This window comes from Miniopterus natalensis, chromosome 10, assembly GCF_054644295.1.
Source record: "Miniopterus natalensis isolate mMinNat1 chromosome 10, mMinNat1.hap1, whole genome shotgun sequence".
In the NCBI taxonomy this organism is placed as follows: Eukaryota; Metazoa; Chordata; class Mammalia; order Chiroptera; family Miniopteridae; genus Miniopterus; species Miniopterus natalensis.
In genome coordinates, this window is record NC_142090.1 from 43376565 (window position 1) to 43448653 (window position 72089).

The 72089-nt window shown below is 36.6% G+C and overlaps 1 protein-coding gene across 1 annotated transcript; it reads left to right on the forward strand.

The window, feature by feature from the left end:
* The first annotated feature begins 2065 nt into the window (after positions 1 to 2065).
* NAMPT (nicotinamide phosphoribosyltransferase) lies at positions 2066 to 34863 on the forward strand. Its single transcript, XM_087821094.1, has 11 exons — positions 2066 to 2147; positions 7910 to 8066; positions 9886 to 9989; positions 11860 to 11988; positions 16976 to 17134; positions 17687 to 17823; positions 22059 to 22284; positions 23993 to 24112; positions 28191 to 28331; positions 29542 to 29676; positions 31725 to 34863. The coding sequence occupies exons 1-11, from the start codon at positions 2091 to 2093 to the stop codon at positions 31833 to 31835; spliced, it is 1476 nt and encodes a 491-aa protein (XP_087677220.1). The 5' UTR covers positions 2066 to 2090; the 3' UTR covers positions 31836 to 34863.
* Positions 34864 to 72089: the final 37226 nt, after the last annotated feature.

Below are 72089 nucleotides of genomic sequence, written 5' to 3' on the forward strand. Positions count from 1 at the left end.
ATGACTGTTCCTACATTTAACATGTCAATGTAATATTAACATTTTTAACTGCACTGATATTAAACTTTCTCACCTTAAAACTTTAAATTCAGCTTAAGTACTGCAAGAACAATTTATTTTGCTTTTTTAAAACAAAAATACTGCAATAAACAGAGCCCACTTTGTAATCAGAATGCCCCCGCCTATAAGGCAGCATAGAACAATGGTCAGTTATACAAAAATGGATTCCGGGAAGCTAAGCAAAAAGAATTTGTCATTTAAGTAAAGTAGGTTATGAAAATTTTAAATGACTAAAGGAAAAAAAATTGAAAGGGGGAAAAGGGATCATTTTCCTTCTCTTGAAGGAAAATGCATTGCTTTAACTAAATTAACAAAATCTCCCCAAATAATTTTTTAAAATAATTTAATTATTTGAATATTTTTAAAAGTAATTTTCCCTAGTAAGTACAGGGCCAACCAAAAAAAACCCACAAAAAACCACCAACAAACTTCTTTTGCTTTAAACCTTGCTGATGAAAATAGTTTGAAATGTATCAGTATTATTTACTACTTTAGTGAGTTTCTAGAGCTATTTCACCACTTCTGTGAATTTTGATTATATGGAATCTAGCTACAGATAGAGGCAATTGCTAAGAATCTGTATGGACTCCAGATCATAGTCTGTACCAGAGTTACTTTTAATTGAAGAGGTCTCAGTTTTCTTATGATGAATCTCTCTGAAGTCACACTCCCCTTCTTCCCCCATAAGACTTCTAACTTGAAGGACAGTCTATAAAGTCCTTGTAACCGTTTTCATTAAACCATTTTCCCCCCAGCTACTTATAAAACCCAAATCTTAAAATTAAAAGTAGCAGCTATTGACCAGTAGACAAAGGGAATCTTAGCTTTATGCAAAAATGCAACCACACAAGAGAACTGCGTAAATGGATGGGCTGCATTTGGTGAAGTCATGTGACGTCGTTTATTTGGAGGTGTCCAACCCGGTTCCCAATATTTAACAATTTGAACCATGGTCGGTTTCGCACCCTGTCGAAAACTTGGCCCGTTGCCGTTTACTTCTAGGCAATATTTGATTCAATTAGGTCTCGTCATCTCATCTGTGAGAACTGAATTCATCCCCCGCCTTTCGCCGCAGGCGATTTTTTCCGTGAAAGTCAAAACATCCCTCAAAGGATCACAGAGCTCACAAGAGAGCCAGAGGCAAGCGGGGTCGAAGTGTCAGATTAAAGGGGCCCCTCAGACCTTATTCCTCACCTCAGGTCTTCAGATTTTAAAGCGCAGGTTAGGAGGATCAGGAGGGTTAAGAGGGATGGAGGCGAAAGGCTCGATCCTCAGGCCTAGCCTGAGACACAGATGAGTACCTGCGGGATGGGGATGGGGATGGGGATGGGGACGGGGACGGGGAGACCGGCGGAGGCTCCACGGCCCCCAGCTGGGTGGGGTGACTTCAGGAGGACTCCGAAAACGGGCCAGGACTGGGTAGAACAGGAAGGTGTCCGCGAGGCCGGCGAACCCATGATTACAGGAGTGGCGAGGCCAGGGACTGCCCCCCTCTCCGCCCAGCTCAGCTCAGTTCAGCTCAGCCCAGCCGCCCGGCCGGAAAATGAAGCCTAAGCGGGGGCCCGGGTCAAAGGCCGGAACAGCCCCACCGTTCCAGCTTCCCCCGGTGGGCGTCTCCGAGAAAGAGCGCGTGCCTCACGTCCTCCCTGCCGGCCCCGCCCCATGCGCGCTGCGCACGCGCGGCCGCGCCCCGCCCCTCGCGTCCCTGACCCGGTAGTGGGGTGGGGCGGGGAGGGGCGGGGCGGGACAGGACGGGGGCGGGGGCGGGGGCGGGGGCGGGGGCGGGGAGCCTAAGTGAGGGGGCTATTCGAGTCCCCGACTGCGTGCGCGCTAGCCGCCACCACCCCCGCTGCGTCACGGCTCCCGGGCCCGCCCTCCTCAGGCCCCTCCTCCCCGCTCCGTTCCCCCCCCTCTTCTCCCCCTGCGACCGAGCGGTGACTTAAGCAACGGAGCGCGGTGAAGCCCATTCTTCTCCTTCCTAGCAGAGGCGCCGGGCAGCCCCCGGTACGCGGCCCCCACTCCGGCCCGAGATGAATGCTGCGGCAGAAGCCGAATTCAACATCCTTCTGGCCACAGACTCCTACAAGGTAGAGGCTCGGGGCGGGGGCAGGTGAGGGAGAGGAGACGGCGCACTGGGGCGAGCGCGAGGTTGGGGGGCCGCGGGGGGCCGGTCTGGCAGTCCCGAGGGAAGGCGCGGGCAGCGGCGCGGGGCAGGTGAAGCTGGCGCCGCAGTGGGAAGGAGGTGGATGGAGGAGGGATGGAGGGATGGACGGCAGGAGGCGGGGCCTGGCGGTGCGTGGTGGGGGGCGCGGCGAGGGGCTGAGGCGGGCCCAGCTTGCGCCGCCTGCCTGCGCGTTCGCCCGCCGCCCGGGGCCAGGCCGGCTTGGGAGTCACCGGCCGAGCGCGAGACCTACGGTGGACCCGGCCTTTTGGCCCCGGGCGGGGCGGGGCTGGACTGGCCCTCGTGAGGGCTCGCCCTAGGAGTGGGTCAGTTAAGTAACAGCCCCTGGGGCTTGACGGTGGAGAGGGAACGGGGTTTGAGAAGTGGGATTTTCCCCGCGGAGCTGAGTCGGACGCGGTCAGCTCTTGCTAAGCAGTTAATGTCCCTTCTCGAAGAAGGTGTGGGCGAGGTCCTAGTAGGGGCACCTGAGCAGCCTGCCACGTTCCTCTGCCTGTGGCCCCGTATGGAGGACACTTATCTGTCCTCGGTAACCGTGCCGGATTTCCTCGCCCTACTCCACTGGGCTCCGTTTCAAACTCCTTTGCTCCTGCTGATCACTCATGATCTTTAACCCCTATTGCAAGAAAAGGCCGATCTGCCCTTCCTCCACTAGGGCCACAGGATTTCTGTGAAAAGGAAACTGAAACACGAAGAGTTAAAGGAACTGTAGTTTTAATCCTGGAGAATTTATATGAGTGTTGGACTGTTGCATGTATAGCTGCCTCATTAATTTTATTTGAAACCAACGCATTAGTAAAGGAAAGAATTATTAGAAAAAATGTGGCAGATGTTTACTCCCCTACTTTCTGAGTGCCCTTAGATATTATGTAGGTAACGTAACTTTGTGACCTTGGGTATGTGTTACCCCATGTGCTCTTTTATGTACATGGTATTGTTAAAATGTTGGCTTGTGATTATTTGCTAGAGGTTAAAAATAAAATAATATATGGAAAAGTAGGTTAGTAGTAGTTGCCTTTGGTCTTGTGATCCGTTGTGGCAGGGAAGCTCTTGGAAAGATAATAGATCAACCTTAGGGAAAATCTAGAGCTCAGGAGGAAGTTAGACTTTGCTCTCACAGAAGTATTTTTATACAACTTAAATATTTCTCATACTTCTCTTTAAATGTCATGCTTGGGATTACAATTTTTAGAAGCTTATCTTTTCATCAAGTTAATCAATTACATAACTGAAATTATGTTTTATTAAAAGAGCTACATTTTCCTGTGTGCCTGTTTTTTTACCACACACGTATTTATGTACTGGTAGTGCTCTTTGAGCTGCAGGAAGGCCATACCAGTTTAGGAAACATTTTTAGGAAAAAGGCTCGCTGAGGGTATTGTGAGAGATTTGTTATTTTCTCTTCATCTGTAAATGAATTTATTGTGGAGCCATTTTCTCTAGTGATCTAAGTCAAAACAGAGCTTAAAAAAATATGATTTGAGCTCCCTTTTTGTAATTCACTTTAATTTTTGAATACTGTGAAACTTTGTGTTACTATTTCTTAACATTTTTAAAACCAAGTTCTCACTTTTCCTACCCATTCCTTCCAAGGCCTTCCCCATCTCAGTAAATGGCAGCATTATTTACTCAGTTGCTTAAGCCAAAAATTTAGGAGACATCCTTAATTCCTCCCCCTCCTTACCATCAGTGTAATCCCTCCCCCCTTTAAATTTACTTTTATTGATTTCAGAGAGAGGAAGGGAGAGGGAAAGAGAGATAGAAACATTAATGATGTGTGTCACTGATCGGCATCCTCCTGCACGCCCCCCACTGGGGATCCAGATGCAAGCCGGGCATGTGCCCTGACTGGGAATCAAACCTCCATCTCCTGGTTCAGGGGTCACTGCTCAACCTCAGCCTGCCGGGCCTAATTCCCCTTACTTCCAAAGATACTGAGCCAATTCTCTCACCCAACCTAGTTTTTGACAGTAGCCTACCTGATACTCCTGCTTCCTCTCTGGTCACCCTGTAATCCTTTCTCCATCTCACTGCCAGGCTGAGCCTTGTAAAGTGTAAATCACTCTAGCTTGAAACATACTAATGGCTTCCCGTTGCACTTGACATAAATTCAAGCTCCTTGTAGCCTGTAAGCCTTACCTGCTCTTGTCTTTGCATCACTCTCTGACATGTACCATGTACCTCCTCCTCCTCCCCAATCTCTAAGCACCAACAACTCTAACCTTCATTCTTTTTTGTTCCTTGAGTCAAGTTATTTCCTATTTCCTTGTCATTTAAGTCTTGCTCACATGTCACCATCTCCAGAAGCCTTTCTGGCTTCCTGTTTAAAGTAGTCTCCTAGGCCCCCTCTAGCCCACCATTTTCTTTTAGTTTTTCATAGCATCCATCTAGATCTGGCATTATTTTGTTTTATTATTTTCTGACTTTTCAGCCTTCAGTAGCCCTATGAAATAGAAACCACTTTAGTCTATTTATTTCTCTGTCCTCATCATCTGAAACAGTGCCTGATACATAGTAGGTACAGCTTAATAGGGTGGGGCAAAAGTAGGTTTATAGTTGTGAGTATGGGAAACAGTTTATTCTTTTGTTATATATTAATTATTGCATTATTTCCCATATGAACAACTGTAAACCTACCTTGCCCCACCCTGTATATTTGTGGGTGAATGAACTATTTATAAAATAATCTGTTGATTTCAATTCCTGCTATATCATCTTAATTTCTGGTGGAGGTTTCAAGGGGTTCAGAGTGACCAGTTTAACAGAAAGTAAAATGAAGAGCACAGGAAACCTAGCAAAACTAGAATTACTATAAATCATCTATTGGCTGTAATTTTATAACAATATTTACTAAGAAGTTCTGTATAAAATGTTTTCCCTTAAAGCAGTGGTATATGCTAATATAAATAGATCTGAACATACTCTTTTATTCTTCTGTGAAAGTATTGGGTGTTAATAGGTGATTAGTAGTAAATCATGTTTCTGGTTAATTGCCTGAGAGTTTAACTAGACAACTTAGATTCTTTAGCTAAATTCTAAAACTGTTCTCTTCAGTTTCTCCAAAGGAGATTTTAGAAGTTATACTTTATTTCTAATTTAGCACAATTTTGTGTTTTTACTGATACTTGTTTTCAGAGGAAGCATTCTGAATATTTATGCACAGCTTTTAAGTACCATAATTAAAGAACACAGCTAAAGTAAAGCTTTAAAATTATACCATATTTAATTATTGTCCAGAAGTAGAACTGTATTTGTAAGATCAAAAAATGTTACTAAACTTTTAGACCAGGATGGATTGACGTGGTCTAGGGGCATTTCCATTTAGACTTTGACTGCTTGATCTACTCAGAAGATGAAAATAATTCATTTGCATTTTAATACTTTTAAATATGATACAGAAAGAGTAAATTTATAAAGATGCACCATTAAGTATCTGAACTGTAAAGAAGGTCAGCCTAACTACTGAGAGTCACAACTATGAATCTGACTTTTATAAACTTGCGTGATACAATCCAAATCCTTATTCATATTTTACTTCATCATAATTCACTTTTCTTCTGCCCTGCTTATTCCCATTAAAGTAGTTGAAGTTATTTAAATTGTAAACTGGACATTTTCATTTTTATATACATCTTAGGTATGTTTTTAGGTAGTGATATCTTTTCCTAATCAGTTTCTTAAGTAGTTGAAATAGTAATCATTTATTACTAAGGTATCCAGATAGGATGGGTGGGTGGGTGGGTAGATGGATAGATGATAGATAGATAGGTAGGTAGGTAGGTAGATAGATAGATGATAGGTAAGATAGATGGATAGGTAGATAGATGATGATAGATAGATAGATGATAGATAGATAGATAGATAGATAGATAGATAGATAGATAGATAGATAGATAGATAGATAGATAATAGATACGTTGTATTTGCATTTAAGTGAATTGCTTAATAGATTTAATTGCTCTGGACTTACAGTGGTATCAGTCCCTGGGTTCAGAGAAACTGGCAAACATGTCTAGGTATTGATGAGGTTTCCCTATACCTTGTAGTTTATAGATAATCTATTGTACCTGAGCAGTACAGAAAGTTCTGTTGCCTGACTTAGGCAGTCAGACCACATATTAATATAAAGATTCACCTCTAAGGTTGCCTCTAAGCAACATGAGCGTGTTGTTTTTATTTTTTAATTTTTTTTTAAATTTATCTTTATTGTTGAAAGTATTACAGATGTCACTCGTTTTTTCCCCTCCACTCTGCATCCCCCCCACCCCACACTGAGATTCATCAGTCTGTTCCATGCTTCCATGTCTCTGGATCTGTCTTGTTCCTCAGTCTATTTTGTTTATTAGATTCCACATATGAGTGAGATCATGTAAAACTAAATCAGGAAGAATCAGAAAATCTGAATAGGCCAATAACAACTGATTAAATTGAAGCAATAATCAAAAAACTCCCAGCAAACAAAAGTTCTGGTCTGGAGGGCATCACAGGGGAACTGAGGGTGCTGTTTTTAAAGAGTTGTAAGTTGCTTCTATTGTAAAGGAAACTAAATTTTTTTTAAAAATTGTGGGGTTTTTTGCTCTCTGTATAGAGTTTATTCGTTTTAGAATTTTTGTGCTAAGCTGCAAAGATTCTTTAGGTTAAAACCAAGTTTTACTGGGATTAAGATTGTGCAGCCAAACAAGGAAAATGTTTTTCCTAAACTTGAGAGCAGAGCTAAACAGGAAAAATAGTTAATGTTCACAGTGATCATCCATGAAACTTGGTCTGTAAAGATTTATTCCATTACCCTTATTCACAACCCCATTAAGGCATTATTCCTACTCTTTCAACTGAGCAAATAAATACACATTATTCTTCCAGTTATTTTTTTATTGGTAAAATGTTTTAACCACATTAAAATATAATAAAATTCAAATTATGAGCACTCATTTTTCTTGAAACAAAAACAGGTAAATTTTCAACAGTGACTCTTAGCCCAAATTAATGGAAATTTGCGGTAATGCCTCTTTACATTTTTTAACTTACAAGGGTTTAACGTTGCGTTGTATAGTCATTTATTTACCAACTCAGAGGTAATTTGAGCAAAAAGAAAGGTTACAAAACAAAATTTTTTTTGCTGCTGCTTTTGCTTTCATTCAGGTTTTCAGTGTCACTATGAAGATTAAAAGAGATCATACTCACTACCTCATTTTCCAGATGAAGTGGTAGAATCCTGGGAAGTCATGACTATTGACTTTTCAAACAGCACATTTAGATAGTAACAGTAGCAAATTCTGCTTTTTTATCCAGTATGTGCGTCTCCCACCCCCCAGGCAGTTGCATCTCTCTTCCCCTGAATGAAGACTGTTCTCCAAGAACGAATAAGATACCTGTCTTTGTACTTTTCCAGTTGTGCAGTTTAGAGACCTTGTACTTCCTTAAGTTCAGTCTGCTTGTTTATAAAATTTAATACTATCCTTTAGTTTCGAGTTTAAAATATTGAACTATTAAAAGTATCTTAATGTTTCTTATTTTTTGTATTTTATAGCTGGGAAAAGGAGCTGATCAATTGCAAATAAGTAATAAGTGTAGTTTCTCTGGTTGTTAAATAATTTCAAGCCCTTTCTGTTGTGATTTATAGTCTATTCTCATGTTTTTTAACTCAACTATTTCTATTTCTCTTTTATATAGGTTACTCACTATAAACAGTACCCACCCAACACAAGCAAAGTTTATTCCTACTTTGAATGCCGTGGAAAGAAGACAGAAAACTCCAAAATAAGGAAGGTGAAATACGAGGAAACAGTATTTTATGGGTTGCAGTACATTCTTAATAAGTACTTAAAAGGTATTATTTTGTCTTATAAATTTAAAACTTTGCTTTTACATAAAACTTCATAATTTTTCTCCTCTATTGTTATATTCTATTATCTGAAGTAACTTTTTAAATAGTGTATTTGTGATATTTATTTAATTACTTTGACTTCTCTAGGAGTTCTTTTGGAATTAAAAAAATCTTAATTTGAATACATTAAATCTTATTTTGTTTGTGTGCTGCCGTTCTCAATATGAGGAAGATTTTCTGAAACTAATAAGTTTGGGAATAAGTTTAGAAAAGCCACTAAATGGGGGCTGGGTGGGGACGGGCAAAGGGGGGAATGGGGACATATGTAATAGCGTCAACAATAAATATAAAGTTAAAAAAATCTTTAAAAACATGTCACTTATTTTCTGAGGCTATTCTGGTTTGTTAGTAGACTTTAGTCATTAATTCAAAATAAAGGATTTCTTATTGACCTGGGAACTCATTTTGGATTGTGGTAGCAGTTATAATTAGATATTTTTATGCTAGTCAGTTTTATGTTAAAGGCCTATTTTTCAAAACTACCTCTAACTATGAGCTTAGCCTTAAATGCATATTAAAGCAGAAAAATTTCCAAAATAATTTTTTTGCCTTTTTACTTGAAAGTTCATTTCTAATTTGTTTTGTAATGTTATTTCTAGGAGGCGAAACAGTTCCCAAAGGTTTTATGTATTTTGGAAAATCTCATTTCTAGCCTTTTCAGATAAAAATAATCTTAGAATTGAATACAGGTTAAATTGAATTTTATTTAATAACCTTTTTCCATAATCTTGGCAATTTTAACATTAGACAGTTTGGATATGTTATACTACTGAAAACCTACTTGGTATCAAAAGTACTTCTTTGCCTCGACCATTGTGGCTCAGTGTCAGCCCGTGGACCTAAGGTTTGATTCCTGGTCAAGGGCGCATGCCTGGGTTACAGGTTCGATCCCTGGCCCAGCAACCAGGGCATGTGCGGGAGACAACTAGTTGATGTGTCTCTCTCACATCGATGTTTCTCTTTCTCTCTCTCCCTCTCTTCCACTCTCCCTAAAAATCAATCAGTGGAAAAAATATCCTCAAGTGAGGATTAACAAAAAAAAAAAGTACTTCTTTACAGCAACACTACCAAAGATATTTTAAATGAGTTTACTAGTGATCTTATATTGAGAAAGTTACCAAAGACTGATGTCACACTTTAATTCTACAGCTTAAACACTTAAGATATTAGTTATTGATTATAGCAAAAATATGTTGATTACCTTTTATAAGCCAGCTTTATTCTAAGTGTTTTGTATATTATAACTCAATCCTCAAAATCACTTAAAAGTAGCTACTCTACTATTTTTATCCTCATTTTACAGATAAAATTAAAAGTATATTTGGGGGACAAAAATGTAGTAATTATGAAAATTATTGGATTATCAGCCCTGAAGATATCTTTTATGAATAAAGTGAGAAGGTTCATCTGGAAAATCATCTGTATCAAAGGCTTATTCTCTCAAATTTGAAGGGTATGGAAATTAATACAGATAGAAAGGACATCTTCTTAGAAGCTAATTACTGTCATTTAAAAAAAATACTAACCATGTTATATTTTTTTCTACACATTTTCTTTTCAAATAAGAAAATAATATGCTTAGACTGAGTGATTAAAAGTGTAAATTCATTTGCTGTTGACTCTGGATGAGTTATTTGACCTCTCAGTTCTTGTTTTTTAATCCATAGAATGGGTGAAATATCTAGAGACATTAATCCTGTGACAGCTCAACAGTTCACAGAATGCCTTTCAAAATGTAAACAGGAGATATTTATCTTATTAGGTAAAGTAGTGACCAAAGAGAAGATCCAGGAAGCCAAAGAGGTGTACAAAGAGCATTTCCAAGATGATGTCTTTAATGAAAAGGGATGGAACTATATTCTTGAGGTAAAAACTGGTTTCATGTTTTGGTCTACTATTTTGGTTTTGTTTTTACGTCAAAATTTTTTGCAAAGGAATTTGAATAGATTAGACTATAATTACAACTCTTTTCTGTCTGTGACCTAAGTGTGATGGCTATTTTAGACATGCTTGTGAAAAGTTAAGGGTAACGTTTAAACTTTTTTTCTGGTGGTAAATCATCAATGTCTAGAATCCATAGCAGGTCTAATTCGTTATAATATAAATGAATTTTCATTTAAATAACTAGGTGTTTTTTTTAAGAAAGGTTGTTTAACCCTTTCTTTGAAAATACACCATAATTAAGAAAGGGCATGGTTCTTTGGCAATTTCAAAATTTAGGTCTATTTTCTTGACTAGGTTATCTAAGAAAATAGATGCTGTGTGTCTATCACTACACAGTAATTCTAGGAACTTTTCCTTACTGAATAGTTAGAATGGTTTGATTTAGATCTATGAAGTTGACTTTTATTCTTTGTTTGTGCTGTAATATTCATATCTAGCATGTTTGGAACCATTGCTTAAACTTTGGCATCAGGAGACATGGGAATTAAGTTACAGGAGTTGAACGCCCTTTGGTGGTTTTTTTTTTATTACAAAGATAGGTTGGGAATGGTACCTGTTGGCATTTTGTCATGTTAAGTATTAGTTAATTAATTTACATCTTAAAAACGAATATATTTTCCATCGTAGACTATTAAACACAAAATAATTAGAAATACTTTAACTTTCATGCCTTATCTGGTAATAATTGAGTTTTACTTTTTGTTACCTATGGGTCTTTGAAGAAGCCAGGTAAGCACTCTGTATTGTAGTTTTTCCATATCTTAAGTAAAATCTGTTGGGTAACGCCTATACTTACCCCATTTGATTTTTTGTGAGGGTAATATTAATAAATAAGTTAGGTGCAATGCTTATTAATATAATTTCTAGTGGCCAGGGTGATAAATCTTTTGATTTTATGTTGAGAAAATCTTAGGGATTCATAGGTTCTCTAGAAATAATCTTATCTAACCCCATTTTACAAGCAGAGTCTGAAACCTAGAATCTTAAATGACTTGCCCAAGGTTTCCTACCTGCTTTGGAGTTCCAGCCAGAACTTCTAAGGCAGTATTCTTTGCTATATCATGAGGCCTTCAGTGCTTCCTATTTTCTTAAAAATTCTAGATACCTTGTCCCAAATCACATAAATGAACTATTATGATTTCTGAAACAACTTGCCTTCCTAGCCAAAAGTTAGCCCAGCTTTTTGCTTTAAAAGTTGGGAGGCATAATTAAATATCTAGTAACATACCATGTAGCAAATATATTCTCAGATCTACACCAGAATAAAGAGAAAACCTATTTAAGGTTCTTCTACTGGCAGGGATCTCTCTTCTTGTTTTCGCGCGTGTGTGTGTGTGTGTGTGTGATTTTGCTGCTTTGTTTATTTTATTTTGCTCTTTAATAGCAGTCCCTTATTTTATCTTTAGTCTTTAGCCCTTTTATGAAAATCACCTACTTGGAAGAAAGATAGTATGCTTGGAATACTTTTGGAATATATTGGAATAAACTCGTTTTTGTTTTTTTAAAGAATGGGGGAAGACAACCTCTTTTTGATAAGTTTGAAATTACCTGTATCTTTTAATGATAAATGTTTGTAGCAGAAGTACTTTGACAACATGAAATTTAAAAATTGATATCAGTGCATAAGCTGTTAGCGAATTTTATTTCAGGAGGATAAGGATATTCCGACTATATTCTAACATTATAATATCTACAATAAGTTTAGCTCCTATTAAATGTAAATAACTTTATAAAAACAGGTAACTGCACATCATCAGTTGAATGAAATAAATTCATTATTGTCTTTTACCAGAAATATGATGGGCATCTTCCAATAGAAATAAAAGCTGTTCCTGAGGGTTCTGTCATTCCCAGAGGAAATGTTCTCTTCACAGTGGAAAACACAGATCCAGAGTGTTATTGGCTTACAAATTGGATTGAGGTGAATTTTGTTTTTATTTCTTATCTAGCATTAATTGAAGATGTAAAAATCATTCAATTGGGATTCTAATTTTAAAATTGCCACTAATAAAGAGATGTTATCTCCTACAATTGAATAAACCTTTCCAGTCCTCAATTTCCTCACTATGAAATGACAGTTGGGCTAAATAATCTTTAAGGTTCCTTTCAGTGAATCTAATGTTCTGAGATTTTATCTAAATCAAATTATTCAGAATTATTACTATTGAAGCTCAGTTGGTTTCCATCTTATTTGTTGCAATCCTAAATGTATTTTATCATAGAGAAAAATTAGAAAAACACAGGTACATCTTTAGTAACTTAAGGCATTTTTTTGGATATTCTATTCCAGTTAGACTAAAGGAATTTTGTTCAAATTTTTAATAACTTTTATTATTATTTTTTTTAATCTTCACCCGAGGATATTTTTCCCATTTACAGAGAGAGTGGAAGGGAGAGAGAGAGAGAAACATCGATGTGAGAGAAACATCGATTGGTTGCCTCCCACGTGTGCCCCAATGGGAGCTGGGGATTGCCTTCACCCGAGGTACGTGCCCTGGGTCGGAATCGAACCTGGGACCCTTCAGTCCTTGGGCTGATGTCTAACCACTGAGCAAAACTGACTAGGGGTGCTTTCTTTATTCTTATCTGATTAGTTAAGTGTCTAAGCTCTACCTCCTGATATTTCTCATCTAACTACATTCAAGATTCACTGATTATTTTGTTTAGTTTCTAAGCCTAAAAGGAGGCTACATTATAGACTCTGAGTTTATATTACAGAGCTTTTTGTTTGTTTTCCTTGCATCTATACCTAAGCAATCATATGTTTTCACATGCTTATAGTTTTGGCATTAATAATCTACTTAGCTTCTCAACAGCTTAATTTTCACTTGATCTTAGCCAAAAGGCCAAGAAGCGATACCAGCTTAATTTATATTTTATCTATAAGAGGAAATAATTTGGAAAGTGACTATAGTAATACCACATTTCTTTTTGAGAGTGCTTAGAACTGACTATATTATTAGTTTATTGGTTAAACTAATTTGTTGTTATATTGTAAAATAGTACATGTGAGGTTCATTTATAAAGACTAGAGAAGATTTAGAAAAAGTAAGAGATCCAAGAATATGTCTGAAATTCATTTTTGCTAAGTTGATAGGAAATTTAAAACTTTTATATCAGACTCTTAATGGGCCATCAACTAATAATAGGCTCAGAAAAAATGTACAATTAACTAAAGTTCAGATTTTAGTAGTTTATTGCTATGTCTTAAAACTTTGAATGAACTAAACTCAAAGGAAATGTATCTTATTACTAGTTTTTATATAATTGTTATGGTACTTGTACTGGCAAAAATTTTAATTTGAGGGGATGTTATAAAAACAAGAGTAGAGTTCTTTTTTTTTTAATATTTTTTTAATGATTTCAGAGAGAGGAAGGGAGAGGGATACAGACAGAGAGAGAAACATCAGTGATGAGAAAGAGTCATTGATTGGCTGCTCTCCAGCACAACCACTGCTGGGGATCAAGCCTCCTACCCAGCCATGTGCCCTGACCCGGAATCAAACCTTGATCACTTGGATCATAGGTCACTCTCAACTGCTGAGCCATGCAAGCCTGGTGAGAGTAGAGGAGTTCTTAATCACATCATCTAGTCTATCATTTTACCTTTAATACCAAAAGATCCTAAATAGATAAGTCTAATTGTGAAAATCATCATCTTTTTTTTAAATTTATCTTTATTGTTGAAAGTATTACAAATGTTCTCTTTTTTCTCCATTGATCCCCTCCCCCCAGTACCCTTCCCCCAGGCCTTCACCACACTGTTGTCTATATCCATGGCTTATGCATGTATACATAAAAGTTTTTAGGTTAATCTCTCCCCACCCACCCCTGCCTTCCCTCTGGGATTCATCAGTCTGATCCATGCTTCTGTGTCTCTGGATCTATTTTGTTCATTGGTTTATTTTCTTCATTAGATTCCACATATGAGTAAGATCATATGATACTTGTCATTCTCTGACTGGCTTATTTCACTTAGCATAATACTCTGTAGGTCCCACCATGCTGTCTCAAAGATTAAGGGGTCCTTCTCTTTTACAGCTGCATAGTAGTCCATGGTGTAAATGTCTGAGAAGATGTTTGACATGATTTCATCCTTCTTAAATTAAATTTGCAGGTTTATACTTTAGTCTTAGTTTTCAGCTAAAAATTTTAATCTTCATTTGTGTGGGCAAATTGCTGTTTTGGAAAAGTTTCCAACAAGGCCTACTTAATTAGACCTTGGGTTAACCCAAACTAACTTACCTTTTTTTCCCCTTGCTTATACCTACAGTGATCTTTTTTAAAGGGGACTGATTTTATTAAGAGTATAATTTAAGCCAATTTTGTTGGACTATGGAAAGGAAATGGTGATGTGAAGGGTCATTGTGTGATAGTTATTTCCTTACTTCCCTGGCATTTTTATAGGGGTAAGGTCAGTCTTCTACCTTTATAACTCAGAGTTGTTCACATTGTTTTATCTTTCTCATACTCCTAGATAATATCAATCTTAGTTAAATTAAAATGTGAGTTGATTGAATTAAATGAACAAATGAAAATTGAGTACCAGCTCTGTACAAAAAAACGGTGGGCACAGGAATTAGAGTAAGATATGCCTTATTTAAGGACCTTTGGGGGAGAAGCAGTTCATTCTTAACTAACCGCTAACATAAGTAAGAATACTAAACTGGTAGCAGAAAAATAGGTAATTATATCTAGGGAATCTGAAATGGAAAAAATAAATAAGCTTCAATAAGGGAGAGGAAGAGCTGAGAAAATGGCACAATATTCTTAGAATGGCAAATAGCTACAGCATAAAAGTGGGAGATACAGTAGATCAACCTTCAGATGGTAAACAAGACAAGATTATAGGAAGCTTCAAGTTTCTCTAGGAATTGGTGTTTTTCCCTTATGGAAAATAGGTCATCATTAAAGGATTTTAAGGAATGGCAAAACCCAAATAAAATGTTTGTTTCGGAGTGATAACCAGTGGTATGAAGAGTAAGTCAGAGAAGCTGAAGATTAGAGGTAGGGTAATCATGGGCACTGGTGATGGAATCAAAAGAGTAATTTCAGAAACAGTGGGTAGAGATTAGAGGCAATTGGTTATACAGTTTTAGGTTAGTAGTTGCTTTAGTTTTCTAACATTATTTACAAACTACCACAAAATAAAGTAATTATTATTTCTCATGATTCTGTGGTTGACTAGATGGTTCTCTGCCGCTCTTGCTTGGACTTTTGTGTTTGTTCGAGGGTTTACTTAGGACAGGACAGTCTAAAATGTCCTCATTCCCATGTCAGGGGCCTCACTGAGATAGCAGGGACTGTTGAGCCTCTCTCAATAACTTCATCTCCTTCACAACATTGTAGTCTCAAGGATCTAGGAGAACGAGAGCTGTAAAACCTCTTGAAATAGTACCTTGAAAGTCACAGTATGTCTTCCGCCACATTGGTTAAAGCAAATCATAAGGACAACCCAGAATCAGGGGATGAAGAAACAGATTCCATCTTTTGATAAGAGGAGCTACAAAGATTTGGGACCATATTAATCAGTCGTAGGAGTCTAATTCTACAGTTTTCTTCTTTTTAGGTGACAGAGTTGGGAAGTCCAAGGTTAAATAATCTTTTGTTTTTACTTATTTTATTTGTTGATCATTTAACTGATATCAGTAAAAGCTAGTTTTTAAAATTTAATTCATACAGTAAATAGCTTTTTGATTGAGCTCAGACATTGTTGTCATCTTCCATCTTTCTAAAACAAAGTTGAGGCTACTTCTAATAATGGACTCTCTGGTTTATAAAATAAAAATGGAAAATTATGATCCTATTATGGAGCAGGAATGAATTCTCAAGCCATAATAATTAATATGGTTGCTATGATTAAGCATCAGACTTACTTTGAAGTTTCCTGGCAGCCAAGAAAAAATAAGAAACCAAAGTACAGTTCTTATCAGAAATTAGGAACCTAGCAATTCTTCCATGTCCTCATTTGGAAATTTATATAATAGGTACTAAGTTATAAAAGACATTGGCCTCACAGTTTTACAACTTACGTAAAACATTACAACAAGAAATGTTTCATGTGGCTTTCTTATGACTTTTGATAAAAGCCAAGGACATAACCCGGCCTGGCGTGGCTCAGTGGTTGAGCATCAACCTAGGATCCAGGAGATCGCAGTTCGATTCCCTGTCAGGGCACATGCCCGGGTTGCAGGCTCAATCTCCAGTCGGGGTGCAGGAGGCAGCCTATCAGTGACTCTCATCATTGATGTTTCTGTCTCTCTCTCCCTCTCCATTCCTCTCTCTGAAATCAATAAAGATATGTCTTTTAAAAAAAAAAGCCAAGGACATAAAGCATAACTCAGTGAATAGAATTTCTAGTGCTAGTCATATTAGATCCATGGAAAAATTAGGTCCAAGTCTACCTAGAGGAGTAAATGACCCATACTGTTCAAGGTGTAGTCTGTGGACCAGTGCTGGTCCATGAACTATTTGATGCAGGTTCACATTAAATGCAGAAATCAAGGATAAGCATTTAGAAACTTTTATGGTAATTGCCCCACCGTCCAAGTGTGTGTGTATTTTATAAAACAATTGCTTCATGACAGATTGAAAATCTTTTTAAAAGTTGGTCCTTCATCACAGATAGCCTTACTATTATTTGCTTCCTTGGAGCATTGGATAGAAATGTGACTTTCTCAGTTGTTACGGGCCCAGTGTGCTTTCTCTCATGTTGCTGATTTGAGAGCTAAGCTATGCACTGTATTTGGAATGCTCGTGTTGGCATCCTGTTATACAGTTGAAATGTCTAAATGGTATTTCCAGAAGTATGGCAGTCCAGACCATACCTCCAGAGAAAGTTAGGATTTTCTTCAGAAAGAACCCAATATTTTATGTATTAATACTTGTGGTTAATTTTATTACTACAGACTATTCTTGTTCAGTCCTGGTATCCAATCACTGTGGCCACAAATTCTAGAGAGCAGAAGAAAATATTGGCCAAATATTTGTTAGAAACATCTGGTAACTTAGATGGTCTGGAATACAAGTTGCATGATTTTGGCTACAGAGGAGTCTCTTCCCAAGAGGTAAGAAACTGAAATGAACCTCATTGAATAAAGTGTATATTGTCCATAGATTACCAGTTTAAATTTTCTGAGAAGTTAGGGGATCAGTGTTGGTTCCACATAGGCCACATTTTGAAATTTCAGAGATTTATCAACAGATTAAATACTTACTGCGTGTTAGCCTCTGTTCAAAGTACTTGGAATATAGCCTTCAACAAATATTTTTATCCTTTATATATTAAATGGATGGGTGGGTGGACTGATAGATAGACTGACATAATAAATATAGAAGATGCCAGATAATGCTGCAGAGAAGCATTAGGCAGAGTAAGGGAAAAGAGAGTGATGGGAGATAGGAGTGGGCCCTATTAAATAGTTCTCTAAGGAGGTAAGAGTTGAATCCTTAAATACTTAAGAAAAACTGGATCTTTGTCATAAGAGCTATTATTTCTGATAATAGTTAAATACCTCTCTAAGAATAATGGAAGACAATAATTCTTTGGGAGCTGTGCTCTATACCTCAAGTATGGGTCTTTTTCTTTTTTGGATTTTGGTTTATGGTTTATTTTCCAGACTGCTGGTATAGGAGCATCTGCTCATTTGGTTAACTTCAAAGGAACGGATACAGTAGCAGGAATTGCTTTAATTAAAAAATACTATGGAACGAAAGATCCTGTTCCAGGCTATTCTGTTCCAGCAGCAGAACACAGGTAAACTTGTTTTCATTCTCTTGTTATCTAAACATTTGTTTTCTATAATTACTGTTTTTTCTCTCTTGTATTTGTAATTTAGTGATGTTTTGCTTAAATACAGAGCCATATACTCCAGTAAATCATCATGAACTTAAGCAATATAAATTCATTACTTATACTTTGTATAAACGCTAGTATCAGGGATGGAGGAAACTTTTAACTATCCTAATAGAAACAATTTAACAACTTTTTTTCCACTAGTATATTGCCATATAGTTGTTCTTTTAAAGACTTTTCACCTGCTCTGTTGCCGTATGCAGATAGATTTTATGTGTTAAATTATATCCGGAAGCACTCATTATAAAACTTGATCACTTTTTTCCCTCTCCCTGCTCTTCTACATGACCTCCTTTATGTTTGTTTTGGAAATTGTCATCTGGACCCAGTACCCTCAATCGTAGATGAGTGAGTAAGCTCTTTGGATGAAAGGAAGAGAGTTCAGATTCTTCTTATGTTTCCTTATCTGATCTTACTAAACCATTTCAAGTTGAACTAGATAGAAGGCAGTTATAATTGAGGCAGTAGCTGCTCTGATCCTAGAGTTAACTTGTTTTTAAAACATATGCCAAACCTTATTTCTGGTTCATAAAATTTATTTACTGTTTGAGGGGGTTTATTAAGTCCTACTTATACTTGAATATTGCAGGGTGCCTAAACCAGTATGAGTTTAGAATAAAGCTGAGCTTTAAAAAAAAAAAGTTTATATTTATTCAGCACTTGTTTTATATGATGCAAAAGCTAAGCTTTTATTCAAGGCAATCTGCTGAGTGCTACAAGGGATATAAACATAAAATACTGACTGTCTTCAGGGTAAAATAGTATACTAGCAACGTTGTGCTCTCTCGATTAAGTACTTTTAAAGGGGTACAATTAAAGTGTTCTAGTGGTGCAAGGGAAGGAAAGGAAGGATTGTATTCCACTGGCAGGATCAAGAAAGGTTTTATAGAGATGGTATGTGAACTCTTGACTTTTTGAAGGAATGGTAAAATTTAATGGCAGCCATGGGAATCATTCATTCTCTAAGTGAATATTTACTGCATGCCTATCATGTGTCAGGCAGTGTCCTGAAAGAACAGGAATGAAAGAGGAGACGATGTGTTTAGGGAATTGGGTAAAACATGGAGACTGTAGGGAACATAGAGTAAACTGGGAAGACAGGTTATTGAGCGCCCTCAAATTTATGCTAGGTTATTCTAATTTCACTTCTAATGGGAGTGGGCATTGAAGTTTTTGAGCAAAGAAGCAATGTCAGAGAAATATTTTAGGAACATTATTTAGATAGCAGGATATCTTCTGAATTGGAAAAGAGAAACGAGAAGGTGGGAGGCTTTATTGGAAAGCTATTGCAGTAGTTTTGAGAGATGACAAGGTTAAAAATCAAGTGTGTAAATTAATGGAAAGAAGCAAATGAACATGAGCAATGGCTTAGGAGATAAAATTGCTAGAACTTGATGATTGGAATTGGGGCTCAGTAGAGAGTAGATTCAGCTAACATGCAGCTTGCTATATTAGTAGGACCTTACTGAATACCATATTTAAGACTGGTAAAACTGGGAAAATTTATCAACAGATAACGGTTTTAGGGTTACAGTATTTTTATTTAGGACTTCGATGTATGTACATTTTTTAAAACTTAATGTAGTATCCATGTATTAGACTCTTGACTAATGGTTGTGTTTTAAAGTAATAACATGAGTATGGTACCATAAATCTGAGAATAAAGATAGCATCTTCTTTAGGGCCTTCATGATAAAATGGTGAAAATCCATTTTACTTTTAGAGTCACATAATACTACATTTGTAAGTGTTCTACTCCTTAATATAGAAGAATATTTCAGATGTCCTTAAATAGAAAAGTCTTTTAAACAACAACATAGTATAATGAATAGAACTTTACAGCTGACACACTGAGTGGCCTTGGGCAAGTCACTTATCTCTCTGTTTTTCAGTTCATCCAACCAAACAAAAGGAGGAGCTAACATTTTACATCTTTAACATCAGAAGGTCATTGAGAATAAATGAGTTAACATCTAAAATAACTTGAGAATAAGAGAACTCAAGTTTTATAGCATTGCCATTATTATTATAAATATTTTCTTAAGGAATATATGAACCTAAATTTAGAAATATTCAGTTACATAACTTTTTCCTTAAATTAGAAAGGTATCTAATTTGGTACTGGAAATTGGATGGAATATTAGCATGAGTAGAATTCATTAAATATATATTTATGATCTCCATATACCAAATACTACAGTAGAAGAATAGGTATAACAAATGGATTATATAGAGGGTGCTATAGGAAATATCTGTGGGATCATGAGATGAAGATATTTGTCTTCCTATCTAACAGTGCATCTGGAGAACAGAAGCAAAACCTGGGCTAGGGTACAGATTTTGGAAACCTTCACCACAAGGGTATTTTTCACACATGGAGGTGTATAAAGGGAGACAGTGCCTAGATCAGAGCTTTGGGTCAAATTGAAGAAAGGAGAGAGCATAGAACCTACGGGGGAGACAGAAAAGTCATAGAAATAGAGAAAACATCAGGAAGTGTCATTAAAGTCATGGGAAGGAAAGCTTCAGGAAAGTTCACATGCCACAGAGAAGGCAAGTAAGATACAGGCTAAAAGTGAACAGTTGCATTTGCTAGACATGATAAACACAAATAGCAGAGTTAGATGACTTTATTGATACAATGCTAGTAAAGCATAATTGCATAAGCAGTGACCTCTAGGATTTTTTCCTCAGTTACAAAGCTCTTCAGTACTGGTATTCTTTGCTCTTAATTGTCTCCTTTATGTAGAGGACAGTAGCAATTCTTGATATGAAGGGACTTCTTTTCATGTCTTAATTTTCCCATAGCCTGCAGATGCTTTCATGAGTTAGAGAGTTGGCATCATAGCTATTGGAAGCCTCTGTAGTAGTTTAAAAGAGTGTTCACTACATAAATAGACTGGCTATCTTTCCATTTCAGACAAGAATAGTCTATCTGGGTAGGTAATTCTTTATAACCCTGAATTGTACATGCTTTGCTATCCCTGGCATACCACTGACAGCATGGGAAGTTGTTTATTCAATCTTAAGAAAAAAGTAAAAATAAAATGACAATGTCAAACCTAAATTAGTATGACTCTTCAAAGAGTTTTGAGATAAACTTATACCTACACAGTGTTCTATAGTAAATTGAATGCGTTGTCTTTTCATTATTTTACTTATAAAAATGCAGTAGAGGCAAAGACTAAAAAATTGGGGAAGAAAGAAATTTCTTGACATGAGAAAATGGCAATTTTCAAATTCATTATTCTGTTTAAGAATTTTAAAAATTGTATACAGGAGTGGGCAAAAGTAGGTTTACAGTTGTGAGTACACTAAACACAGTTTGTTCTTGTATTATTACTTATTTATTGTGGTATTATCTTTTATTATTTTTAACCTACTTTTGCCCACACCTGTATTAGTAAACCAGCAAGTACTTAAGTTACATAATACTAATCTATTCATTAAGAAGAACCATTATTGGGGACATTGTAAAAATTACTCATAGAAACTCACACTTTATTTCCCATCTAAATTATGTTTTGCTCAAACTAAATTTTAAAATTCTTATTCCCTGGACATACAGTAATTAGTAGTGGAAAATCTAAAAATGAAATAAATGACTATTACTGGCCATTTGAAGATACAACAGGTAAAGAGTTAGTTTACTATATGTATCTATGGTATAGTTTCAGTAATTGATTTTAAGTGTGAGATTTTGAAAGGTAAAAAAGATCAAATATATGCCTACTATTATTAGTACTTGGTTCTGAAAATTCACAGGAGGGAACCAAGTGCTTGCATTACCTAGCAAATAATGGGAGCATGTGTTCATTCTTTCTAACATCTTGGCATAATGAATAGAGTGCATTCAGTAAGTGCTTTATAGTTTAAATACCCCCAAAAAAGTTGAATATGACTTAAAAGCTAAAATAATTATTGGAGAGGAGTAGTATTACTTTTAGTCTTTAAAAAAATTATACAAGGGGTGGTTTGGCTCAGCTGTTCAACTAACCTTCTGATGTACATTCATTAAACTAAATCACTCACTTTCTCTGCAGTGTCGATGTTACAGTGTAGTAAACATGAGATATAATTCAGGAACAGATGATGTGTCTGCCTGAGTAAATCTGTATTTTCATTTTGTTTTCTAGTACCATAACAGCTTGGGGGAAAGACCATGAAAAAGATGCTTTTGAACATATAGTAACACAGTTTTCATCAGTGCCTGTATCTGTGGTCAGCGATAGCTATGACATTTATAATGCGTGTGAGAAAATATGGGGTGAAGATCTAAGACATTTAATAGTATCAAGAAGTACAGAGGCACCACTAATAATCAGACCTGATTCTGGAAATCCTCTTGACACTGTATTAAAGGTAAATTTTAATACATAAGTTGATTATTAAAATGCCTATGGACTAGCTACATCAACACTACTTTTAATTTAATTTATACAAGTACCATTTCAGAGCTATTTTATTTTAGAGTTGCAGCTCAGAGAGAGTAATAGATCTGCCCAAGGTCACACGTTAATAACAGAATGGATACCCTGAGTTATGGGTTATTTATAAATACTGTCAAATAGACATTTAAGTACTGTAGAATATTTCTGCTTACTTTCAAAATCAATAGCATTACCATTTTAACAAATCCTGTGATTTGGTTACCAAGTTTATGGTTTGTTTCTTTTCCTTTGTCACAAGTCATTTCTATACCTTTGAAGTTCTAAGTGCAAAAGAAGTATGTGCAAGGTGATGTGGTAAAAAAAAAAATTTGGAAATACTTTTCAAGTAGTGATTCTTTAAAGATACTTCAGTCTTCAACATAGCAGTGTTGTCTAATTTTAGTGTTCAGGACTTGGTGTGCTTTCTTTGAAAAGCACTAAATAAGAGCAGGTTATTTGATCCTTACTACTAGAAAAATATTGTATTAGGTGCTTTACTTAAGGTGTGTCATTTAATCTCTTTGAAAACCCAATGATAAATATTACATTCTCTTTTTTATAGACAAAGAAACAGACTAAGAGAGGTTAAAGTAACTTGCTCAAGGTCACACAACATGTAAAATAAGCCAAGTATCCATTGTCGCATTCTCACTCTACCATAGTTACTCAGTTAATGATTAGATGATAGGTTACCCCTTAAGAAAGGGGGAGTCTTTTCCTATCCTATTAATAATAATAGGCCAATCTTAAAGTCTTATCTTAGCCTGAAATATTTACAGATTTGGTGTTAGCAAAACTTAACAGGTTTCATGTTTTACCTGTTAACCTAGTAAAAAATGTGTAGATCTAGTTTTAGGAATAAACTAAGTCATCAATATGGAATTTTCTCATTGTTAGAATCTTAAATCAATTTATTTAGGAAAAGAGAGTGATTGTTGGGGGGAAAAATGATCTGATAGCTCTTTCGAATCTCTGACCAAGCTTTCCGAGAAATTTTAAAGCAATGTTTAGGTATTTCAACTGCTAAAATATTTTAGTAGTTAATGAATGAGTGGTATGATTTGCATATTATGCAATTTGGCTTAATATATGGGTGTCATCTTTAAGTGAGGAGAACTTCAGAGAAATGGGGGTTATATTAGCTTCATTTCCAGCTTTGCCTGCATATCATATTTCTCTGAACTTTGTAATTCAAATGGATTTATGTTTGTTTTATCAAACCAAATAAAATTTAACCAAATAAAATTATTGGACACAAGCAGAGTGAATGCAAATCAAAAGTATAATCATGATAAATGGTGCTTTATATACCTTTTAAAACTATTACTGTATTTACTGTTTTAAGCTTTTAATGTTAAAGGTGTGTGTTTTTTCCTGAATCTGTGTTAGAGATGTAAGGGAAAAATCTTATGGTTTGAGCCACTTTACTGTATAAAATGAATTGATAGAAAATATGATGCCTGATTCTAACATAACAGGAATTGAGACTAGGTTTTAGAAGGTTTATACATAATGTTGTAAAATTGATTATATTCTCAAGATTGTCTAGCAAAGCAAAGTCACTTTTTAACTTTGGAAAGCGTTTACACTTTTTTTTCACTTTTAGTTATCTTGTGTTGGGTGTGTATTTTTCTGTACAGGTTTTGGATATTTTAGGTAAGAAATTCCCTATTACTGAGAACTCAAAGGGCTACAAGTTGCTGCCACCTTATCTTCGAGTTATTCAAGGGGATGGAGTAGATATTAATACTTTACAAGAGGTATGTGTTTATATTAAATGTTCCAATAAGATAATCATAATTAAGCTCCTTTTTATTTTGATAAATAACATAGTTATAATTTCAACACAATTGTGATTCTTTTCATAAGTGTTTCTAATGGTATAAGTCTTTTCTGTTAATTGTTTAAATTTTATAAATAATAGTAACTTAAATTATAGAAATACCAACCAAACCACATTTGCTATTCCCATTCCTCACTGGCCACCCTGGTGAGGAGCCTAAAGAAAGATCAGTCTGAAACACGAAAATGCCAGTCAAGGAATGTTTCTTGTATATGAAACAGAAGTCTTGATACTGCTCATATAATTCCCAGTTTTAATAGCACGGAGCTTCACATTCTCTAGCAATGAGAAACTCAAATGGTATTAATGTGTGCTTTTTCAAAATTATGCAATGGTTTGTCAGCTCTTCTAAAGCTTCAGCTGTCATCACTATTATTGTTAGGTTTAGCCAAATAGTGTAAGTATTCTGTTAAAATTTTTGCCTCTTTTATTCTCAAGGTCCTGAAGAGCTATAATTTCATGAAGTGTACTCCATAAAAGTTAAGGATATCACCGATTTAATAATGTGGACTGTCTGCCATTGTAAACCACTGACATTTTAATGTATACCAGTCTCCAACAGCATCCACTTCTCTAACACAAGTTATCAAAGATTTTTTCTGTTTGAAAGAGTTTGGTGTGGTTAGAGTGAGATCAGTACCCAAATTATAGTTTGTTTTCCAAAGATTCATTTAAAAGTAGGAACTACTGAATATAACAAACAATATTTCTTTGGTGATGTGTATTTAGAGTTCCAAAAGGAGGTATCCGGAATAGATTTCTTACAATAACAGAAATGAGGTTTCTTCCACCAGCTCTCCCAAACTGCTTTGCCTGCCTAAGAAAAGTGGAAACTCCCCCAAACTCCTCTAAGACATTTGGTGTTGGGACATTAGGGGCTTTCATGGAAAGAGAAAGAAGAAATAGAAGAAAAGGCTGCAGTGAGGAGGAGGAGGACCTGATAATAGAAATCCCAGCTAGCATGTGTAATTGCTGTTGTCTCTTTAGCTCCACTGAATTAAAGGTTTCTTATCTGGGTGTCAGTTAAGAACTATTACCCACCCCTACATTTTAGGTAGGTTAGGTACCCTTTTTTTCCCCCCTTTCAGATGAAGAAACATGGGCAGGGTACTGTGCCAATTTCAGAAAACCCATTAGTCCCGTGCTCTTCCGACTGCTTATATCTGCTCCTCCTTATTCCAGCGGTGAGCTCTTTACGTTGGGTTGTTCAGTCAGGTATTTCAACTTCCCTTTAAAAAACAGAAGTGCTTGGCTTTCCTTTTTTTTCTTTTCAACTACAACAAGAAGTCAAATATTGAGACAAATACTCTGGCATTGGTGAAACCTTAAACAGAATAATTAGAGAAGGAATAGTTTGTGTAATGCAAATGTACTCAGGTTTTGATTTGCCTAAAGGGTGGTAGCTGCTTTCTTCATATTGGAGGTGGGTCAAAATAAATTTTAGAAGAGAATAGAAGAACTCATATAGTGGTTTTGCTTTGTACATATATTAGATGCCTTAATTTTGACAAAATGAATAATCTGTTTAATTTCAAACTGACTTTCATTGACTGTCAGCCTCACTTTTTGGACTGCTATTTTCACAGTCAATCTTCCCTGTGAAATCACCATGAGGCACAGTGTAAGCCTGCCCTAGTTTGTGTGTGCCAAAATCAATCTGCTTTTTTATTAAAAGAAGCAAAAATCTTTTTTGTGTTGGACAAAACACAGATTGCTTTTGCTTTCTGTTTGTATCTCATTTAGGGATTCAGTCATCTTGATTATCATGGAGATCTCTCCATTGGAGTGGTTCATTAATGACATTAAAATGATACCAAATTCTCAAAATTTTAAACACTTTTCTTTCTTTTTAGCTATCCTATTGTTCTTTCCCTAGAACCCTTTTCTCTACCCTTCTAGAAAATTTCCCCTGACCCTCACAACTTTGGTCCAGATACTAAATAGAAGATTTATATAAATCTTAATGAGAGGAACGCAATTTTTTTTATCTAAATATAGTGTATTGTGAAAATACTTACAGATCGTAGTGCATGATTCAGGTGTATGATTATAACAAATATGTTATTTAAATGCTAATGGCATAATGACTCTTCTCATTTCAGTTAGATACCTTTGGCTTAACATAGGAAAGTGAAGAGTAGTGTCTAACAGTTAAATTTTGTCAGCTTATGTCCAGTCAGATTTCCTCCTGATTGTATGTGTTGATTGTATGTGTAAATATTTTTAAGTAGTCAATTTTTCCCTAATTTTCTAATTTCTTGTACTCTTAGCAGAACAATTCACTTAAACTTTAACTCTAAATTTTCTAAATTTTATAACTTCTAGTGCAGCTATATGGGAAGAATATCTTAAAGAAACTGGGCCAGAAATACAGAGATGTGATATTAGGTGATTAGTGTTCTTTGTAATTTCCTCATTCTTACGCTTCTGGGGCACATCTAAAATCACGTGACAGGTCTGAACTGATTTTCTCTGCTTTTTTGTTTTGTTTTTAACTAAACCACCTACCCTCCCATCTATCTCTTTTCCCTTTCTTTTCCTCCATTTTTCTTTTCTACTCTTGTCATTTCTTCCATATAGAAATTCACTCTTTTGGAATGTGCCTTAATTTTGTATTATTTTGTAAGGCTTTTTATTGTTTTAGTTATACTTTGTTCACAGTTACTTCAGTGAAAAATAAATCTGAATCCAGGACCTTTGGATACTTTTGGGTTCTGGTATAATAATAAAGATGGGAGACTGAGCTTATATACAGCCTAAGGAATCACTTTAAAATAAATTTTGTGTATGTTTTCATCTTGATTCCTCACCTGTAGCAGTAGAATTAGATGGTTGGGATTTAAGAAGAAACTTGCCTTTTTAAATGTGCAGTGGTTAAAAGGTAAAGGTCCTTAGAGATTATATATTTTTATCCTTCAGTGTTGAAAGTAATAGATGTCGGGTCAAGACTTAGTATTTGAGGGGAATATGGTGAATTTATATTAATGATTTACATAAAACTTAAATGTGCTTATGGTTTTCTAATCATTTCTGCAAGTTTTGTTTCAATAAAATGGTACCAGACTTTCCAATACTTTTAACTCTTCCCATGAAATTAAAGGAATGGTTACTAAATTTCACTTGCAACCTTCGGTCATAAGATAGAATATGTTATAAGACATGCTAGGTAAGTAATTCCTACTTAGGAAAAAGAAATATAAATTACATTAATAATAATGTAGCTTAATAAATTAATGTAAATTTTAAATTATGTGTCCCTTGAAAAAACTATTTTAGCTGCCAGAACTATATGTTTATTCAGGTCTTTCTAGCTGGCTTGTAGATAATCATTCTGCCAAAAGTGACCCAATGATAAATGTTAATGCCCAGTCTATTCATAGTTTTGCTTATGGCACTGAAGTTCTACCCAGAGTAAAATGACTCTGCCAATGTCTGAACAATATATAGGAGAGAGTAGTTTATATTGTTTGCCACCAATATCTGTTGATTTGTTTAAATGCCCCATTATATATGACATGCATTATGACATGTGATAACATGTATTGAGATTTATTAGGAGTGATCAGTCATTCCTAGAATGTAGAAATTCTAGGCAAATGTCTCGATCCCATTGCTTGTGCTACTGGCATCTGGGCAACAACTACAGGAGGCAGATAAGTTTATTCAAATAACCTTATTTATAGCCAGTTTTCTCTCTCATTTCCTTCATTCCCCCAACCCATATCACAATTACAGTAACACAAATTCAAGGACTATGAGTGAAATCCCTTCTACACGTATCCCTCAGTTTGTCCTTTTGGGGGTGGGTGGGTCTTTTAAAGAAAATGTGGGATATAGTTTTGTATAGGCCTTATCTTACCTCATCATTTACTATGTTATAAGACAACAATAAAGATGCTTTATTCATCAATATGACCCATGGAAAATGACGACCTTTCTTTTCCAGTTTACTTAGTTTTTGTTTTTGTTTCTGTTTTGTTTTTTTAATATTCTAGATTGTAGAAGGCATGAAGCAAAAAAAATGGAGTATTGAAAATGTTTCCTTCGGTTCTGGTGGAGCTTTGCTACAAAAATTAACAAGAGATCTCTTGAATTGTTCCTTCAAGTGTAGTTATGTTGTAACCAATGGCCTTGGGGTATGTCCTTTAATTTACTTCTCTGTTAGTATCTTCTCTATGAATCTAGGTAGAATGCAGTTATTGAATCCAATAACCAAAGGATAATATGGTCCAGAAGTATTAATATATTGTCAGGTATCACTGACCTTGGCTCAGGAAAAAGGGAAAGAAAGAGACATTAGGTAATAACGTGGTTTAGGAGAGTAAAGGAGAGTAGGAAAAATGAGATGAGAGATTAAGAGACAATGCAGGTCAGTCATTTTCCACTACTTCAGTATATAACTTTGAATCAAAAAGTTGACCATATTTGATCGAGAACATCAGCTAACCTAGCCATCATATATTAAAGATAAGCAAGCATGTAAACACTGTCAAAACAGTGTTTTAGGAAGGTGGAGTATGACATTGGAGTTGTGATATCAGAATTATGTTCTAGTAGCCTTAGCATAGGGAAACCCAAGCTGCTAGGCAACTGAACAACAATCGCCCTAGCTCTTCATACGCTCTTGAGAGTCTGGGTCAAAGGCTGGGGTGGGGAATACTCTCCTAAGAATGTTGGTTTGGTCCCCTGCTTTTTATTCACTTCCATCTTTCTTTGAGGAGTTCCAGTATTAACCCATCTGCTTCTCCTTCAAAGCCATCTCTAGTTGTTTCTTGTGTTTTGCCTCCCTACATTTCTGATCCTGAAACAAACATTCTGCTCTTTAGGTTCTCCAGATCTTTTTTTGCTTCTGACAGTAACAATTTAATGGAGTAAAAGTAACAAAATGCAAAGGTTATGAAGTAGGAAAGCCTTTACTTTAGTAAAATTCTAGTCTGGAGCCACAGATTATATAATTGAATTGACATAGATTTGTTTTTCAATAGCATGCCTGTGCTATACTTAGATCAGTCTAAAGACAATGTGTGATATAAAAGGAGATACCTTAAGGATCACATGTTAACCTCAAAGACTTTTACAAAAGGAGTATTAAGTATTCTGCAGTGGTAAGAAAAGATAGCCAAAATTTGGATTTTGTTTTTTCTTAACAAAGGACTCACTCTGTCCTCCAAAACAGGCTAGAATTATGTTCCTAAAAGCCCAGTATGGATTGGTTTCATTATACTTATAAATTGTCTTAAAATTTATATGTAAATTATATACGTAGTTTTGTTCTTATTCTTTAATGGGAGTTGAGTGACCATTTTTGACAATTAGTCTTTCTCTCTTTCTGAATTTGGATTCAAGGTTAACGTCTTCAAGGACCCAGTTGCTGATCCCAACAAAAGGTCCAAAAAGGGCCGATTATCTTTACATAGGACACCAGCAGGAAATTTTGTTACACTTGAGGAAGGAAAAGGAGACCTTGAGGAATATGGTCATGTATGTATCTATGCTGATTGGGTTTGTTTTGCCTCTTTTTCTTTTTTCCTTTTAACTAGCAGCTTGGCTCTCCAAATTAAAAAAGGAGGCTTTTATGTTGTATTTTAATTTTAAATTATTTTCAGAACAGTTTTTTTTTTTTTGGAGAACAAAATAGTTTTATTATAAAATATACAATAGCGGACGTAGCCTACCAAAACATGATGAAAAACAAAAAGTGTCTAGATCATAAATATGAGACTTGTACATATTGGGTGAAATATTTTATAACATTTAAAAAAAAAAGTGTTTCCAAATAGTGACCAGCAGGGTAGTTACTGCTGAGCTTCAACAAGCTGTGTATTTGATCTTACTCTTACTGCCAATTAGCAGTCAGTTTTTTCTGAAGAAGGATGGTTATGAATACTTAAAAGGTGCTATTCTTACACTTCTCATAGCTATTTATATTATAGTCAACTTTGGTACTTTTAATAGATAAAAGAAGAGCTTTTATTATCCAAATTCTAAAATGCTGTTAAAGATAATTCCATTTTTAAAAACAAAATAATCCAGTTTATACATTTTCCTTTAGTTTCACTTGATTCTCACAGCAACTCTATGGGCTAAAAAGGCAAATTATGTTATCTTAGTAGTGTAAGACGTGAAAACTACATGACTTGATTCAGATTACATAATGAATAAATGGTGAAACCTAGACTTAACCAAGTTTTCTGATTCAAGTCAACTAAATTGGAAAAATTTATGGTATGCTAAAGTAGTCCATGTGAAAACCTCATTTTTTGAGGGAAACTACTTTATAAAGAAAAGTTGATATTAAAGATAAACACTAATTTATTACTTTAGATTTGTTACACTGTATCAAATATTCTGCTTGTTACTATTATTATATTCTTTTTAAGATTTTGAACCAGAATAAAATAACATTTTTTGTTACCTTTAATTTAAAAAATGTTTCTAAACTTTTAGAATTAGATCACTTTATATAGCTTGTTAATGCTGTTGTTTTAGTAGCCTTCACTTAACTCTTATAGGTACCAGGACTTTGTTGAATTACTTTAGACATAGTCATAACTATTACTTTTAAAAAAAAGCATTGATTTTTAAGACTATGCGAATGATATTCTAGAATATTTAAGCAGTAATTAACTTATAATTATCTAATTACTTTGCTTTAAGAATAGGAACCACCATTCCTTGATAGTTTAATTTTATGAAAGATACAACTAGAGCAGTGTGATTTGAAACAACACAATGACAAAAATAATAGATAATGTCGTATGTATAACAGTCTTCAGACTAGATGGAAAACAGGCATGGTAGATTGCTTACGGATTTTCCAAAGAGAAATTAGAGGCAGATAATTCCTTAGTGAGACAGGAGTGGCTTTATCAGACCCAAAAGAGAATTTAGTCCTAATTTCTTAATATATCTTTGCTACCCTTGTTGAGATCAAATAAATTACATGTATCAGTGACTTTTGGATATACACAAAGTAAAAATCAGTCCCTTCATTAGTTAAGAAATCAGTAATTATTTTTGTTTCTGTTTGGGTTTGGTTTCTTCCTTTTTAGGGTTTTTTGTTTATTTGTTTATTTTGAGGCAAAAACTAGGTAACTAACAAATGTATTAAATTCCAGGCTTATGAGTTTAACCTGGTGTTGAGCCTATTGGCTAGGAACAAGGGAAGGTCTGGCAGGTTTTCCTTGTTGCGCTGTCAGTGGTGATTATCAGCAACAGCCATATTTTGGGCACCACATCTTCCACCTGAAAAAAAAGATAAGGTTTATTCTTTAAGGAAAACTGTCTTAAGAATGTAATATTTAGATCATTCCTGTTCATAAAAGTTAAATATTTCTACGTAGCCATTTTAGATAGTGCCTTGCTCTCTGCCTGCTCCACCAGCATTCTTTGTGTATAAAATGATTTCATAATTTGAACACCATCAACATGTCTGTGTATTTGATAAGTCAGTCTAATTCATGAGTATTGCTTAAGTATTTTGCTCGATAGTCTAATCATTAAACTTTAGTATTGTTAACTTTGTGCAGGATCTTCTCCATACTGTCTTCAAGAATGGCAAGGTGACAAAAAGCTATTCATTTGATGAAGTAAGAAAAAATGCAAAGCTGAATATTGAACTGGAAGCAGCACCTCATTAGGCTTTGTTTTATGACTGGGTGTGTGTCCTGGCTTGTCTGTGTGTGTATGTGTGTGTGCACGCACACACATATGTACCTGTGTGTGAGTGTGTGATACATAATGTTCACTGTACAGATGTGTAGGGTTTCTTTGTTTTATGATACATTACAGCCAAATTATTTGTTGGTTTATGGACATAATGCCCTTTTTTCCCCCCAGTGTTTAGGTGATCTCAAATTAGGACATGCATTTGACCATGAAAAAGATTAATGCTAAAGTAAGTTTTTTAGGCCCCTTTGCCAATAGGTAGTAATTTAATCTGTTATTGATCTTTCCTCAAATAATAGAACTGAGAAACTTTTATATATAACTAAAGATCACATAAAACAGATTTGCATAAAATTATCATGATTGCTTTATGTTTATATTTAACTTGTATTTTTGTACAAACAAGATTGTGTACGATATATTTAAAGTTTCAGTGATTTAACGGTCTTTCCAACTTTTCATGATTTTTATGAGCACAGATTTTCAAGAAAATACTTGAAAATAAATTACATTGCCTTTTGTCCATTAATCAGCAAATAAAACATGGCCTTAACAAAGTTGTTTGTGTTATTGTACAATCTGAAAATTATGTTGGGACACACCTTATAGCATTACTAACCTCACTGCCCCTTGTAGAATATGTATTAATCATTCTACATTAAAGAAAATAATGGTTCTTACTGGAATGTCTAGGCACTGTACAGTGATTATATGCGTTGGTCATTGTATTGTACCAGTGAAATGCCAAATTTGACAGGCCTGTACTGCAGTTTTGTATGTCAGATATTGCCTGTGGCTATAATATGCACCTCAAGATTTTAAGGAGATACTGTTTTTAGAAAGAATTTCTGCTTCCACTATAGAATATATACATAAATGTAAAATACTGACAAAAGTGGAAGTAGTGTATTTTAAAGTAATTACACTTCTGAATTTATTTTTCCTATTCTATAGTTGATATGACTTAATACTGGAATGGGTAGTGAGTGTACTTATTTTAAATTTTTTGATTCTGTTATATTTTCATTAAGTTTTTTAAAAATTAAATTGAATATTAAATTGTATGGACATCATTTATTAATTTTAAACTGAATCACTAAAAAGAAATAATATTCCAGCAAGTTCTTAAATGAAGATGAATTGTCCCCAGTCAAAAGCATGATGACATGAGTTTGAATAGAAGAATCTTAACCAAAAGCAGAAAGTTGGCTAAATTCAAAGTGTTCAACATCAAAATGTTCTAGAGTGATTAACTGCTAGATTCTAAGTCAGTCATCACATCTGACAGGAGATATTTTGTTTTTTGGGTTTTGTAGATGATTCTTTTATATTTAGGTATGTTCTTCTAAGGCAGGGGTGGGGAACCTTTTTTCTGCCAGGGGCCATTCGGATATTTATAAAATCACTCATGATCCATACAAAATTACCAACTTAAAAATGAGCTGTGAAAAAAGCGCCTAGATTTATTGAATTTTTAGTCCCACCTGCGGTTGCCTTGGCAGGGCCAGACGTTTCCCACCCCTGTTCTAAGACAAGGGTTGGACAACTATGGCCCACAGGCCAAATTTGTACTGACTTTTTTTTTTCTTTTCTTTTTTGATAAGTGACATCTTGTCTGTGGCTAGTTTCTCAGACAGCAGCAGAAATTGAGTAGTTGTAGTAGTGACCACATGGCCCAGAAAGCCTGAAATGTTTATCTGGCCCTTTAGGAATGTGCCTTGAATTTTAAGAGAAATGTTGATTTTCAGGGAAGGGAGGAGGCTTGATACAGTAGTCTCTTGATATAGTTTGTCTGTCTCTCATCCTTTCTTTTCTCATTTAAGAATCTGATATTGGAAGACTAATTTAGGAAAGCTTTAACAACATGACATTAAATGTGAAATTTTAAAAATTGAAATGCCATATATCATCTGTCCTGAACAATTAATGAGAAAGTATTTTATCAGAATAATGAGAGGTGATTACCTTTATTAAACATCTTGTATAAGCATTACAAAGAATATAGGTTTTTGCAGATGATTCTAAACACTTGTCTAATGAGAATAAGTATTATTTACTTTCAGTAAAAGTCTTCATCCTGTAATTTAGGGTGATTTTTTAAAAATGTATCTAAATAAAGGTTAATAGTATTAAAAAGAACACATCTTTTCACAAAATGTGCTAAGGGGCTTATAGAGAATTTTAAAAAACTATTTTTATTACCAATAATAACTGTGATACCACTCATAAGTTTAGTTTAATTTGCTTAAACACTGGAATTATACTACAGACAGTATTCTTTTTGTACTGTGAATTTCAGCAGTTTTAGAGTATCAGGGAGTTTTATTTTAAAACTTCCAGTGAATGCTAAAATTTGTACATTTGGACATGGCGATAGATTGAAGGGTGAAATGATTCTCTTTGCTTTTAGCCACTTGGAACTGATTAACCCTGAATTTCCATCACTAAGCTCTTAGTATTAGGCCATCACCATTCTGAGTAGCAATGGTTAACATAGATACCAAATAGAACTCTGCTGTTTCACCCTTTAAATCAGCCTAACTGTTCCAGACAAAGGCAATGGCATGTGTGGGTTTGCTTAAGTCATTTGATGTGCAGCTGACGTCAGTTAATCCCCCTCAGTTCATAATATGAAGTATTTGTATTTTAAATAGGAGATAGGAGTTCTGTGTTAGGAGACTATTTGTACTCTAAAGTAAAATGGTTTTGGTGGTTATCCCTTATTTCCTTTCTTGAAATAAATTGTTATGAAAAATATTTATCATTTGGAAAACTAGGAAGAGAAAAATGGCAAGGCATTGTTCCTTTGCCATAATTAGAATTCAACCCTTAAATAAGTATTTGTAGTTTTACATTCCTTTTTAGCCCGTTAGTGGAGAATGTCAGTTTTTCTCCAAAGTAGTATGTTAAACCAGTTCTAATATGTATTCAGCATCAAAGAGTAACACTTAATAAACATGGAAATAAAGCTTAGCTCTTTTAGTGAAATGTTAAACTTGACCGTGTGCTTCTAATAATGGCATATTTCCAGACTTGCTTTTTTAAGGTATTTCTTCGGTTCAAAGAATTAGAGAATGAGAGGGAGAAGCATCAAAGATGACTCCTATTTTTTACTTTGTGCAGCTATATGAATGGCAGTGCCTCTTACTAAGAGAGAACACTGGAAGGACAGGAGCTTTGAGGGGGAGAGAAAGAGCACAACTCCTATATTAAGATTTGAGTTGCCTTTGAGACATTTAATGAGGCTATGAGGTAACTGGATATATAGATTTGGGGACAGAAAGGTCTCAAGATATGAATTTGATGTGTAGATGGCCATGGAGACACAGGAAAAGATACTCCTCTAAGGAGAAATATAGAGCATGGCCTGGCAAACCACAGGCCAGATCTAGTCCATCTGTTTTTGAAAAGAAAGTTTTATTGGAACACAGCTCTGCCCATAGTTTAATTATTGTCTATGGCTGCTTTCATGCTAGAATGGCAGAATTGTAGCTTGCAAAGCCTAAAATAATTTACTATATGGTCCTTTAAAGAAAAAAATGTGCCAATTTCTGCTTTAGAGTAAAGAAAAGGGGACCTAGGGCAAAACCATAGGATCTCTAAAAGTTAGGTGGCAAAAGATGAGCAGGCAAAGGATATTGACAAGCAGCAGCTAAAGAGGTGGAAGAAAAGCCAAAGGAAGGGAGTTTTTCTGTACAGGTGTTGACTGCTGCTAAGAGATAAAATAGAGTGAAGAATTAAAAGCATCTATTGGATTTAACTTCCTGGAAATAATTGATTTCCTTCCAGGTAATATAGGAGGCAGATGTCAGAAATAAGCTACCTTACATAATTCTGGATTTGGGGTGTGAAAAGGAGAGTGAAGCAATAGTGTATCCTTTCCCTTTTTAGCTATTGCTTTAGCTCTGAAAAGGACCCAGGAAAGAGGAAGAAGTTGAAGATAAAAGAGCCACAAGGCATCAGTGATGGTATTGGGTTCCAGAGAAGGTGGAGGATGGGCCCAGAGTGCTGATGGAGGGATTGGCTCTAAGATGGAAGGGGTGCTTTTATTCTATAAGAAAGGAGGAGGGGACAGGTACATATGCAGGTTTTCTCTGTGAAGTCAGACCATAGGGGATTTTTTAAATTGAGGTTTTAAAACAGTTATTTTGGAGAATAAAGTGACCAGAGGTATAGCAGGGCTATAGAATAGTGTGGAGGACCCAACTCTTTGGTGATTGAGAATTTATGGTGAAAATTTGCCTATTTTTTTTTTTTCTTTCCCTTTCTCATAGCACTGTGATGCTTGGGTACAGGCACAAAGAAAATGGAGACACTTAGAGTTTTACTAGATAAGTTTGAAAGAAAATGAACAATAATTGAATATATGAGTCGTTGAAGTAATGGTCCCACAATAATATCTAAACTGGATAGGTAAGGACGTGAAGGCAACACAAAGCATTGGGAAGTTGGAATCTGATGACAGCTCTGATCTGTTGGGAGTTGAATAAGCAGGTTTAGGAGGACAAGAAACAGCCTGACCTTACACAACTGGTGAAGGCCATGGATGCTTGGATTTAATGATCTGAGAGGATCAGGTTCATTGTGTAATACCATCCAAGGTGTGACATTGCAGTGGCTAAATAAAGTCACTGGAGACAAGACAAGATCTAGACACCTTAAAAGACGAGTTGTGAGGGTAGACAATAAAATCTAACAGGAAGTGGCAGGAGTTGTAGTGGAGAGGAAAACAATAATCAGGTGCCAGTGTTCAGAGAATGAAGGGACGGGACCAGGAGGCAGCAACAGGGAGGGATGCAAACCTCAAAGGGATCCGGCAATGGAGAGTACTGACACTGGCAGACCTGCAAAAGGAGCTCAGCCTCTTGGAAGAGTCCAAGCATACGTGACAAGTACAAGCTGATTAAACAGTGCTTGTGTACAGTTGCCAATGGTTTAATATCCTTCACCAGGCACTCGAGCAATATTTGATGACTGAATTGATGGAGGGAAGAAATCAAGATAAAAAAGTTCTTGGTTTCATTAGCTTGCTACAAATACTCCTTTTACTGATACAGGCACAAATGTTCAAGCCTTTAAATACATTTTTAAATATTTCTTTTGTTTTGAGTGTTTTAAGATTTACATTTTATTTTTTAGAGACCAGCCAAAGCATTCTGCAGCCAATTAAAATCACTCACCTCTCCCATGTATTCAGATTCTTCCCACCTCATTTTAATTAACCGTTTATTTTATTCAAAAGTTTTTCTAATTGTTCCCTTTCCCAGAGACAACTCTATCTTTATTTGGTTCACAGTTTTTTATTCCATTAAAACTTAATAAAATATTTAAGTTATTCCAGCAAAGAGAAATATGTTCTTAGGAATTTAAAATCATTCGAATTACCAACTTCACCAAAATTTTTTTAATTAACATGAAAAAGGGTCCTGATGAAAATCAGGAATTTTCCTGCATACTGTCACATGGGCTGTTAAGGCCTCACCTCTTTGGTATGCAGGACTTGGCGACTTAATTGGTATATTCACAAGGGACCTGAGGCTTTTACTTCTTTTCAGAGCTCATGTAGTGTAGCCTGCCAATTGAGTTTTCTACCAGTTTATAGTATATTCTCTGCAGATAAAAACAATTTTGGTTTATATTTATGTTCATCCCAGAGAAAAGCAGCATTCTTTGGTTGGAAACAAAATTCAATTTAAAATATAGTTATCCTGACCCATTATTTTAAAATTTTTCATTTTGTGATTGCCTACTGAGCTGTTACTTATTTGACTTAAACTAGGGAGGAGGGTCTGTAGTTTTTATTAAAATGAATTAGCTCTTGTGTTTATGAGCTCTCCTGATACATTGGCCAAAAGTTTAATTTTGATTAGGCCTTCCTGAGTAGCCTGAAGATTTCAACCAGATTTCTGAGCCTGAAAAAAACCAACTCTTAACCTTCAACTTCTCCCTTTGTATTCCTTCCTCAGCCAATAAACAAACAGTTCCTGTTTCTTCCATCCTTTAAAAAAAAAAAAAAAAAGGGTGCCTTTCTTGATAACACCAGCTTTGGGTCTCCCCTCTCTCTCATTCATATTCAGACTTCTTGAGTTGTACACATTTCCTCTCCATTTACTGCCTCATTTCCTGTTCAGTTCCAATCTGGCTCTCATCCTGCATTAAACAAAACTGACCTCTCAATTGCCAAATGAATATGCTGAGTTCTCAACAAGAGGAACTTTCCTGTATTTGCTACTGCCAGTAGGCCATCCCTTGAAACATCTTTGTTTTCTTTGTTGTAGCATCTTGAATCCCTTCTCTAGGGCTCTTCACATACCTTTTAAACATTGGCAGGTCCCATTTATCTCCGTATTTACCTTGTTGATCTCAGCCATTCATGTGGTCTCGGCTCTCACCTATCTATCTACTAAAGCTTCCATGCATTCATATCTCTAGCCTAAACCTTGAATTTCCTACCTGTATGTGACACATTTCCATCCAGATACTTACTCAAATGCAACAAGTCCGAACTTAATCATATTCCTCCTGATTGTCTCATTTGGGGGGGGGGGGGGGGGTCGGTCAGCCACTGAAGTGAGATCCCTCTCCATTACCCACAAGTGTAATCAACCTCACAGTTCTATTGATTTACCCACTGAATAATGTTACACTCTATCTTCTCTCCAACTCCCATTTCAGGCTCATTAATCTCTTAATGAAACAATGTTTAAAATACCTAAGTAGATTTCCTATCCTCAGGCCCTTCTCCCTCCCACTCTGCTACCAGAGTATTATAACAAAATCTAATGGTTTCAGTCCTCTGCTTAAAGCATTTGGTGCTCCTCTTTTTAGCCTACTGGCTAATTCTCAGAAACCAGGCTAACCCACACACCCTCCCTTATCTGGCCCATGCAGCACATAGAGCCTCATGTCTTGTCCTTCATTTGCTATGCCAGCATCACTGACTTGCTCTGCCTCATCCACACACATGCACACAGACACATTACACTGTTTCCTCTGTTTCTCTGCCTTACACTGAACCCCTCCGCTAGGATGCCTGACTTCAGCAGCTTGTAGGTATTAAGTGATGACACCTCCAAGATGCACTCTTTGGACTCACTCTGCTATCCCCACCCCACATGCCCTTCCTCTGGTCTCCATAGGTACTGAGTGTATTTATAAAACCACTCAAATCCATGGGTCTGTATCCTTTACAAGGCAGCAAAGGATGGTGTTCTAATCATCTGTGCCTCCTAAATTCAGCACAGAGTAGACGGTCGTATGTTTGTTGAATAAATATCAAGATAAACACTTTTGGACAGTGTTTTGATACCCCCTACAATGTACCCTGAACATTTCAGTAAGTATTTCAAAAGGGTGGAACATTTACTTGTTTTTTTTAAGAAATAACTTTCAAAGCATGTTCACATACTCTTGAAAAATCCTACAATAAATTCATGAAGTAAGGTGGTTTCTTCAAAATATAGATTAGAAAGACAATAAATGATTTGCCTAAGATTGCCTTCGTTGTATGTAATTCAGTAGTTTGTAACATTCCTTGGGTCTTAGATCTCTGATAATTTGCTTAAATCTATGTACTCTCTTCACAGATAAATTCTCGTTCACAAATAAAACAATTTGCATATAACTTAAAATGGTTCTGCAGACCACAATGAGAACTCTAGGTAACTGCAGAGCAGAGATTAGAATTCAGGGTGCATGCTTCCAAATGCCCTTCTCTCTCTATTTGAATGAACTTCTAGTGGTGCTCTTGGAAATTTTAATATTTTAATCACCTTAAATTGTTTTTGAAATAAGGCAAAGTAAATAAATATAATTTTAATTAAACTGTCAAGGGGTTCTATGGATTTCATTGATGTGGATTCCAAATTTGGTGGCTTTTTTAAATGACCTGTTTTACAGATGGAGACACAAAAGCTTAGAAGGTAAAATTAAGAAATCTGACCATGAATGTGGGGGTTAAGAAGAAATTCTAGGAATCTTATGTGCAATCCAGTAATACCAAACTTGACAGAAGCTTTCTTTGTATTTTTATAACAAGAAGATTCTATTTTCAGATATGTAAGCAGTCAAGGTAATTCTGACCACGTTCCCACTGACAACAACAAAAACTAAATTGAAAAAGTATTGAACTAGCAGGACAGTAAGAAATTGCTGTCAAAATCCAAGTGAAAATGGGACTCTGAAGTGAGAACCAATCACTGAAGATGGGACCTTTACCAAACCTGGGGACTCTGACCTTCCCATTTTTAAGACCTGACAAGACATGGTAAACAGATCAAAAATCCTCCTGCTATAAAGCAGACCCCTCAAAAGGCTACCTTCATGATGAGGATGAACCAGTAGTAAATAGTAAACCCATCCCCATACCACTATGGCACTGCAAGCCAAATAGCTTTGGGCAGACCAAATTAGAAACCAAGATGCCTTGTAACCTTGGCCTGGCCAGTGTTGCTCAGTTGGTTGGAGTGTCATCCCCTGCACCAGAAGGTCTCAGGTTCAATTCTTGGTCAGGGCACGTACCTAGGTTGCAAGTTCGACCCTCTGTCAGGGCGCATATGGGAGGCAACTGAGCAGTATGTCTCACATCTGTATTTCTCTCCCTTCCTCTCTAAAATCAATTTTTTTAAAAAGTTGTCATTGCAAACAAACCCTTATACCTATTTGCAGTCCAAATTCACACCCCTATAAATTTTAAGTGGACTGGTAGAATTCCCGAAATGGCTGACAGAATGTACATCCTCTCTGAAGGGATACTCATCCTGAGCCTCAAAGAATTTCCAAAATAATTTCCCAAGGAAAATTGGCAACTCACAAAGTAGTAACTAATCATGCAAGGAAAGAAAACACCATGAATGATGCACCAGAAATAGTCCATAAAAGGTTGATACTGAAATTATGAGTATGCTTAATATGTTTTTTAAACAATAAAATAGCTTGAAAATATCAGCAAGGAATAGGAAACTTTTTAAATGGCCTAACAGATTTGAAAAGGGGATTGATAGAATCTGTGGAAATAAAAAAATACAAAACTGAAATTAACAATAAGACTACACAGTCATAGAGGGAAGACAGGTCAGAAGAAAGTATTCAGAATGCAGCACAAAACAAATGGATGAAATAAAAAAGAAGCAACATGGATGAGTGAAAAGGCCTAATGTAAGTCTAATCAGAGCCATAGAAGAGGAAAGAGAAAATGGGGTAGAGGCTATATTTCAAGAGATAAGGGTTCAGGATTTACCTGAATGATAAGCAATAACCAAAAGATTAAAGAAACTCAGTCCCAAGCAAAATAAATTTAAAAATCTACACCTAGACACATTATAGTAAGACTGCAAATCAACAATAGTAAAGAAAGTGTCTAAAAAGCAGCCAGAAGAAAAAAGATTGCATTCTAAAGAGACTGGCAGCTGAATTCTCAACAATGGTAGCCAGAAGGCAGTGCTACATCCTAAAAGGAAATGACTGCCAATGTAGAATCCTATTCCCACTTAAAATATTTTCAAGAATGAGGATAAAATACATTTTCAGGTGACCAAACACAGGAAGTTTGTCATTAGCATACCTACACTACAGGAAGTTCTAGAGATGGAGTGAGGAGCGATTAAAGTAGTAAATACATATCAGGAAATAAAATTGACTATGAAACAATATCTTATGAACTTAATATTTAAAATCTGCATGTATAGCACGTCAGGAATAAGGTAAATGTAATTAAAAGTGTTCTAGCCCTGGCTGGTGTGGCTTGGTTGAGGATTGTCCTGTGGACCAAAGGTCACCATTTCTGTTACCAGTCAGAACACATGCCCAGGTTGCAGGTTGGTCTTTGGTCAGGATACAAGGAAGGCAACCCATTGATGTTCCTCTTACATCAGTGTTTCTCTGTCTCTGTCCCTCCTTCTAATAAACACTTTTTTTAAAAAAAAGTGTAAGTCACTTAAATTGTAAGGAGAAGGTTAAACTTGATCAATTTTAGACTGGTAAGTATGTATGTTGAACTAATAGGAATAGGAACAAAGTATGTTACTTTCAAACTAACAGGAAAAGGTTAGAATTTTTCAAAAGAAGGCCAAAGTTGGGGAGGGAGGGGGGCAGTGGGACAAATACCCAAAAAATGAATGATTCTATATACATAATGTGAATAATACCTACATCCTATATGCACACATAAAAAAAAAAGGTTTTGTTTTAATATGTTTTTATTGATGTAATAGGGAGGGAAAGAGATAGAAACATCAATGATGAGTCATTGATCAGCTACTTTCTGCATGTCCCCCACTGGGGATCAAGCCCAAAACCTGGTCATGTGCCCTGACTGGGAATCAAATCATGACCTGATTCATAGGTTGACGCTCAATCACTGAGCCATGCTGGCTGGGTTGCATCTTTTTTAATCCAACTATTTGGTACTTATACGAGACATGTCTAAAACATAAGATGCAAAAGGTTGAAAAAATTTTTTAATGAACAACTTACTTGAAGCTACACTGACACTCTCCCAGGACCAATCTGGAATTACAACTAAATATAGAAAAACCATCCTGAATAATCAACTGAAGACTAGATGGAGAGCACCCTCATAACCAAGGCCTAAAGTGGAGACTGCATAGAGACTTGTAGGAAGTATGGAGGCGTGAAAGGGCTGGCTGGGCTCCCACAGGAAGCACCTGAAGGTCCAGAGGGATATCTCAGCTGTGGGGGGGTTCCCACTGAGAACTCTGGGGTCTAAACCCCAAGGTAGGCTCCCCAGCCAAGAGCACCAGAACTGAGAAAGGTGTCCATGTAACATCTGGCTGTAAAAAGCAGCAGGGTTTCTGTCTGCCAGGGAGGGATGGCTGGAAATGCAGGCACACTCTTAAAGGTACAACACACAAAGTTTTGTGTACAGCCACTCACCTTGGGCTCTAGCAGAGGCAGAGCAGAGTGAACCAGAGCTATGTGAGGAGAATCCAGGGTTGAGAGCTCTGAGGCTAGAGCTTGGAGGACAGCACTGGATTCCTGTGCTGAGTCATTCCCCCATAGTGCAGAGGACATCTTTCTCAGACACACCTTTACCATCTAGGCAGCTTTGCATGGGGGTGGGGGAGAAGCAACTGCCCCACCCATTGCAAACCTCTCATCCCATGCTGTGGAGTTTATGCCTTGCTGTAGTCTATAGCCTGAGGTTCATTAAGAGACTAACAATCAGCCTGAAGGCAAAGGCAGATCTCTGGGTTCTCTGAGTCTTTGCCTGATCTGCTTTGGAAACCAGGGTTTGGAAAAGCAGATCTTTGTGCACATCTTGGTCCTTTCCAAACACACTCAGCCCTAGCAGAGGGAGCCACAAGCTGTGGACTGCTGATAGCTCCAAACAGGGTACTCAAGGCCAGACACAAACAGCATCTGACACAGGCCTGCACCAGAGATCATCCAAAAGACTGGGAGTCCTAGCAGATCCACCTAATACATAGAAACAAATCCAAACAGGCAGCCAAAATAACAAGCTCCAAATGAAAGAACTAGAGAATTCCCCAGAAGAAGAGATAAATGAAATGGAGATAAGCTATCTCTTAGATATAGAGTTCAGAATACTGATTGTAAGGATGCTCAACAGTATGAGAAAAGATATGGAAACTATGAAGGAAATTAAGAATAACAGCGGAAATAAAAATACATTGGAAGGAACAAACAGCAGATTAGAGGAAGCTGAGGATTGGATCAGTGAATTAGCCAGGGTAGAAAAAATAAGCAAAAAGAAAAACAATTTTCAAAAAGGAGGACAGTTTAAGGGAGCTGTGGGTCAACATGATACAGAACAATATTCACATAATAGGGATACCAGAAGGCTAAGAAAGTGAGCAAGGGATAGAGAACCTGTTTGAAGACATAATGGCAGAAAAGTTCCCTAACCTGGTCAAGGAAAAAGTCACACAAGTTCAGGAGGCACAGAGAGTCCCAAGCAAGGAGAATCCAAAGAGGCCCATGCCCAGACACATCATAATTAAAATGTTAAAAATTCAAGATGAGAGAATCTTGAAGGCAGCAAGAGAAAAGCAATCTGTTACCTACAAAGGAGCTCCCATAAGGCTGTCAGCTGATTTCTCATCAGAAACTATAGTCCAGAAGGGAATGGCATGAAATATTCAAGGTAATGAAAAGCAAGGATCTGAAACCAAGACTACTCTATCCAGCAAGGCTATCATTCAAAATAGATGGTGAAATAGTTTCCCAGACAAAAAGGGCTAAAAGAATTTATCACTACCAAACCAGCATCATAAGAAATGTTAAAGGGACTGCTGTATTAAAAGGTAGAAATAGAGAAACATAGGGGTAAAGAATTAAAATGGCAGTAGGTAAGTACCTATCGATAATCACCTTAAATATAAATGGATTAAATGCTCCAATCACAGGACATAGGGTAGCTGAGTGGATACGAAAACAAGACCCAAATATATGCTGCCTACAATAGACCCACCTCAGAACAAAAGACTCACACACACAGGATAAGACTTAAGGGTTGGGAAAAAAATTTCCATGAAACCTGGGGTACCAATACTCATATTTAACAAAATAGACTTCAAAATGAAGGTCATATCAAGAGACAAGAAACGTCACTACATAATACTAAAGGAATTGATCCAAAAAGGGGATATAACCCTGTTTAACATATATGCACCCAGTATAGGAGCACCTAAATATAATTTTTTAAAAACTGGAGGACTTTAAGGGAGAAACTGACAGTAAAACAATCATAGTAGGGGCCTTTAACACCCCACTGACTTCACTGGATCTTCCAGACAAAAATCATCAAGGAGACAGTGCCTCTAAATGACACACTAGATCTGATGGATTTAGTTGACATTTACAGAACATTTCACCCCAAAGTGGCAGAATATACATTCTTCTCAAGTGCACATGGGACATTCTCAAAGATACCACCTGTTAAGACACCAAACAAGTCTCTAAAAGTTGAAGAAGATTGAAATCATACCAAGCATCTTCTAGGATACGCTGCTCTTGGGAATGCAGATTGGTGTAGCCACTATGGAAAACAGTATGGAATTTCCTCAAAAAAGTAATTATGGTACTGCCATTTCACCCAGTGATTCCACTACTAGGAACAGGTCCTAAGAAACCTGAAACAACAATCAGAGAGAATTTATGAATCCCTATGTTCATAGCAGCGCAATTTACGAGAGCTAAGATCTGGAAACAGCCCAAGTACCCATTAGTAGACAAATGGACTAAAAAAACAGTGGTACATTTACACCATGCAGCTGTAAGAAAAGGATTTCTTACCCTTTGGGACAGCGTGGTAGGACCTGGAGAGTATTATGCTAAGCAAAATAAGCCAGTCAGAGAAAGTCAAGTATCACATGATCTCACTCATATGTGGAATCTAATGAACAAAACAAACCGATGAGCAAAATAGATCCAGGTACACAGAAGCATGTAACAGACTGATGAACCTCAAAGGGAAAGCGGGGGTGGGGGTGGAGGTGGGAAAGATTAACCTAAGAACTTATATGTATATATGTGTAACCCATTGACACAGATCATAGTGTGATGAAGGCCAGGAGGGGGCAGTGGGTGCAAGATGTAAGGGACTGATGGGAAAAAAGAGGGACATCTGTAATACTTTAAACATTAAATATTTTTAAGAAGTTTACTGAAAATAATTGCTGCTGTTTTCTTTTAAATTAGATGACTTGTTTGCTTATGGTTTCCAACCAAGGCAGCCTGAAGCCACACATTGCATCACTGGGCTCCAGAATGGTGCCAACAAAGTGTGGCACCCACAAGGAGCAATGCATTCCAGCTATGTGCTCAGAGTTCTGTTGACCAAACTTTGGGATAATATGTGCCTTAATAAAGAGATTTCTCTGTCTCCCCTTACGTCATGGTGATGCCCAGAAAGCCATATTTAGGAATGTCGGAGGACACTTTAGGGCAGGAAGGATGCATTTTGAGAAATAATTTCTGCTGCCCATTCTTTTCTGGACTCTAGCTTCCAATATTTTTATTTTTCACACCCATTCTCTGTATCTCTGAGCAGGGTTTAGGTTCATTCCTCTGCATCAGTAGGTGGAGCAGGAGAGGGACAGGATAAGAATTATACGGGGAGCTTTTCTCAACCACATACATTTATTTACTCCTATACATCTCATATGTGCCAGGATATGACAGCTGGAAAATCACCAGATCATTCTTAAATACCCATTATCCCTGGTTGAAAATCACTGCTTTGTATAAACCACTACCCAAATACTGATGCAGGCAGGACTTTATCCCTAAGTATTACCTCCATTCAAGATTATCAGCAGTGTTCTCCCTGATGCTGAGAGAGCACAGCAAAAGATGGCCAAAGTTGGTTCTGTGATGGTTCTATGAGGTTACTACCACTTGTCATCACCCTAACCTGCCTGAGGGAGGAAAGGTCACTTCCTACAGTGACTGAACAAAGAGGAGAATGACTTAGCTCTGGGAAAAGGATACATTTAATATCATTTCCAGGCTCTGCAAATCTATTAACGTGTCAAAACATATCCTTTTCACTAATGATAACCTGGAAAAACAAACCTCCAAGGAGGCTCCTAGCAACAATTTTCATGTACACACACACAAAAATAGCTCTAGGTGTATACTTTTCTGTGTACAAAGGGCAAGTATTACTGTTACCAAGAAATAAGCATTTTTGGTCAATGGAATTACAAGTGCTGGCTTCATCAGTCAAAACAGTCCAGTGCCCAGAAATCTCAGGAAATAAGTTCTGCCATCTTTGGAGGTGAGTGAAGAGAGCTTTATTGAGCCCTGGCCCATTGAAAAAACTGAGAGACACGTAACTAAAATGCAACTTACTTTAGCACTGTGTGTGTGTGTGTGTGTGTGTGTGTGTGTGTGTGTGTGTGTGTGTGTATACACATAAACACATAGAAAAAAATACCTCATTCCTTTCCTTCTTGGCTAGTTTTAAAACTAGGAACAGAAAAAAAGAATATATGTATCACAAATCATTTAATAAGCCATTTCAATCCCATATTATGCCCAGGGACACTTTAAATCTTGGTAGGTAAAAAAATATATAACTCATTGGACAAAACTATTTCTTTGGGGTTTTTTTGTGTTTTTTTAGGTTGTTTTTTTTTAATTTATTGGAGTGACAATGGTTAATATGAACATATAGGCTTCAGTTGTGGGTTTCTATGTTACAAGATTTGTATATTGTACTGTGTGCCCATCACCCAAAGTCATATCTTCTCTCCTCACTATATATTAGCACCCCCTTCACTTCCCACCCCCTTCCCTCCCCCTTCCCACTACACTACTGTTTATGTCCAAGAGTTTCAGTTTTATATCCCACATATGAGTGAAGTTATATGGTTCTTGACTTTTTCTGACTGATTTCACTTAGCATAATTCTCATGGTCCATGCATGTTGTTGCAAATGTCTGTATTTTATCCTTTCTTATGGCTCAGGAGTATTCCACTGGGCACATGTACCGCATCTTTTTTATCCAGTCTATCGCAGGACATTTTGGTTGTTTCCATGTCTTGGCCACTGTGAACAATGCTGTAGTGAACACAGAGGTGCATGTATCTTTGTAAATACATATTTTCAAGTTTGGGGGATATATACCCAGGAGAGGGATTGCTGGGTCATATGGTAGCTCTAGTCTTAATTTTTTGAGGAATTTCCAGACTGCTTTCCATAGTGTTTGTACTAGCCCGCATTCCCACCAGCAGTGAATGAGGGTTCCCTTTTCTCCACAACCTCTCCAACACGTGTTATTGCTTGTCTTCTTGATAATACCCACTCTAACAGGTGTGAGGTGGTATCTCATTGTAGTTCTGATTTGCATTTCTCTAATTGCTAGTGAGGTTGAACATGTTTTCATATATCTATTGGCTGTTCATATGTCTTCTTGGGAGAGCTGCCTATTCAGGTCCTCTGCCCACTTTTTGAGGGGGTTGTTTGGTGCTGAGTTTTATGAATTCTTTATATACTTTGGAAATTAAGACTTTGTCAGAGCTACTGTTTGCAAATATCATCTCCCATCTGGTTGGCTGCCTCTTTGTTTTGTTGTCAGTTTCTTTTGCTGTGCATAAAGGATTTTAGTTTGATATAGTCACATTTATTTTTGCCTTTACTTCCCTTTCATTTCTTTTTCTGAAGTTTTGTTGTTAGTGTACAGGAAAGCAATGGATTTTTGTACATTGATTTTGTATACTGCAACTTTACTGTATTTGTTTATTGTTTCTAATAGTTTTTTGGTGGGGACTTTAGGGTTTTTTATATACAGAATCATGTCATCTGCAAAAAGTGACAGTTTTACTTCTTCCTTCCCTATTTGGATGCCTTATATTTCTTTCTCTTGCCTTATTGCTCTGGCTAGAACTTCCAGAACTATGTTGAATAAGAGTGGTGAGAGTGGGCATCCTTGTCTTGTTCTTGACCTTAGAGGAAAAGTTTTTGGTTTTTCACCATTGAGTATGATATTAGTTGAGGATTTATGATATATAGCCTTTATTATGTTGAGGTAGTTTCCTTCTATTTCTATTTTATTTAGTGTTTTAATCATAAATGGATGTTGTATCTTATCAAATGCTTTTTCTGCATTTATTGATAAGATCATATGATTTTTATCCTTTCTTTTGTTAATGTGGTTTATTACATTGATTGATTTATGTATGTTGAACCATCCTTGTGCCCCTGGAGTAAATCCCACTTGATCATGATGTATTATTTTTTTGGTGTACTAGTGTATTCAATTTGCTAGTATTTTGTTTAGAATTTTTGTGTCTGTACCCATCAGAGATATTGGTCTGTAGCGTTCTTTTTTGTGTTGTCCTTGCCAGGTTTTGGTATCAGGGTTATACTGACCACATAAAATGTGTTAGGAAGTATTGCCTCTTCTTCAATTTTTTGGAAGAGTTTGGGAAGGATAGGTTTTAAATCTTCTTTGAACATTTAGTAGAATTCACTAGTAAAGCCTACTGTTCCTGGCCTTTTATTTTTTGGGAGGTTTTGATGGTTGTTTCAATTTCCTCCCTGCTGATCAGTCTATTTAGATTTTCCAGTTCTTCATAATTTGGTCTAGGAAGGTTATATATTTCTAGAAACTTATCCATTTCTTCTAGGTTATTGAATTTGGTGGCATATAGTCTTTCATAATATTCTAGTATGATCCTTTATATATCTGTGTTGTCTATGGTGACTTCTCCTCTCTCATTTCTGATTTTGTTTATATGGGTCTTTTCCCTTTTTTCCTGAGTCTACCCAGGGGGTTGTAAATTTTATTAATCTTTTCAACTTTTCAATGAACCATTTCTTTATTTTATTAATTTTTGTATAGTCTTTTTGTTCTCTATTTCATTCAATTCTGCTCTAATTTTTATGATTTCTTTTCTTCTGCTGACTTTGGGTTGCTTTTGTTCTTTTTCTAGTTCTTTAAGATGTGATGTTAGGTTGTTTACTTGGGATTTCTCTTATTCCTTGAGATAGGCCTGTAATGACATAAACTTCCCTCTTATTACTTCATTTGCTGCATTCCAGAAGTTTTGATATGTTGTATTGTCATTCTCATTTGTCTCTATATATCTTTTGATCTCATCTTTTATTTCTTCTTTACCAGTCATTTTTTAGTAGTATGCAGTTTAATCTTCTTGTGTTTGTGGGTTTCTTCCTTTTTGCAGTTGATTTCTAATTTCAAGGCATCATGGTCAGAGAATATGCTTGGTATAATTTCAATCTTCTTGAAGTTGTTGATGCTACTTCTGTGACCCAACCTATGGTCTATCCTTGAGAATGTTCCATGTGCACTGGAGAAGAATGTGTAATCTGATGTTCTGGGATGAAATGCTCTGTAATTGTCAGTTGTGTCCATTTGGTCTAGCGTTTCATTTAAGGCTGATGTTTTACTGATTTTCTGTTTGGTTGATCTGTCTAGAGCTGTCAATGTAGTATTAAGGTCCACAACCATGATTGTGTTTTGATCTGTTTCTCCCTTTAGTTCTGTGAGAAGGTGCTTTATATATTTCAGTGCTCTGTGGTTGGGTGCATATATATTAATAAGTGTTATGTTTTCTTCATGTAGTGTTCCTTTTATCATTATAAAGTGTCTATCTTTGTCTCTTGGTATCTTTGTTGTCTTGAAATCTATTTTGTCAGATATAAGCATGACTACTACTGCTTTTCAGTGGATGTTATTTGCTTGGAGAACATTTTCCACCCTTTACTTTGAATCTACTTTTGTCTTTGCAGCTTAGATGTGTCTCTTGTAGGCAGCATATGGTTCGGTTTTGTTATTTGATCCACTCTGCTACTCTGTGCCTCTTAATTGGTGAATTCAGACCATTTACTACATTCATGGTAATTATTGATGTATGAGGATTTCCTATAGCCATTTTATCTTTTGTTTCCTGGTAGCTCTGTGCCTCCATTTGTTATTTTCCTTTGTACTTCTGTCTGTCATTTTTGTTTGGTGGTGTTTCTTACTTCTTTCCTCTGTGTCCTCTTCTTTTAAGCTATATGTCCTGATTTGGGGATTTTCGTGTGTGGTTACCATTAGGTTTATAAAAAATAATGTTGCATATATACAATAGTTTTTTTCTTTCAAGTGCATCTGGTGTTCACCCTCCTTTGCCAGTGCAGACCTTTACTCCCTCCTCCCTTATGTTTTTGTTGTCACAAATTATCCTTGTTTATACTGTAAGTTTTCTGGTGATCTTACTCGTACTGTTGTGACCTTATGTTCTTTGTTTCAGGTAGAATAACTCCCTTGAGTATTTCCTGCAATGGAGGTGATAAAACCTCTCAGCTTCTGTATATCTGGGAATGTCTTTTCTTCTTCATATTTAAAGGACAATTTTGATATATTATTCATGGCTGGTAATTTCTCTCTTTCAGACATTTGAATATTTGGTTCCACTCTCTTCTGGCTTATAGAGTAGGATGAAATTCTGATAGGTTTTCCTTTGTAGATGACTTCCTTCTTTTCCCTGTCTGCTTCAAGAATTTTTTCTTTGTCATTAATTTTTGACAGTTTTCCTACAATGTGCCTTGGAGAGGGCCTCTTTGGATTGAGGTAACTAGGTGTTGTGTTTGCTTCTTGGATTTGAGGATCTAGTTCTTCCCATAGGTTTGAAAAGTTCTCATCCATTATTTGAATAGATTTTCTGTTCCCATATCCTTCTCTTCTTCTTCCAGAATGCCTATTATTTTAATATTGCTTCTTCTGATGGGGTCAGATAGTTCTCATAGAACTCTTTCATTTTTCTTTATGCTCAGGTCTCTCTCTTCTTCCCTCTGCATCATTTCTAGATTCCTATCTTCAATATCACTAATTATTTCCTCTATCTGATTAGGTCTGTTTTCTATGCTCAGTAACTCACTCCTAATCTCCTTAATTGTATGCTTCATTTCCAGGATTTCTGATTGGTTCTTTTTTAAAGTTTCAATGTCTTTGGTAAAGTACTCATTTTGTTCATTAATTTGTTTTCTGACTTCCCTGTCTGTATTTTCTCACATCTCTTTGAGTATTTTCAGAACTTCAATCTTGAAATCTCTGTCATTTATATCACATATTTCCACATGTTCCAGCTTCTCTGTCATTTATATCACGTATTTCCATGTGTTCCAGCTTGCTTTCTGGGATTTTTCATTTTATTTCTGATTATCTTCATTACTGTGGTTATTTATGTTATTTGCTACTCTCCTTTGTGTAGGCATTAATAGTCCTCCTATAGCAACATTCTCTAAAGAGGTCTTTTTACTATTTCCCAGTAGATGGCACTGAGTCAAAAGATTTTTTTTACCTTTGTGATCTCCCAGACTTGACCTTCAGGGGCTTCTGTAAGCCAGTGAAGTTGCACTCCTTGGGAGTGGCATTTATTTGGCCCTCACTGTAATGACAACCCCAACCTCCTTGGGGTCCCACTCCAAGCACCAAACCTGGGGATCAGTCACAGAGGGAAACAGTTGTTCCACTGCAATAGCTCTTGGTTTACAGATAAAATGTTCCTCAACCCAAAAATGAGGGCAACGGGAGGCGAGTTTTGGGAGTCCAAGGGGAAGCAAGGTTCTGTGGTTCTGTTTCTTTGTCAGAAATGAGGGCAATGGGAGGCGAGTTTTGGGAGTCCAAGGGGAAGCAGGGCTCTGTGGTTCTGTTTCTTTGTCAGAAACACCACCGCCTAACAGTGAACAGCTGCAGGGAAGACCCCCATGCTCTGTTAGGCATCTGCTGGCTCAGTCACTGTTCTCTCAGCTCACTCTGCTAGACTGTCCCCTGCAGCTCTCTGTTCCTCCTGCCAGCTGAAGGAAGCACCTGCTGCCACTGGCTTCCTCCCCTCTCCTAGCCATGCTACAAGCTCCCAGCTGCAGGGCTGTGTCTGTCAGCCATCTGCGCTTTCCTCCTTCTAGTTGCCCTGTTTATTCCCAGTTGCCCACCTTTAGATGCTTTGATGCATGGGCCTCTCAGGCATGCCTCTGTATTGAGTGGGGAACTTTTTGTTGAGTTATAGCTGGTTACCTTGTTGAAATTTCAGGGGAAGAGGCCAAGGGGATCTCTCATGTCACCATTCCTCTGATGTCACTTCCAAAGCTGTTTCTTTGGCAGGCTGTTATGTGTTTCTACCACTAGATACAATGCTCTGTGATGCAGGAACAATGTCAACCTTTTAAACTGCATCCTAAGGCCTAACCTAGGGTCTGGCCCATAGTAGACATTCAACAATTACATGTTGAGTGAGTGAAGTTTCATAATCCTACCACTCTCACTTCTACCTTACTCACCTCTCTATTGTCCAGCCACATCTCTTTCTCTACCTACCTCTCCAGCTCCATACCCCAAAGGTCCTCATTACCTGGAGCCAAATGCATTTCCATCTGATGATCAGTGGGAACCACTCAAGCACTCAAGTAGTACTCACTCATCTGCATTTTGTTGGGAATTCCAGACTAGCATTTCCATCTGCTTTACCCAGAAAAGGTCAAATTAAATAATTTTCCAAACAGACTACCCACCCTCCCAAACTACTACAAGTGGTATGAAGCTCTCCTCATAATTTTATTGTTCAGAAGCCTGAACTTCCAGGATAGTCAGATAGTCAGAATTCCCTAAACAAAATTTCTGATCCTCTAGAGCAAAGGTGGGGAAACTTTTTTCTGTCAGGGGCCTTTGGATATTTATAACATCATCCTCAGGCCACACAAAATTATCAACTTAAAAATTGGCTATGAAAAAAGCTGCTAGATTTATTGAATTTCTATTCCTGCCTGCTATTGTGTTGGCAGGGCTAGACCAAACAATATGGCCTGTGGGCTGGATGTTCCTCAACCTTGCTCTAGATCATAATTTTTACTTGTTTGTTTGTTTTTACTTTTAAACCACAACCTTCAGTTAAAAAAAAAAAAACAACCCACAAAAACACACACATTTCCCATTGCAACCCTGTGACACACATATCCATTTGTTCCTGAAGCCTTACTTTGTGCAGTGCACTCTGACACTGCTATATCTGCTAGGTTTGGTTCTAGTCTACTCTATTTGTTTTTGAATGCTGGTTCTAGTCCACAAAATTGATTTCTTGAACCATGAATGGTCATGACCTGCAGTTGAAAAACACTGGCTTAAATTGGCCCCTGTATAGCATCACCCACCCTGGTCTCATTCACAAGATCCTAACTCTCCAGGAAGCCCCACGTCAAGCAGGCTCCTAAGCCAAACTTAGGGGCCCCAATTATAACTAGATGAGCTTCAGGAATGTAGTGAAGTTAAATGACTTACTCACTGTGCTGTTTTTTATGTGGAGAAAGATAAACTAGAAGAGAAAGAAATTAACAGTTATGCTTGCCAACTCTGTGCTAGGTATGCTAGGTACTTTGCATGAATTGACCTTTCTTAACCCCCTCAACAACTATGTAGGCATCATTCTCACTTTAAAGGTGGGGGATAAAAAACCTGATGAGAACAGATAGAAAGTAACAACCTGGGAAGGAACAAAGTAAGGTTTCCAGCCAAGGCTGTGTGACTCTACAGGCCACCATGCTCATCTTCCTGACTATTGCATCAGCCATGAGGAAGAGTCTTCCCTCTTACCCTTTCCACTTGTGTCTGTCTACAGTCAGCATCTCACTCCAGAGCTGACCTTATAACACTTCCTCCAGGAAGGCCACTCCAAGAAGCCACCATTTGTCAACCTCTAGATATACAACTGGCACTTTATTTTTCCATAAATGCTTGGTCATTGTGTATAGAATAGGTGCTCAGTATGAGCGAATATGAATGTGTGTGTCTATTGTTCTTTTGCTGCCAAAATCACACACAGGCTTTCAGTAAACAGATACTTGCAGCTCTTGAAGATGCACCATGATTCTCTTCTCTGGTGCCTCACCTGACCCAGCTACTTGAGAATGACTAGCTAGAACATTTCTGGCTATTTTAATTCCTTCCAAAGCTGACATAGGCTCTTCACTGAGGAGGTAGTAGGAGCTGGGAAGGGTTGTATCAGACATCAAAATGACTTCTCAGGGAGCTGACTGCCTGCAGCTTTGGGACTAGGGCTGAAAATAAGAAATCATATATACAGAGCTTTCCAAGTGGGAAAAGAAAGAACAATCAATCCAGACTGCCACCTCAGTCAGCTGAGACTGTAGGAGAAAAGACATCAAAGAACATAAAGAGGGAGGTAAGGGCACCCTAACAAATCTGCAACCAGCCAACTGCTAAGAGCAAAGCTATGACAAAAACCAGAGATAGGCTCCCCTCCCTGATATTCTCCTTGAGCTTTCCTCAAAGGTTTTCTGGTGTGCATGGTACCATGGGAAACTGGGAGTAACTTTCCTAGGCTATGCACTGGAGAAGCATTCTGCACTCACACCCTGGTAAAGGGGGCGCAGGCTAATAGACCCAAGGCAAATTCCTTTGGTTGGAATGTGTCCTTCAGACTAGAATACTTTAAGCTAGCTGACTTCCCAGGGGACAATTCATCATATCCTGATTCAATCTCACTTTTAAAAACTTTTCTATATCCATTTGTTTAAGGATATGTAGAGAATGTAGATATATAGAGGTATATGGAATACATATGTGATTATGTAAGATATTCAGAGAAACAGAGAAATTATACTTGATACTTTCACCCTAAGAAATCCACATTATGGATAATTAGTACTTTAGAAAAAAACTGTTTTTCACTTCTTCTAGTTGTATGAATTCACATCTTTGCTTAAAGGAGCTCTAGCAAAAAGAACAAGTCAGACCTTTTCAAATCATTTGAACCATATGTTTGTCTTGAGTTAAGTATACTAAAAGGAACTAGTTCCTCAGTCTTTCTTTATTTTTTCAGAGTAATATAGGAAAAATAGCAATGTTTTACAGTATAGTCAATGGTTCCTTTTTTGTTTTCTGAGCTTATCACAGATCTGAATAAGAATATGTCTGTATTAAGAGTTAGCTCCTTATCAAAAGCTTTTGACATTTAAATAACCCATCTGTCTATGATTTCTTCATCAGGGGTAGCAGCATTTATTCCAAATTTTTAGCATTACCAATGAGCTGATTCCTATGATAAAATATCAGAAGGAATTCATATCAGAAGGAATTCATTTTCACCCATTCTAAATGAAACCCAAATTTTGTTATTTATTATGTATTTCTTCATACCTAAAAATAGTAATTTTAATATCATCAAATATCTAGCCAGTGTGCAAATTTCCTCAATTATTTCATAATTTTAAAAAGTCTATTGGAAGCACACTTAGAATATCCTCCAGGATAGATCATAATGTTAGGCCACAAAACAAGTCTTAATAAACTTTAAAAGACTGAAATCATATCAAGCATCTTTTCTGACGACAGTGGTATAAAACTAAATCAGTTATAAGAAGAAAACTGAAAAGTTCACACATATCTGGAGATGGTACTGAACAACCAGTGATGCAAAGAAGAAACCAAAAGAGAAAGCAAAGAACATCTTGAGACAAATTAAAATGGAAATACAACATATCAAAACTTATAGGATGCAAAAAAAGCAGCTCTAAAAGGGAATATCATAGAAAGCTTTCAAATAAGCAATCTAACTTTATACCTCAAGGAACTAGAAAAACAAGAATAAACTAAGCCTGGAGTTGTAGAAAGAAGGAAATAACAAAGATCAAAACAGAAATAAATGAAATAGAGACTAAAAACACAATAGAAAAATCAATGAAAAAAGAGCTGATTTTTTTTTTTCTAAAGATAAAACAGACACACCTGTACCCAGACTCATCAATAGAGGACTCAAATAAAATCAGAAATGAAAGAGAAGGCATTACAACTGATACCACAAATACAAAGGATCATAAGAGGCCATTATAAACAATTATATGCCAACAAACTGCACAACCTAGAAAGTGGATAAGTTCTTAGAAACATACAACTTACCAAGACTGCATCATGAAGTCATAGAAAATATTAATAGACCAATTACTGGTAGGAAGATTTTATCAGTAATAAAAAATCTCCCAACAAAGAAAAGTCCAGTACCAGATGGCTTCACTGGTGAATTCTTCTAAACATTAAAAAAATAATAATAATACCAGTCCTTTTTAAACTCTTCAAAATATAGAAGAGGTAAGAACACTTCCAAATACATTTTAAGAGACCAGAATTACCCTGATACTAAAACTAGATAGGATACTACAAGAAAAGTACAAATCAATGTCCTTGATGAATTTGAATGCAAAATCCTCAACAAAATAGTAGTAAACTGAATTGAACAATATATTAACAATGCATCATGATCAAGTGGGATTTATTCCATGAATACAAAGATGGCTCAATATCCACAAATTAATCAATGTAATATTAATCAATGTAATCAATTGTATTAACAAAATGAGGGATAAAAATCATATGATCATCTCAACAGATGCAGAAAAAGCATTTGATGACATCTTTTCATGATAAACACTCTCAACAAATGGGATTTAGAAGGAGGGAACATAGCTCAACATAATAAAAGCCATATGTGATAACTCCATGTATAACATTATACTCAGCAGTAAAAAAGAAAAAAACTGAAAGCTTTTCCTTTAAGACCAGGAACAAGACAAGGATACCCACTCTCACCACTTCTATCCAACATATGACTGGAAGTCCAAACCAGAGCAACTAGGCAAGAAAAAAAAATAAAAGACATCCAAATTGCGAAGAAATAGGTAAAACTGTCACTATTTGCAGATGGAATAATATTTTAATAGCAAAACCCGAAAGACTCCACACACAAAAACTGTTAAAACTAATAAACAAATTTAGTAAAGTTGCAAGATATAAAAATCAATATAACAATAAAGATAAAGTTTTAAAAATCAGTTGCATTTCTATATGCTAATAATGAACTATCAAAAAAAAGAAATTAAGAAAACGATCTCATTTACAATCACATCAAAAAGAATGAAATATCTAGGAATAAATCCAACCAAGAAGGTGAAAGACCTGTACACTGAAAACTATAAGACATTAATGAAAGCAATTAAAGACACAAAGAAATGGAAATATTTCATGCTCATGGATTAGAATAATTTATATTAAAATGGCAATACTATTCAAAGAGATCTACAGATTCAATGCAATCTTTATAAAAATCCCAAAGGCATTTTGTACAGAAATAGAACAAACAATTCTAAAATTTGTATGGAGCCTCAAATGACTCTGAATAGTCAAAGAAATCTTGAGAAAGAAGAACAAAGCTAAAGGCGCCATGCTTTTTTATTTCAAACTATATTACAAATCTATAGCAATCAAAACAGGATGGTATTGGCACAAAAACATATACACAGGTCAATAGAATACAATAGAGAGCTCAGATATAAACTCACACATACATGGCCAATTAATTTATGACAAAGGAGCCAAGAACACTAGATGGGGAAAGGATATTCTCTTCAGTAAGTGGTATTGGGAAAACTGGACAGCCACATTCAAAAGAACGAAACTGGACTACTATCTTACACCATATACAAAAATCAACTCAAAATGGATTAAAGCTTTGAACATAAGACTTGAAACCATAAAACTCTTAGAAGAAAACGTAAGCTCCTTGACCCTGGTCTTAACGATGATTATTTGGATCTGACATCAAAAGCAATGGTAACGAAAAGCAAAACAGCAAAAATCAACAAGTGGGACTACATAAAACTGAAAAGTTTCTGCACAACAAAGATAACTATCATCTTACAGAATGGGAGAAAATATCTGCAAATCATGTATCTGAAATGGGTCAATATCCAAAATATATAAAAGACTCATATAACTCAATAGAAAAAATCTAATTAAAAAATGAGCAGAGGATCTGAATAGACATTTTCCAAAGACCTACAGGTGGTATAATCTCACTTATATGTGAAATCTTAAAAAAAAAACAACAAAAAAAAACCCCTCATAGATACAGAAAACAGATTGGTGGTGTCCAAAAAGTCAGGAGGTAGACAGTGGGCAAAATGAGTAAAGGTGGTCAAAATGTACAAATTTCCAGTTATAAATGACTTCTGGAGATTTAATGTACAGCATGAAACTACAATTAACACTACTCTACTGTATATTTGAAGGTTGCTGAGTAAATCTTAAAAGTTCTTAACACAAGAATAAAAATTTGTAAATATGTATGGTGATGGATATTAACTTTTGTGATAATCATCTCACAATACATACATATATCAAATCATTATGCTGTACACCTAAAACTAATACAATGTTGTTTCAATTATAATCTCAATTTTTAAGGAAAGGTTTATTGGAATCACCATTTAAGTAAGGTTCATAAATTACAATTTGTTGATATGTCTCTCATGTCTGTCTTAATCTCTGGAGTTTCCCCATCTTCTTTTTCCTCCCTTTCACTGCATTTATTTTGTTGAATGAACTGTCTACTTTCTCCACAGCCTGAAGTTTGCCAATTATCTCCCTGTGGTTGTTTTTCCCTCAGTACTGTATACGGGAGTGAAATCTTGAAGCTTGATCAAATTCAGGTTTAATATTTTGGGTAACACTGCTTTATTGGTGGATTTGCATACTTCCATAGAGGTATATAATGTTCTGTTGTTTATTTTTGTGATGATAACACACATTTATGATTTTTGCCTAGATTAATTAATCAACTGAAGCTAAAATTGGTGATATTATAGTTCTATTATTTGTATACCATTTGTTATCCAGGATATATCTATTTAAGAATCATCATTTTATCAACACATGACATCATATAGGAAAATCATGATAAACTTGAATCTTTCCATTTCTGTGCCAGTTTTCAAAATAATGAGCTGCTCCCCTAAATCCCCCAAAGGTAACCATTAAGGGGTGTGTGTGTGTGTGTGTGTTTTTACTACAATTATCATTGTGAACTCAAAGATTTTTAGCAGATGCTATTGATGCCCAAGCCTGTATACCCTGAACTCACCTCAGATTTTGCCTGCATCTGTGGTAGACAGTATCTATGTGCACAGTGAGCTTTCCACGTCATTCTCCAATTTGCTTCTTTGAGAACTTTCTCTTGTGCCACAGGAGTTTGCTCAGCTCAGCCACAGGACAGCCCAGAAATGATAAAGATCTAATGCTCAAAAGATAACTTTTCACCAGTGCGAAGCAGCTTCCCCTTCCCTTGGTGGGACAATTCTTAGAAATACCCTACATAATTTATGAAGTCTTCAACTCATAAACATATATTTAATTCACTGTTTTCCCTTCTCTGACTTATTTCCTTACTCTCTGATTTGGAATCACCTCTCAAACAAATTACCAGTATCCAATTCTTTGTCTCATGTTCTACTCTGGGGGAGGACTCAAATTAAGATTTAAGTGACTTTTGACCTACTGTTTTTATCCTTATAGAACACTCAAATGTTCCCATCTTTGGTCAGTTGGAGTCTACTCAAGTGGCTTCTGAGACTTTTTGACATGACACTGCTTTGGTTTTGATAACTTTCTTTCTGGTATGATAAGATATTTCAGGCTTGTCTTGTATTTCCTTCCCAAACCTGGGCTCAATCATTTCCCAAACCTGGGATCAACCATTTCTCCAAATAGCCTTAGTTTTTGTTTATTTCTTTAGGTAAGAAATCATATTTGGAGACCACAATTTTGGCTCTAAGGGTGCTTATTGCTACTAGATTTATCATTGTTTCTAGGTCCTTTCAATAGACAGAATAAGAAACTTTCCTGGGTTTTTTTTTGCATATGTTGTAATTTTTGTTAAAAATATACATTTTAAATAATATATGGAAATTACCAACTTGGGCAACTCTGGAAATTAGGGGCTTTTGTTGTTGCTGTTTGTTGTTATTGATGCTTGTGTGCTTGTTTAGTGACTTTTCTGGACTAACTCTGTAAAATTTGTATTCTTTGTCTTGTGTGGTCACTGAAGTCTCTGCTGAGTTCACTTAGTGGGCACCTAATGATTAGACAGTGATTTCTTCAGGCCTGCACCAATAAGTCTCCTACCCTTTCTGAGACTTATATGTATGTGTTATGACACACCTTGAATGCTTCAGCAGCATTTTACAACTCTATTTTTGCCTTAATTCCTGCCCATGTAAAGCTTCAAGTTCAACCAGAAGTGAGAGAGTAGTAGAACCTTCTCTGATCTTTCCTGTGCATACACACAGCCCTGCACAAGTATGCAGCTTTCTAGATTCCATGGAATATGTGGAGACTTTCAAAGCCACTGTAGAAATCTCATTTCTCAGTTTTTCCTTTTATATTTTTGGTCAACCGCTTGTTAGCCTCAACTAGTAATGCTAGCTTGGGCAGCTGCATTGGTAAACAATTGTCATTAATTGTTTTCAATAAATCCCCTGAGGATAGGGTTGTTCACACAGAATGAGCTCTGAGTCAGGGCAAATAAGGAAATGCTCTGAGAATGGAGCTTTCTAGTGAGTTTTCAGACAGACCAAATAGTGACAGTTCCCTGGGAGTGGTTGTGGGGTTTTTTTGTGTGTGTTTTTTTAAATTTATATTTATTGTTGAAAGTATTACAGATATCCCCCTTTTTCCTCCATTGACCTCCTCCACCGCACCTCCACCCCCCACCCCAGGCCTACCACACTATTGTCTATGTCCATGGGTTATGACTATAAGTTATTTGCTTAATCTCTTCCTGCCCCTCTGCCCCTTCCCTCTGAGATTCATCAGTCTGTTCCATGCTTCCACGTCTCCAGATCTGTTTTGTTCATCAGTTTATTTTGGCAGAGCTCTGAACACATTCTGCCTCCTCAGTGCCTGCCAAGCTACTAGTTTTCACAGCTATCACAGTTGTGAGATCGTTGCAAGCAACCATGGAGCAAAGGTTAGGGCAAGTTAAATGTCACAAATCTCACTATTCTTACCAAAATTCAGTCATTTTTCTTGAATAAACACTCCTCAGATTGTTGTAAGTCTTTAATTTCTAGAGTTCTGAAAAAGTTTACTTTGATAGTTTTTTCACTGTTCTTATTTCTTTTATGAAGAAACAGAATTTTGAAGAACCTTACTACACCATTCCAGAAGTTAGAATTCTGCATAGTTTTTTTAAATCTTTACCCGAGGATATGTTTATGGATTTTTTTAGAGAAAGAGGAAGAGAGAGAGGAAGAGAGAAACATCAATGTGAAAGAGAAGCATTGATTGGTTGCCTCTTGTATGTGTCCTGACTGAGGATCAAACCCACAAACTAGGTATGTGCCCTGACCTGGGATCAAACCTGCCACTTTTCAGCATATAGGACAATGCTCCAATCAACTGAGCCACACTGGCCATGGGTGAAGAGCTTTTTATTTAAAAATCATGAATTCATACAAATACTTAAAACATCAAATTTTACTTCACCTCACTGATTTTACTTAATCTACTTTCTTCCTTGTCAAAAATCCTGTTTCTCAATAACACCATCAAAATTGTTATTTTGCTTTGTTCTACCTTATGCAGACAACAGACTCAGAATAACAATGCCAATATTACTGTTCACAATAGCAATATTGGAAATAGTGCAATATTTTGAAGTTCTTTCTGTCCTTAGAGTTTATCCCACTGTAGTCAAATTACTGTATTTTAGAGTAAATTTGAAAAGTTTCTCTCTGTGGATTTGCTTCTGTGTGGATAGGCAGTGAGGTTTGTTTAATTTTACTTTCAGTTTTTAGGAACTGATTTTTTTTTTTAGGTTTCATTTTACTTTATAATATGTAAAATATTTACATGGCTCCAAAGTCAAATCTATAAAACACAAGTATATTCAAAAAACTATAACTATTATCCATATCCCTTCTACCCTATTTGCTCATCTGCCAAGCACAACCATTTTTTAAAAGTGTTATAGTTTATTCCTGTACTGTTATGGTTTATCATTAATATAAGAAAATACGTTTATGAGTATGTTCTAATCATTACTTTTATACTCATATCTTTACTTAATCCCCCTAGGGCTCTCATTTTTTACTGTTTATTAGTTTCTACTATGAGCAATATTAAATTTAGTAAGTTCTTATCTCTCATCTTTTATTCTCCTTCAGCATCTAATTTGAAATAATATTGTTTTATTCCCAGGTAATACCTATAAGGCAATCAGTAAGCTTAATCTATTTTTCATATATTCATCTTATTTCCCCCCAGTTTTTGATAGTTGCACTCTATTACACTATCAGAACACATAGCCATTACACACCATACTAAAACATATACCTTTATAATCTTCATTTAGATTTATTTCCCCATATATTTAATGCTTACTACTAGTCTTTATGTCAATCTCTCCATTTTGCTGTCTGAAAATAGTTCTTTAGTAGTTTCCCCAGGAAAGGTCTTTGAAGTAATATTTCCTGAAATCGCCCACCTTCAAAATAATTTGCCTGAAGCCTTTATAACTGAATGTCAGTTTAATTGGATATAGAGTCTTTGATTTATGTTTTATTTTCTCTCCTGGCATAAATAATTGCTGTAAAAAATATGATGGTAATTTACTTTGCTTTTTCTAAGAAGTATTTTTAGTCCTTTTATCAGAGTATGAAAGAAAAATTGTTTTTTAAATTCTAATAATTTTATAAGAATGTGTTTCAGTGAAGTCTGTTCTGAGTTATTTTCCTCCAAATATGTTGTATCCTTTCAAGATGTAGTTTTGAGGTTTATTTTTATGGTAGGTTTTTCTTGAATTATAGTTTTTAGGGTTTTTTCTTTTCAATTGATTGGCTTTCTTTTTCAGGAACTCCTAGTATAAATATATTTGATCTTCTTTAAAGATCTTTTTAATCTATTATTTTCTCTCAAATTCTACCTCTTCATGTCTTTTTTATTTTCAAAATTGTCCTCCTTTTAATTGTTAAAAAAATAAATTATATGTATTTATTTGCTCTTGTAGTTAATATAGTACAATCTTCATTTCTGAAATAATTTTTAAATTTTCTAATTCTTGTCTGAGATAGTTCTATCACCTTTATTTTCAAATATTTCTATTTTATAAACATCTCATTTGTGTTTCTCTACCTTTTATTTATGTTGTTCCTTCATAGATTTTATAGTTTTATTTCATTTTAGCTTATTTTAAATAATAGGTTTTACAGTTTTCATCTCTTCTGTGAGCGTGTGCTTTCACTCTTTGAAAGAATGTTATTGTGCTTCTTATTATATCTTATCAAAACTTTGTATGAACTTTCACCATGGTCTTTCCCTGTTGCTCATATTTAAGTGAAATGAATTTTCCCTTTCCTATTGCAAAAGATAGATAGCCAATAATAGTTTTTCTAGTTTCACATCTCTAGAATTCCTTCTGTTTTGTTATTTTGTGATGAAAATATGTCCTTAAACACCTTCTGAAATATCTTCCAAGTCAGCCTCACTCATTTTGCTTCATTCCCTCTTTTCTTTGTCCTTATCGACCTTTTCTGCTCAGTTTTTATTCTACTTTTTCCTCAGTGTGGTACTAAAAAAGCCTAGCAGGAGAAGTATATGCAGCAGTGATCTTAAGTAGTCCATAAAACCTGATATATTTACGATGAGGCCCTTTACAGAAAAGTTTGCCAACCCTTGTCCTGGGACAATGCTACCTTTTCTCTGGAGGGTTCCTCCCCCTTCCATGGGGTCCAGGTGGTGCTGCCAACCCTTGTGCACCATCAGAGCAGTGACATAGGCCCAAGGAGGAAATAACAAATGAAGTCTTCCTGGAGTTGATATGCGGATTTGAGGAAAGAGGTCTTTTTATAAAGGTGTTTAGCTATGGATTTGTGAATCTCAGGCTACTGGTGGCCACACTCTTCCCCACATGAGGAAGCTTATTTCCAATGAGAGAAAAGGAGGCTCAGGTTGTGATGGAAGTTGGAATGACTAATGTAATCTCTGAATCAAGCTGAAGCAGCTCAATCCCTGGACTTTCCAGTTACATAAGCCCATAAATTCTGTTTTTCTCTTGAGCTTGTTTGAGGTGCATTCTGATCTGGCAATCCAAAAACCCAGTCTAGCACAATTGTATACATGAAAACACATGCTTGTGGCCATTTGAAGAGGTTTTCTCAAATTATTCCCTACTAAACCTGAGGCATTTTTTTTTTTTTTTAGTTATAAAAGGATTAGACTAATAAAAGAAATAAAAGCCTAATAAGGGATCAAGAGAAATTACTTTGTGAATAAGAGAATACCATAGCTAAGATTTCATAAATTAGTCTAAATTTATTAAAGCTATGAGATTAAATAAATTCAGTTTATGGTTTATAACTAAAATAAAGAGAGAAATGAGGTTAATTAGAGCAACTAACATCACATGATCTGGTGCTGGTAGAGTTTGGATTAAAAAATATAAATGACTATTTTGTGGAATGGAGCCTATTAGAATCACCAGTGGAGCTTTTTTAAAAACCAGATATTGAAAGGCTTCACCAAGGACCTACTGTGATAACCCTGATAAACAGAAAAGTTTCACAACTACTATTCTGTATGGGCACTTTAATCTTTAAACATTATGTGTATTTTATATGTTGCTTACTTTTGTGTTTTTTAAATAATAAAAGTTCAAAGTCCTCATTTCTGTCATTTCTAAACATACATTCATACCACCACCAGATGGTCTCACCAATGCTACATAATTTTTCAGTTGATTACACCTAGTGGTAGCAATGATCTGGGTAAATCTTGTAGATCTCTTATAGCAAGGTCAGATCCAAAATGAAAATTAACAATGACTAGGGAATCAGAACACCAAAGAGCAAACATTTAAGATTTATTAGGATGTTTTATGATACTAACAGAGCAACAGTCTATCTTGAATAAGAGAATGAACAAAAATCTGACCCAGGTAAATAATTTAGGCTTGGCTTTAATTAGGTTCTGATATGATTCTCTGGATACTAAAATCATTCATGTGTAAGCATGACAGATTCCAAGCCCTCAAGTTATTGAAAGCAACCTCTTTTCTCTCATCATTAGAGTGGCTGAAAGGGCCACCAAAGGTTCTCTTAGATACTACAGTGGGGCAACAAGAGGTCCAGGATAGCTGCAGACTCACCTTGCAAGCTCAAGGATGAAACAGAATGCTCAGTGGTTCTATGAAAAGGACTCAGTGTGCTGTGAAGTGGGAGCCTCTGGGCCACATCATGGGGGAGAGCTCACTCCAGTTCTATTGATATTTGTACTGCAATTGGTCCACACAGTGTTCTGTTACTTTGCTTAATGCGAGAAGAGATATGCGTGAAGAAGAAAAACAGGCCAGGAAGAAACAAATCCCTTGCATTTTTCTCTTTTTTTTAAATTTTTTTTTACAAAAAAACTCTTTTCTATACATTTTTTCTTAAAGTCTCTGAAAGTTATGGAGGCTAGTTCTTATTTTGGATGAAGTGGATCAACATGATGCCTATCACCCCATGTTTTGCTTAATTTGTTCCTAAACAGTAAATGCACTTCTCCCTGATTTGATCTTGTAAGAACTAAACTTGGCCATTTCCCAGGCAGCTCTAGAAGCTGGCTAAAATCAGAACTTGGGTCACAGATTAAAAAATAATTCTTTGAATAACCCTCCTGGCTTTCCCACATATCCTATCCCCAACCACTTCCTAGAAGTTTAGAATGATTTGTAGCAAAAAATTTTTATACACTTCTATCTTAGTCTGGAATGAGGACCTCCTGCCAAGGTCCTTAATAATAGTAGCAGCCCCAACCCAGTAACAGACAACAAACCAACTTGACAACATTATCACATTTGATTTCCAGAAATCCTGTGAGGGGAGTACTATCATCTTCATTCTATGGATTAACAGACTGAGATTCAGAAAAGTTAAATGAGAAAGGAAAAGAGCAGGCCCTTGAAATTTAAGTCTTTTAGCTATAGCTCAATTCAAGGATATGAACCCTAATGTTAAAGAAAAATTACATCACCTGCCCAAGTTATCACATCTAATTAGTTGCAAATTCTGAAGTTGATGGGTTAAATAAGTAGGGGAACCAGAGAAATCTGTCTCAAATGTTAATAGTAGTCTAAACCAGGTAGCTGGTGTTGCTTCCAAGGGCTTCCTGTGGAAGATGGAATGGCTTTGCTCTTCATGTTCTAGAGAACTCATTAGTGACAGAATGGGGGAATGGATTTTAACTTGACATAAGAAAATAAGCTAATGCTTACAGTCATCAATCATATACCTCAGAAGTGAAGAGATGGGCATGCAGAGGTGGCCTAAAAACGCAGGCCATCCAAGAAGACCCAAGCCACTTGTGGGCTCAGAAAACATCTCAGGTCCCTCCTAGCCCCAAAATTTCTACAAGACCCTGGAAAGGAGGGAGGAAGAAAGGAGGCTTTGAAAGCAGAAGTGATGATTCAGCAAGCATGATAGCTACATTTTTACTCCGAACAGTAACCCAAAATAAAGAACAGATTTTTCTCTATTCTCCAACATCCATGTAGAGGGAAATGAAGTATTATTTTATAAAATTGGAGCTACAAACACAAAAGAATTGAGGGAAACAATCAAATAGGGAGGAGGAGAAAAAAAGGAATATGTTATGTTTCCTTAGAGACAACCATTTGAAGGTAATCTCAAACCTGATAATACCTGATAAATTCAACTCCTTAACTATTCTACAAAAATAAGAGAAAGGGATCACCTAGCTGAAAAAATCAGAAACCTATTTTTAGTCCATTTCTTCACTCCTTCCGTGTAGAGATATTTTACCAAGCATTATGACTAGTATTATGATTTGGCTGAATTGTGTCCTTCAAAAAATATATCTTGAAGTTCTAACCTTCAGTACCTCAGACTGTGACCTTGCTTGGAAATAGGGTCTTTACAGAGGTAATCAATTTAAAATGGGGTCATTAGGGTGGACCATAATCAAATATGACTTATGTCTTTATAAAAAAAGGGGGGAAGGATTTGGATACACAGATAAAGAGGCACACAGGGAGAATGCCATGTGAAGATGAAGGCAGAGATCAGGGTGATACATCTACAAGGAAGGTCAAGATTGCCAGCAAACACTGGAAGCCAGAAGTGGAACATGGAACAGACTTTCCTTCAAAGTCCTCTGGAGGAATCAACCCTACAGACACCTTGATCATGTACTTCTAGCCTCCAGAACTATGAGACAATAAACTTCTGTCTTTAAGGCACCTAGTTCATGGCATTTTGCTACAGTAGCTCTAGCAAACTAATACAACTGGCAATTCTAAGTTCACCTTTCTTAGACATATACTTTCTAGTAACAGTCTGGAATTCCCTGAATTGTGAAGCTCAAAAGCGAGTTAGAGCAGAAAATAACCATAGAGGTCATTGAGTACAACCCTTGGTTTTCAGACAGGAAAACTGAAATTCAGGAAGAGTGAGTGACTTGCCTATGTTTTCACTGTGGCAGAACCATGATTAAAGTGCACACATCCTGACTTCCAGGTCACAACTATTTCCACCAAGACCTAACTGTACCAAAACTGCAAAGACAGCCCTTGAATAACTGCATGCTGATTGCATTCATCTTAAGTGTGATGCCTAATTAGTTATGTATTGTTGGTATGTCAGTTGAAGGGAAGGTGTCATTTTATTTGCTAGGGAATATCAAAAAGGACTACACCAGGGAGGCCATAGATGGGAGGTCTAGGTGCACCTGGTGTCTACAGACACACTGCGTTGCTGGTCCTCCCCACCTCCCTCCTCTGTACCTTAACCAGATGGTAGTCAAACTTCAGAACTGAGGGAGGTGCTCAAATGCCAAGAAAGAAACAATTACTGCAACATATATTTGCATAGGAACTTATGAATTCAGCTCAGGATGAACTTTCCGACCCTCAGGTATATGCTTAACAGTGGAGCCACTACTTTCTTCTCATCTACATCTATATGAAAAGGCAATAATGGGCTACTTATCTTCAGTCACACTGACTGGAGAGCAGGGGCCCAGAGTTTTTAAGTGACTTGTCCTCCAAAATCAGAAGGCATTTTGGGTTGGTCCCTTCTCAAAAAGTTCTCAAAAAGTGCAAGAGGAAGATAACTTCTTAACAAAGAGGGCTGAAACTGACCCTTGATTCTTGTCCCACCCAGTAAAAATGCCAAGTGCCAGATAGTCATACAGGTAAAGGGCGGGAATTAAGTGAAACCCTGGTGAGTACAGCATGGTTTTGTCTACAAGTCAGAGGGAAGGACAACAAGGAAAAGGAGTCTCTCTGGGACTGGGCTGCTCTTGATTTCATCTCTCAACAAGAGGGATGAAGCAGAGCCACAGTTAAAGTGGCCCAAAGCCTTGAGGGGCTGGTGAGCAAGGGAGGATCTCAGATTACTTGTACAAAAGGGCACCAGAGGAAATGCTCAGACACAGACCTGTGGAAAGAAACCAGACACAGCTTGGGCACTAAGAGACTGAGGGGGTGAAAGAGTCCATCTGTCTGTTTCTTCCAGGGCTGTGGCCTATCTTTCTTCTTAGGTCTTCTCACACCCTATTCCTACCCTGACAATAACCAGACATAACCTTCCCAAATTGATCAGATTCTCAGCTTGCCTTTTTTAAACCACCATTTTCAGCTCAGTGCAGACAGGCACAGCAGTGAGAGTGAATTTGTGGCTTATTTTCCTTCAAAGTATAGAATTCGGGACTTCTCTACTTGTAGTCTGACCTACCTGCCCAGTCTTTATACATCTCTGGGCTTCGAGGAGAACCACATAAATCCAAAAGTGAATGACTATCCCCGCCATGGCTTTTGCATATATATTATATATAATATATACACACAAGCTATGGACTGAATGTTTGTGTCCCCCCCAAAATTCATATGTTGAAACCCTAACCCCCTTTGTGATATGATGATATTTGGAGATGGGACATTTGGGAAGTAATTAGGGTTAGATGAAGTCATTCATGATGGTGGGGCCTTCATGAGAGGATTAGTTCCCTTATAAGGAGAGGAGACAATGAAATATCTCTCTGTCATGTGAGCATACAGCAAGAATGTGGCTATCAACAAGCCAAGAAGAGAGCTCTCACCAGAACCCAACCATGCTGCCACACTGATCTTGGACTTCCATCCTCCAGAACTGTGAGAAATTAGTGTTTGTTTTTTAAGCCACCCAGTCTATGGCATTATTACAGCAGCCTGAACTAAGACAATATATACGCCTATTTTTTGCTGAAGTGGGGTCTGCCCAGCTCTTGTATTCTCCAACCTTAACACACTTTACAAGGAGTTGCACATCCTCTCCTAATCTACAAAGTTACTGAGGGAGCAGCTATGTTTGAACAAGATGCCCCTGTCCCTCTAAACCCCCACACCTCCTTAGCCCACTGGACCAGCCAATGTCTCTGTCTTGGGGAATTTGAACTGAAAAGTTCAGCCCCAATCAGGGGTGCTTATAAATGGAGCAGATATGGCACAGGAGCTTTTGGCAATGAACATTTTCTGCCAAGTGTATTAGAAATTATAGAAAACTGCTTCTTCAGCCAGATAGATGAAGTGGATTTGCAGAGAAGCAGGAAAAAAGACAGAGGTTTTCATAGGATTTTATCTCTGGTTCCAGAACATCCCTAAGGCCCATCTGCCTCTTGATCTTGTGTTCCTTGAGAATCCTTTGGCTTGAGCTAGCTCATGTAGGCTTCTGTTGCTTAAAACCAAGAGTCCTCATTTACCAGAAAGCATCTACGCTTGGCTGGGGAATAGTCAGAGCCAAAGCACTGTAGGACTCTCCTGAAGGCACATTTCAGGAGGCTTTGCAAAGCCACTTAACAGTATCTTTTGAGCCACATTTACCACTACACATATGAGAGTGAAATTCAAGTTTTGGGGATGACTTTATCATATCCAGACATTCTTCTCACCCCCTATTAAATTTTGAGCTGGTAAATTTTGACCACAACCTAAGTCTTGCATTCATTCTTGCTACCAAGCTTTAGGAAGGAGAATAATGGGTCACAGTCCCTTATCTGAAATTCTTAGGGCCCAATGATTTTGGAATTCAGAATTTTTCAGATTTTTAAAGTATGACCCATATGTTAAAAATTACGTAGCTCTATGAGCAGGGTTTGGGGCTATCCCCTAATCAGACACATTCATATTTTTGTAACAACATGTACAAATACTTTTTTAAATGGGTTAAATCAAAATAACAGTTTCATATCGTTTTCCTGCCAAATAGGTTCCAATCAGCAGAGACCATATTTTACCCTCAAGCGAATTACTAAAAACCTTAAATTGAGAGCTTTATGAACTGTGATCATGGGCCATTACTAACTCCCATTTAATAGATAAGCTCTTTGGTCTCTCTTTATTTAAGTACTTTATTCAAGGTCAAATTGGGATTCAAATCCAGAAAGTCTAGTTCCAAAGGATATAGCCTTAAACTACCACCCCATTCTTACACGCCACTGTTAAATTGCCTCTCCAAATATACTACTAGAGGGTATCAGGCTGGTTCTAGATCTGGAAAACTACATGGAGAAAAATTAAGAGAAATAGAGCTATTTAGCAAAAAGTAGAGAAAGCCAACAAGGAAATGTAATTATTTTCTTCAGATATCTGTCTCCTTCCCAAATTTCTTCCCTAATTCCATTTTTAATAAGAAGACACCAGGGAGGTGACTTCAGCAGCACAGTAGCATGAGATCTCCAGGTCTCTCCCCTTGAAGTTACAACATGTTGGACATTATAATTCAACTAAGAATTTCCTGATCAACACAGAAACATGTCTGAGACATCTCACATTGAGATATCTGAAGGTGGGCATATCTGAGTGAACATTGGAGACAGGACAGGGAGGAAGAAGGACAGAGACAGAAGCTATATGCAGTCCCATGCTCACCTCACCAGCAGACATGATAGCAGGGAAGGGTTGAGATGCAGCATTCAACCAAACAGCAGCAGCCATTGGGCTGAGGGGAGTGTCACACACTGAGGCTGGGCCCAGGGTCAGAGGTAAAAAAGGTATAAAAAGTCACAGTGCTCCAAAGTCCACCAGCACCTGACAAAAGATTTCACAGATGCTAAACATGGCCACTCTATTCCCCTGTGGCCTACCTGGCAGTAAAATCCTCACTTGGCAGTTCCAAAGGGCTGAAAAAAACTTTCTAACCAAAGTGGTGTGTATTCATTCTAACTAAACCCATTAGGAAAAGCAGAACCACAGTTCTGCAAACCTGCTTTCCCCCTCCGACTCATCCTAGTGCAGATGGTAGAGGGTGCAAGGTGAACTCAGAGGACCCTGCCAACAGCTTCTGGCTACAGGAAAGCAGCACAGGGAATACACAGAAGACCTTGGCCACCACTTCCAATCCATTGGAGTGGTGCCCTGAGACTGAGGTGACTAGGTTATAAAGGGAATGCCCACCTCCACAAATACAGCGTGTTTTTCAACAATCAAGGTGACATTGTTCCACAGAGGTCCTGGAAGCCCCAACAATGCAAATAAGAGAAAATAAAAAACTTCTGCTTCAGCTCTGCCTACTGGAAAACAAGGAAAGATAACAAGGAAAGACTTCTACTATCAACCTGTTAATAGTGAAGTGTCAAATACAGCAAACACTCTATTTTGCTGACCTCAATTTATTTGACAGACTTCATATTTAACAGACAAAATTTCCATTGCATATGTCATAAGTAAAAATTAGCACCCTGTTAATTTTAAAATGCTTTAAACCATAATTTGCTTATAATTAAATTAACAGGTTATTTTTTGTTGTTAATTCACTGTTATTTTTAACAAATTTTAGCAAATAGGTTACATGTTGGAAAAAACACTGTAGTAATTTCGTCAACATAAATAAATATTACATATCTACAATTATAGTTTACATATTT

Bases quoted from the DNA above. Each gene is read 5' to 3' on its own strand.
- NAMPT (XM_087821094.1), top strand. From the start codon at position 2,091: ATGAATGCTGCGGCAGAAGCCGAATTCAACATCCTTCTGGCCACAGAC. The intron at 2,148-7,909 runs GTAGAGGCTCGG...TCTTTTATATAG, and splicing joins TGGCCACAGACTCCTACAAG to GTTACTCACTATAAACAGTA. The intron at 28,332-29,541 runs GTATGTCCTTTA...TTTGGATTCAAG, and splicing joins TTGTAACCAATGGCCTTGGG to GTTAACGTCTTCAAGGACCC.